General features: G+C 52.9%; 2 protein-coding genes across 2 annotated transcripts; one reads left to right on the top strand and one right to left on the bottom strand.

Annotated features, from left to right (window-relative positions):
• Positions 1–25,570: 25,570 nt before the first annotated feature.
• On the bottom strand, positions 25,571–32,059 carry LOC128809926 (uncharacterized; the record flags this gene model as incomplete). Its single annotated transcript, XM_053982355.1, is given in 13 exon segments — positions 25,571–25,669; positions 25,671–26,614; positions 26,617–27,286; positions 27,289–27,439; positions 27,817–27,856; positions 27,859–27,957; positions 28,242–28,351; positions 28,670–28,854; positions 28,856–28,870; positions 29,010–29,152; positions 29,255–29,354; positions 29,605–29,694; positions 31,937–32,059. Coding segments are annotated over 13 exon segments (2,703 nt in total), but the record flags the coding sequence as incomplete, so codon positions are not given.
• A 7,666-nt stretch (positions 32,060–39,725) lies between these two features.
• LOC128809925 (maestro heat-like repeat family member 5) lies at positions 39,726–50,251 on the top strand. Its single transcript, XM_053982354.1, has 12 exons — positions 39,726–40,256; positions 40,550–40,614; positions 40,729–41,149; positions 41,825–41,949; positions 42,153–42,337; positions 42,420–42,557; positions 42,827–42,941; positions 43,113–43,250; positions 43,483–43,659; positions 43,779–43,934; positions 44,083–44,184; positions 50,243–50,251. The coding sequence occupies exons 1-12, from the start codon at positions 40,139–40,141 to the stop codon at positions 50,249–50,251; spliced, it is 1,749 nt and encodes a 582-aa protein (XP_053838329.1). The 5' UTR covers positions 39,726–40,138.
• The last annotated feature ends 2,445 nt before the right edge of the window (positions 50,252–52,696 follow it).

Raw genomic sequence — 52,696 nt, 5'->3', positions numbered from 1 at the left:
GCCCTCTGGCATACCAGCCTGAGGGTTTGGGCTGGATCTGTGTGGCTCCGGGTGCAGGAGAAGGTGTCTCTTTGGAGCACAAAGGCTCTCGTTCCCTGGTTCTGCAAGGCCAGCCTTGGGAATGGGAAGAGATTGTTTTTCTCTGTGGTGGGTCAGATCTTGGAGCGGGATCCTGCTGGGAGCGGCCAGGCGGAGCAGGGCTAGTGGCAGTGGGATGTACAGCCAGCCAGAGGGGACAGCGAGGATGGGCTGAGTGGCTTCTCCAGCCCCTTTGCAGTCTGCTTGGGGCTTTTCACTTACTAAAAAAATCGAATCATAAGAATTAGGAGACAATAGATCAGCTCAGGCAAGTTCCACTGTCGGGAATAATCTCCCTTGGTACTTGCCAGCTTGCAGAAAGGACACGCTTCCTACTGGGTTCCCATTGAAAGAGCAGCTGAGGAAAAACAAACCCCAGCAGCAGCACAGCCTTTGGGGCTGGGAGCTGAGCTTTCCCTCGGCACAGGAGCCACTAGCTTCACCATGAACCCCCTGGCACAGTGTGCTTCATAACCACTGGGCCAAAGGGAAGGGAAATTAAGCAGGTTTGGAATGTCTAGAGCAAGCTTCACTGTTTCCATGAGGCATTTTCCTCACTGGCATTCCCCCTCTCAAGGCTGGCCGTGGAGCACCCTGCGTGCTGCAGCTGGGCTGTGCAGGACCAGAGGTGTTGCGGTGTCCTCCTTGGGCCTTGGGGTGACTTGCTGCTGGCTGTGTCACCCTGTGTGCCTCAGCCAGAGGATTTTCAGTGTTTGGCCAGGCTATCCCAGTGGTTCTGTTATATACCTCAGTGTTTTACCCACTGCCGTGCTCATCTCCAGTCTCATTTTCTCTTCTTTCTGTCTGTTTGGAGCTGGATTTGGTTGGTGAGTGGCCAGAAGACTTTAAAGGATATTTGAGGAATCTCAAAAAAATTTTCTTCACCCCTTTTTTTTTTTAATCAAAGGAAAACTATTTTAATTTTTCTCCTTCCTGGTGCATGACTGTGATTTCAAAAGTGTTTAAGCTTTGTAAAAGCCCTGGTGCCAGTGTCTTTTAGCCAGCTTGTGTGGACTAGTTTGGAGCTGGGTTGTGCCAGCCTCCCTGCAAGAGGGGATATCCCTCCTAATGCTGCTCTTACAACCCAGCAGGTTTGAGCTTTCCTGGGGAAATGCTGTAATTTTCCATTCAGCCTTAAAAGACCCCTCAATCTCTCTCTGAGCTGCAAATTCAACAGGCACTTCAGTGCATTTCATTTAATGCTCACTTCCTCTCGTGTCACATATGTGAGCAGCCCTGCCAGATGAGTTTGGAGAGTGGTGGTAGAGGAGAGAACTTAAATTGCTGCCAAACACTGGCAGACCCCGTTATCCAAAGCTCCTTCCTGAAGCGAGGATGCTTGCAGAGAGGGAGTTTGTGGTTAGACAAATTACATCAAACCAAATGAGGTGCGTGTTAGGGGGATGCAGCTGAGTGAGACACAGATCTGGGGGGGACTGAAGGGTTTGTCTTTGAGCTATGAAATTCAGATTGGCATTAAAAAATGAAGGACACAGGGTGACGTCCAGGACTTGTTAAAGTTATTAACTGAGCTCTTACTGCTGTACTGGGGTTTTGGCTGGGGTGGGTGAAATAACTGGAGCTCACAGAGAAGGGACCTCGTGTAGGCTTCAAGCTGCTCTCCTGGACATTGTTCCTTTTGTAGGCTGAGGGTTGCCCCTGGTGCCTAAGTTTGGCATCAAATGCTGCTTTAATTTGTAAATGCCCATCTGAAAGGGACAGATGTGCTGGGAGCGGGGAAAAGCCCCTGGAATCGATCCCCAATGCACAGCTTGTGTTCTACCCCAAGCCTTGGGATGGGAGGTTGTGTTTCCTGCAGGAAGCATGATGGTGAGTTATGGGAGCAGGCCCTTGAATGTTGATACTGGCAGGAAAATGTCACCATGGATGGTGGGAGACACTTGGGAGCCTGCCCAGCAGCTGAGACCTCCTGCAAAGTTCCTCCATCTCATTAGCAGGCATCCTGTATGTCCAGAACTCCTCCTGTGTTGCACTCCCAGCACCCTGTGGGGAAGAGAGAGGTGGGTAAAACTGTGTCTTGTTGAACTGCAACAATGCCCTCATCTAACTGGAATGGCAATTTAAAATTAAATTCACTAAATAATTGAATGTTCATAATATAATACATATTACATGTTCCTTTTTATTATACTTCATATTCTGTATTTCCTTATTTATTCCATATTTGGTATTCTTATATTTCCATATTCCTTCTCCCTCCCTCCCTATTCTTCTTCAACCCTTTATTATTATTACAGTTACAGTATGTTTAATAAATGTTAACATTATATACAGCGCAGAGCCTGACTGGGGGCAGTCACCACATTCCCAGAAGTCACCAGAACGTGCAGATAGGGACGCGTTCCCCCTCCGGCAACTTGGGCCCGATCGAATGGGTGATGGACACTGAGGAAGGCAGAGCACGTGGGGCAGGAAGGCAGCAGCAGCTTCTATTTAGAGGCTCTTACTGCGTCTTCTCCCCGCCACAGATTGGATAAACTTGGCTCCCTTGGTTTTTCGCTCATGCCCACTCCTCTGGGCTCTCCCAGCGCCCTCTCCAGCTGGATGCTGGGCTCCAGGAGGAGACTCCTGTACCAGACTCTCCAGATGGGACCTGTGCCTCCAAGCAGGAGCTGGTTCCCAGTGGATGTGCTCAGCGTGTGCTTCCCAGTGAGAGAGCTGCTCTGGAAAAGCATTTGGCATTGCAGGGGTTCTGGCGTCCCGTTCTGCCAGGCCAGTTATTCCCATCTGGCCACTTGCCTGTGATTTCCAGCTCCTTCCCCTTGCTCTGCCCTGAAGTTCATCTTGTTTGACTTCAGATCATCCCAGATACATCAGGGCTGGCCTGGGTCTCAGGCATGCCTGATGAAGACCCGTGCCAACTGCAGGTCACAGCAGCCTGCTGCTGGCGTGTCCTGTTGGGCATTTTGGGGGGACATGCTGGCACCCCTTGTGCTCTGCTTTCTGCCTCGGGTTTGCTGTCCTGTGCTTTGTGCAGGCTCTTCTCCCGGAGCAGGAGAGCATGGCATCATCTGAAGAGCATCCCTATCCTCTCCCCATCCCCAGCCCAAGCCGGGCCTTATCTCCGGGCAGGAGAGAGATGGATGTTTTGATAGAGTGGTAATTGCCTTATCTCCAGGCAATTGAGAGACCAATTGCACAGTGGGCTCAGGGTGATGCCCTGAGGCTGCTTTTTCCCTTGTGCTGCATTTCTCCAGCCCTAGAGTGGAGCTTCCCGGTGTTGTCTGCATCTTGTCTGGCTGCTAACACCAGGATAAATCTGAGAAGGGGCTTCCTGCCTTCTCCACCTTCTCTGGTATTTCGGAGGTGTGGGTGTTGTGTGCCTCTGGCTTGGGAACAGACCTGTTTAATGGGGTGTAGGAAGCCAGGCATCAGAGCCTGGGGCAGGGTTTAGGGTGGGACAGAGCAGAGGACAACCACAGTGGGTTTGGGTGCTCGTATCAGTGCCTGCTTCCACAGCGGATACGAGGAAAGGGATTTGTCATCTGCGTGGGATCCTGGTTTCTATTGCAGGATAGTGCCTCACCGCATCATCCTTTGAATCTGCTTTGCTTTTAAATATTATTCTCTGTCTGTGCTTTAACAAGAAACCAGACTAATTAATAGTTTGCTGGAAATGTTAAGCTTCGAGCCTAGAGAGGGAAGCTCTGGGAGCTCCCTCCATGCCTCCATGGGCTGATTCAGGGTGTGCACATCTGTAACTCCTCTGTGCCCCGGGGCAAACGCTGCAGGGGTTGCACAGCTCTCTGCTGCCTGGGATCTCAGCCTTCCCTGCACAAAATCAGGGGGCTCAGGGCTTGGTCTCCTCAGGCTTTGCCCATCAGGCCCAGCCTGGGAGCAGTGCTGGGTAGCGGTGACAGCTCTGGTGCTATCACTGCCTGCCTCCAAGGCACTTTAAAGGTTTTGTCACTCGTGTAATCAATGACTGAACCTCACCGCCAGATTTGTGCTGAGCTCTGTCTGCAAACCAATTTGCAGTGGTTGCTACTTGGACCTGTATCTGACAGCCTCCCAGAGAAATCTGGAGTGACTTTGCTGATCCTGTCTCTTTGAGAGCAAGCGCCCAAGGAGGAAAGCTGGTGTCTATGTTGCCAACCGCCACGATGCTCTGGCCTCTCTGTGGTGTGACAGGAGCCCCACTTGCTGCAAAGAGCGAGATCTCATGAAAACTTGGATGGATTTTAGTGGCTTGGTAAAGCTCCAGCTAGCTGGAGAGCTCTGCTGGGATTCGTTTCCTATGGTTCTGTAACAACGGAGGCAGATGTTGGGATTGCAGATGTGGCTCTGCCAAGGGTGAGCAAGAAAATGGGGCTTAAAATGCTCTCTGAGGTGGAGAGGGTGTGATTAGGAAATGTGCTGACATGCCTTCTTCCTAGGACACCAGGCAGAGAGGTCTGCAGTGGCAATGCGTTACTTTTCTCGGCCCCGGTCAGCTCTCAAGCGCCCGGCTTGGGCATCTCGGCTTCTCGTCGGGGCCAGGGCTTGCCACGATTCCCGGGTGCTTCTGCTGCCGCACTCCGGGGTGGGCCACGCTTTGCCATTGGTGCGAGGGAGGAAACGAAGAGGCAGGGAAAACGCCAAATCCGTCCGCATGGCAGCTGGATGCTTTATTGGCCGCGAGAGCCGTGACAGAGAAGCTGCAGCCCGTTCCCAACCTCGCGTGGACAAATATGCCCCCGGGATCGGAGGCGAGCGGGATGATATAGGGGTGGGACAGGGAGGACGGGGAGTCCTCCCGCCCAATGAATACAGACGCCATGGCGGTGACGTGTACTACAGCGACCAATGGGAACACGGCAGGGGCGGACACGGGGCTTCGGGGCGACTGGGACTGCGGGAATGGGGTGACAGGCACGGAATCCTCAGGAGTTGGCAGGGAGTGGTTACAGGAGTGACAGGAGGAAACTCCAATGGCAGGCAGCCTGGAGCTAGGCACCGTGGTGGGGGGGAAACTGTGGGAGGATGCACGAGGGTACACAGAACTGGCAAACTAACAAAGATCAGAACCCCTAATCTGAACCTAAACCCAGGATGCAACAGTCTGCAAGAGAGAGGATCACAGAGTCCCAGACTGGTTTGAGTTGGAAGGAAGTTCATCCCATTCCACCCCCTGGCATGGGCAGGGACACCTTCCACTATCCCAGGGTGCTCCAAGCCCTGTCCAACCTGGCCTGAAACTCTTCCAGGGATGGAGTACCCACAGCTGCTCTGGTAATCTGTGCCAGGGCCTCACCACCCTCACAGGGAAGAATTATTTCCCAACATCCAACTTAAGCCAATCTCTTTCAGAACCCATGGAAAACCCTGTCGTGGTGTGAGACCACACTCTGGAGTCTGGCAAAGCTTGAGATATCTAACAGCTCCTAGCAAACAGTGAACAGTGGGCTACCTCGCCATACAGCTGACCTGGCTGGAGCAGGGGCTGGGCTTAGGAGGTCTCACCAGGTCCTTTCCCACCTCTGGTGCTGGTCTCGCCAGTTCCCTTCCCAGTGCTCCGCTGCAGGGCAGCTGACAGCAGGTCTCCCTGGGTAATCTCCCTGCAATCAGCACTAAATTAGCTTTGTTATTCATCTCTTTTGTTGCTACCAGAGCTGGCTGTTGGGCCAGAGCTGCAGGGGTCTGGGCCTGAAGTAACTGAGGCAGTGAAAGGAGTCAAGTTCAAGTCTGTCCCTGGGCAAGATCCTGCAGGACAGGGATGAAGGTTTGCAGCAGCAGGTTGGAGAGGCCAATCTGTCTGCTGGATCGGTCTGTGTCTCACAAATGGGATGGGACCCTGACTGGTTGCAGACTTAGGATTTATTATCTGTCTGTATCATACAGGCAAAAAGAAAGAGACACAGGAAAATAACAACCTCCATGCAAACACAGATCAGAGGCAAGATGGCAGCCCATGCAAAGCCTTTTTCTACATATTCTTTGAACCAATAGCATAAAAGAAAAGGTGTAAAGGCATTATACTCTAACCAATTAGAAAAGGACCCACGTGGGTTTAACATTAACAAAAGGACTTCTATCAACCTCAAACAATACACAATAATTCATTCTTTAAGATGGAAACTTTTTCTATCTTTGCAGGGCATATATCGAGGACTTTTCACATTTTGAGTTATCAGTAAGTTCTTGTCCTTTCTTGTTCCTTATGATAAATATCAATAAATTCATTTAGTTGTTAAATCCCTAGCTTTCTCTTGAGAAGGTTTAGAAACTTCCAAGCCTTTCTAAGCTTTACAAAGTGTCTTTTACCTTTTTATATTCCTACACCTCTTCACCTGCCTCAACACCTGCCTGCGTTCATGGCACCAAAACCAGGCTGTTCCCGGCCACAGACCAGAGCCCTGTTCCCGCAGGACGCTCTTGCCAGCACCTTCCAGGACTCTCCGCTCTGCACGCAGCGCTTTTCATGCCTGCTCCCAACAGGCTTTGGAAGGCAGAGCACAACCTGGCTGCCTCTGCCAGCAGCACACCCCAAACACAAGCAGAGGAAGAAGCAGCAGGGGCTGTTTTGCGGCCATGCCCAAGAGAAACGGGAAGGGTGCCCTCCCTGTGGGCTCACTTGGTTGGCTTTCTGACTGGCTCTGAGCCTGGGGCTGCCATTCCTCACCTGTGGGGACCAGAACCACACCCGGGATCCCGGCACTGCCTGACAGCGCTCCGGGCACTGGCACGGTCGCGCGTCCGAGTCCCGGGCGCCGCGCTGCTGCTGCATTTGCTCTTAGGCACACCCAAATCCCACTGTTAAGCCTGGATGGTTGCTGGTTCTGTCCTCTTCCTCATCCTGTGCAGGGATGGAGCACTGCTGAGCTTTAGGAATCTATTCTTGAAAACTTCCAGCATTCCATGCTCCTTTGACCTCCGTGGATGCTTACCATGGAATCCCTCACAGCTGGGTTCATCCTCAGGTTGGCTCTTCCAAATTCCAGGGGCTCCAGGGTGCTCAGCAAGATCTGCAACTCCAGTGTTGTGGAACTGCACCTTCAGCACAGGCACCTTTCCAGCCTGATCTGTCCCCGTTGCTCTGTGTGTGTGCACAAAACACCAAAACACGGTGTGGAAGAGAACGGCAGCAGGGGCCTGTGTGTCCCTGGGCTCAGGATTTGCGTCGCTTCATCTCCACAGAGATGCAGGCAAAGTGAAGAAGCCAAACCGTTTATTATATGGAAGATGAAACAAAGAGATGAGATGGGAGGGAAAAGGGGGATGGGCAGGGTCTGAGGGCTGGAGGTAGGGAGCTGTCAACAGGGAGGGAGAGTGGAGGGGAAGAAAAGGTGATGGATAGGCTGAGGGCTGGTGAGGCAGAGCTATCAAAAGGGAGGACATGTGGAGAGAAAAAAAGGTGATGGGCAGTGTCTGGGGGCTGGAGGAAGGGAGCTATCTAGAGGGAGGGAGCTATCTACAGGCAGGGAGAGTGCTGAAGCCACGAGAACTGTGCCCAGCATCAGCTATGCCAGGATTTCCAGCAGCACTGAGAGGTGATGTCCTCTTCAATGTCTCCGGGTGTGTTCTTGGGACACTGGTTCACTGGATCCAGAAGGTGTGCCTAATTCTTTAGCTCTTTGGGGAAACTGGGCTTGATTTTCCAGGTTAGAGCATGACGGGCTGGCATCCCGCCTCTGGGCTTGAAGGGCTGGAAGAGACAGCAACAGAGACATGGTGAGATCCCGGATCTGTGGGAATGCTAGGAGTCCTTCTGAACAGGGCCAATCCCACCCAGAAGGGAGTAGGAGACATTGGAATCAGCCGGGAGGTACTTGCCACGACTCCCCGACGTGTGCCTGAAATCTCTGTGTGCTCTGCCCACAGCAGCCCTGGTGCGCACCGGGAGCAGAGCCCACTGCAGCCGGGGCAGGGCTCGCAGCTGCCCCCGCCAGCCCCCGCTGTCAGCCCGCTGCCCTCACTCACCATTGCAGATCAGCTGGAGCTCTCCCTGCTGCCCCCTCGAGCTGCGCCCGGCCATCCCTGCGAACACAGAGCCTGTCACGGCCCAGCGGCACAGCTCCCTGCCAGCGGCGCTGCCAGCCCAGTGGCCACACGGCCTCGTGGCCCGGCAGGGCTCAGCCCGGGCCCTTGCCGCACGCTGCCGCCCAAGGGCACGGCTGCCGGAGGGCGGCAGCAGCGCCCAGGCCAGGCGGGGCTCCGTGGCGCCGGGCCCGGATGGCGCCGGCGGGGCAGCAGGCGGGGCTGGGGCCGAGCTGCGGCGGGGCGGGGAGGGAGCCCGGGCTCCTGGCTCACCCATGAACCGGACGGCCGCCTCTCGCAGGGGCCCCTGTGGGCTCTGCAGGTAGGGCCGGGCCCGGCGCAGGTGCTCGGCCGCTCGGCTCCTGTCCTCTGCCAGCTGGAGAGAGCGGCAGCAGGGAAGGGTTGGCGCGGGCTCAGCCCCTGGGCCGGGCGCTCCCTGCGCCCGGCCCCGGCCTCCCCTGCCCGCACAGCCCTGAGGCCCGGCCAGCAGCCGCTGGCGCCGGGCTCTGGAGGGGGCAGAGGGCCGGCTGCTGCCCGGGGAGCCGCGGTGCCACCCCGCAGCCCCGCCGGGCCGGGGCTCCATCGGCACCCGGCTGGGACCCACGGGAGCCTGGAGAAGAGCCCGCGCGGCCTCTGGCTGCAGCAGCGGGCAGGGGCACAGCTGCCAGCCCACACACTGAGCACTGTGCCCATGGGGCTTCTCCAGCCTGAGCCTGGGCCTTCCAGGCCGTCCTTACCAGGACCTCAGCAAACTTCCACAGATTCTCCTTCTCCAGCAGCTGTTCGAGATCCCTCCTGTTCAGGAACTTGGCCGCACAATGCAGCGTTTCCCGAGAGGCCTGGAGAGCAGCAGAGACCCCGAGATGGCCCCACAGCCCAGGGCACAAGACCTTTGTCCCTGTGCCAAGGCCTGGAGGAGGCTGCAGCCCGCCAGGCGCCAGGGCAGGAGGCAGCCGAGCCCCCTCCCAGCATCATAGAAATGCTCACCTTTGCCACGTGCCAGTTCTCATCATGACAGTAGATGAAAAGTGTGTCCAGGCTCTTGTTCACAATTGTCTCCAGGGGCTTTTTTCCCTCATCCACTACCAAGTCCATCACCTTACAGAAGAGTTGAATGGAGAGCAACTGCACATGGCTGTTGTCCTAGAGGAAAGGAAAAGACCTACACCAGCTACTCCAGGCCCACCTAGGCAAAGGCCTGAAAATCCAGAGAGCACAAAGTTTCTGGGAAGCACCCGATGCCTGTGGCTCAGGATGCAGAACCTTACGTGGTCAAAGAGCAGCAGGAGAGCCTCAGCCAGCTTTGGGGCGGTGGTGCTGGATACCAGGATGTCTTTGTGCTGGAGCACATTGGTGAACACGTGGAGGCTCATGCTGACCACCTCTCTATCTTCATCCCCCAGCAGCTGCAGAAGGCTTTGAGACACGCTACACATTCTTCTGGCCTGGGTGGAACACAAGGCTGTGCTGGGAAGCCATGGACGGCTGCACGGCCAGCAGCGCCCTGGCACTGCAACCCCACCCTGCTGCTGCAGGGCCCACAGGCCAAAGGCCTGTCCCAAAGCACTGGGGCAGGTGAGGCAGGAGAGCTGGGAGCAGTTGCCTCAGCTCCTGAAGCCCTGCCAGCCCAAGGGGCTGCTTTGCCCGGCGCAGCTTCAGCCGCTGCCCCCTTCTCACCATCGAGGGATCCTTGCTGGGCACCACGAGGCCTCTGAGCGCCAGGCGACGCCTCTGACTGCATTCACTCCGGAGGTACCTTGACATGATCTTCAGGACGCTGCCACCACATTTACTCAAGTTCAGGCGCTCGAGGACCTGAAAGGCACAGGGCAGTGACAGGGGACCCGGCCGGCAGGAGCCCAGAAGCGCACAGGGCTGGGCCCAGGCAGCAGCACAGGGCGTGGGCACTGTCCTGGCAGCTGTGGCTACGAGAGGGCAGAGAGCTGGGAGGCAGCTCAGCGAGGCAGCGCTGGCCAACAGGCTCACCTCCACAAGGAATGCCAGGGCAGGTAGATCCCAGCACGGCTCCTCCCTGCTGAGCTGCCGGAGCAAGTGGAGCGTGATGCAGGAACAGAAGGGGACCAAGACATTGCACATCTCCCTGGCAGGAGGAAAAAGGCATCAAGACCCTGAGGTGGGGAGACCAAAGCTCTCCCAGCACTGACTCACAGAGGTCTGATCTTTCCCCAGCATCCCTGGAGGGGATGTGAGTGCTTGGAGAGGCAGCCCCTTCTGGGCACCCTCCTCTCCCAGCCTTTTCCAGTCTCCTTGGCCGTCCCTCGCTGACGAGGCCCTCTGGCCCATGAGCACAGGGACTGTGTGGGGCACAGGGCACAAATGCTGGGGGCAGTGGGCAGAAGGGGGTCTCACCTGGCCAGCAGACCCACGGCATAGTGCTGGGTGTGAGCACACAGCATCATGTCCCAGCCACCCTTGCGCTCCATAGCCACCACCACATGGTCACACTGCAGTCGGCAGAGCAGATCCTTCATGGCCTGCACTGCAAACCTGTGTGCAGAGCAAAGCCCAGGTCACACTGGGAGCACTGGCGCTGGCCACAAGGGCACGGGAAGGACAGGAGGACTGGGACCTGTTGGGCTTGCTGGGAAGGCGGCGTTCCTCCCCGCATGCTCTCCAGAAGTTATCAACTTCCTCTGGTGGCATCTGCTGTGTGGTGATGACAACATGGGAGAGCAGAGCCACAAACAGGCGGGAGGAATAAAGGACGATGGTCTCGTGGCACTCAGGCACTTGGACAATCAGCCAGATCACCAGAGTTGCCTGCAAAAGAAGCAGCCCAAGGCAGCGCTCAGTGCCGAGGTGTCCATGGGGCAGGGCCCAAGGGCAGAGGCAGGGGGAGCAGCGGGCCTGGTGCCCCCTGAGCCTGCCCCTAGGCCAGGTTTCAGCCCAGCGCCTGAGGCGTGGAGAGGATGGTGAGCTGCTGGAGAGGTGACCTGGGGCTGAGCAAAGGCCCAGAAACTCACAGCCAGGGCAAAAAGGTCCTTGTTGTCCCCATCGGAGGTGCACATTCTGTGCAGAGGCCAGTCCTCCATCACACAGAGCAGTGTTGGCAGCGCTTTCTCCAGTGCTGGTCCCGATGAGCCTATGGCTCTCCACATCTTTGCAGCAGCTCTGTGGGATGGCAGCTCTGTGTCAGGGGCATCTCAGTCACAGCACCATGCCCTGTGCAGCTGTGGGGGCCCAGGTGACAGAGGCCTGGTGCCCTGAAGGGCAGGTGGGGAGCATTGGCAGCAGGCTCAGGAAACAGAGGGGCCCGAGGGTCCTGGGCCTCTCTGCCTGTCTGGCAGAGACCATTGGACAGGCTGTGCAGGGCCACGGGCCCTAAAGGCTGCTGAGCCCTGAGCTCTCAAGGCTCGTGGGCCCCGTACCTGTCACACGTTGGGGCACAGCGCAGGAGGGTCAGCACCACGTCAGCAGGGTGTTCTTCTGCCAGCCTCACAATGTCCGTTTGCAGCCTGGCATCCACAGAGACGTGGGACATGAGACTCTGGTGGATGTTCTTCACCTTGGCTGGCACCTGGAGGAGGCATGGGGGAGACTTGGAGCGCTGTCCAAAGGAACAACTTCCCCAGCTTCCCCCAAGAAGTGCTTCTGTTCCCACCACACTGTGCTGGCCTCAAAGGCTGAGGGGGCCCAGAGACCATGGCTTGAGGGGACACACCATCCTGGGAGGCCTCCAGGTGTGGACCCAGGCTGCTTACCTGCTGCTGCTGGTGAGAAGGAACAGCACTCTCCTCGAAAAAATCCATAGTGGGAGCATGAATCATAGTTGGAGCAGGCATGGTGTCAGTATTTGTAAGGCCCTGAGTCTCTCTGGTTTTGGTGTTTGTGATGGCCACGTCCTCAGTCATAGACATGAGATGAGCCTTTGCCCAGGTTTCAGTCTCTGAGGTCTCAGCGTCTTCTGAGCGCTCAGCCGAATCTGGGCTGCCATCGGGCTCTGCCTGGAGCCCGGTCAGCCCCGAGTCAGGCTCGGCTGCGCCCGCAGCTGCTGTGCTGCCGGTCTTTCCACGCTGAATGCGCAGGAACTGCCGGAACATCTGCAGGAGAAGAAAGGCCAGGGAAGCCCGGGATGTTCCATGGAGTGCTCCAAGCGTGGTGCTGGGCTGAGCAGTGACAGCAGGCCCAGCCCAGGTGGGGATGGCTGCTGGTACCTTCAGGCTTTTGCGGAAGCGGCCACGGGCGGGTTCCTGCTCTTGTGTCCGGTCCAGGGCTGCATCTGGCAAAGAGCAAGCGCAGCCAGAGCTGAGGGGCTGCAGGAGAGGCCGGAGAACACAGCCCAGCCCTGCACTCCCCAGGCAGGGAGAGCCCCGGGATGCCCCAGGGGATGGAGCACGGCCACGGCGGGGTGTCTGCCCGGCCCCTCCTCTGTCCTGTCCATGGGCCTGTCCCCAGTGGATGGGATGGGATGGGATGGGATGGGATGGGATGGGATGGGATGGGATGGGATGGATCCAAGCTGGCTGCAGCCATCAGCCCTGTGGCCCAGCTCTGCCACTCACCATCCTGCAGTGTCTGGAACTGCTCCGATTCGCACAATTGTCAACAGTAAAGTTGTGGGTAAGCAGCAGTGATTCCTTGAGCTGTGTCTGAACCTCATTGCTAAAGAAAATACTTCTTTTTATTTCTGAATCATAGAATATTTTGAGTGGGAAGGGACCCACAGAAGTCATTTTTCCTACTTCATATTTGACAGTCTGTTTAACTTTTACATTTATTATGCTGCTGCTACCAAAGGCAGTTCAAGATCTGTCACAATATTTGAATTATGTTGCATTTGTTCCTATTTTAGGCAACATAAAGAGGCATTTGCAGCAATCTCAGGTACTTTGAGTCCGTGGCTCAATAGTCATAGCAATATTATGAACTGCAACTTAGCTGTGTATCTCAGTTCATAGTTGCAAGAATTAGAGGTTCAAGGGTTTTATGCCTAAAGTTTATCTACTTATAATGAAAACTGCGCAAGGTCTAACACCACATCACAATAATTTTGTATCAGATCATGCAATCAAAACCAGTGTTGAATGGTTGCACCTCGTGCTAGATACAGTAAAAGTACTCCCACCCTCTCCAAAGCTTCCTTGTCTCTGATTATCTGATCTACTTCTCCTACTGGTCTCTCACACTTTGCACTTGAAACAGGAATTAGAAGTGGAAACCACGGCAATGGGAAGGGTTCTTTCTCTATTTTCTACCAAGCATACCTTGGATAACTGATCAGCAACCATCTGACAGCACAACCCAAGGGAGAAATGGCCAAACTCTTCTCAGCTGAATTAAAATAACAGCAAATGAATAATTTGGATTGTATTTAGAAAGTCACAAGAGCAGTGTCACTTTCTCTCTCCGACTTCCTTGTTTCCGCCTGGCTCTCTTTTCCCAGGACGCTGGCCAGGCGCTTCCGGGAGCGGTCAGAGAGAAGCAACAACCAACTTTGGGGTTCGTTTGATACAGGCAGAGCTATTTCAAGAGCGCGTCCATGACCGGGATAAAGAGACTCAAGAGATTGGACACTTGTTGTGCAGTCCGAAGTAGGTTGTATTTGCTCGAACGCCGCACATACAAGTGACCCCGGTCTGGGGTTGGTTTACTGTTTTTATAGGGGAAAGTGAGAGATAAGGTGAAACCAATAGAGCAATGCCCATTATGAATACATTACAGGTAAAATCCAATGGGAATAGCTTCAGGGGGAATGGTAAATACACGTAAAAATACAGAATAGAAACTCCAACTTTAGGTTTAGGAAACAGAAAGTCCAATCTCCAAATTCACAAAGCTTTCTGCTCCATTTGTGTAGCCATGCACCACCACATCTCCCTCTTTTTTGTTTAATAAAATGAACAGAGCTTTGGGGGAAGGAGAAACTGCAGCTATTAAACTGCAGTGCCTACCTGTTTGCCATTCTCCCACCATTCTCTTCCCATGGTGGCAGCAGCAACGACAGGTGCGGAGGCTGCAAACTTGGAGGAAGCAATGCTAGAAATGATTCGCTTAAGAATCCCAAATGATAGCAGAACTAAAAAAATTGCAACTACAAAATAACAAATGTCCTTAAGAAGGGACAACACCCACCCAGAGAGATCCCAGCCTTTAAACATGCCCTTGACCCAGTCCTCATTCTCCTGCTTCACGTTCCCAATGAGGTTTCTCATTTCCCGGATGGATGATTGAACACTTTGGCCTTTTGATGACAAATCAAAGCAACACAATCCCTCAAATTCTTTGCATCCATGCCCATGTGCCAACAGCAGGAAATCCATAGCTGCCCTGTTTTGCAGGGTAGTCTTCCTGGTAATTTCCTCGCCTGCCAGGAGATCACTCAAAGCTGCCGATGTCAAACTTGCCTGCTTTGTCACCCAGCATTCTAAATTGCCTAATTCACTCAATGCTTTGGCTGCCGCTACCCATGGTAAAAACACAGAGACGGCAACCCTTTTTGATTCTGCTCAATGGTAAATTTCGGCGTCACAGTGTTCATCAAATTGACTTGCACTCCGTTTAGTAATTTTTGTTTCACTTTTTGCTTGCCCAATTGGAATTTGAGTCATGTTGGGGGAAGCAAGGGAAAGATGCCCCAGAGTGCATGGACCTCCAATAAGATGAGAAGGGATTCCTGGATATGCTCTATCCCCACAGATGAAAAACATTCCTTTTTCCAGCTTGTGGGGATAGAAATCTGCGGTGCTAGGGATCTCCAAAACAGCAACAGCTGTGCACCATTGGCCTGCTCTGAATTCTATCTTGTATTGTCTGACCTCTGCATATAGGTTTATTTCTTTATCTGGTGAAAAATTAAATTGAACGCAAAATTCAGCTTTTGTGGAGCCCAGTAGTTCTAATTCCTGGGGCTCCCCATCAGCAGCGGGCAGGTCTAGAGCAAACTTTTGCCACAGGAGCAGGGGATTCTGAACAGGTATTTTAACATGTTCTACGACTCCCTGGTGCCTGTAGAACTCTGCCCAGATATTAGGTGGATTGTTTTCATTTAACTCTGTTTGCAAATGGATCAAGGACTTTGGAAATTCTTGCCCCTTACTCGGAATCCCTACCAGGCATATGGACATTGGATTTTCTGCTGAGGCAGAAGCTAAACACAGGTGTTCTTGTTTCAAGGCTTGGGCAAGGGTGACCCACACATTTTTCCGTGTCTGAGGGACGATCCACGCGTCCCCTGTGGACAGGTAGAAGGTCATTTTCTGGAGCCAAACGGGGAGCAGGAACGTAGAAACTGACATCCTGCTAGTCTGAAAGAAAAATGAAATCATACAACAGGGTAAACTAACTATAAAAGGTTCTGCCAGTATAAAGGAAAAACAGGAATTATGGTTCTCTTCCTCCCATGCGGCGTTTCCTGTTTGACGCAACTGCGTCATCTGTGGGGTCTCCAACAACCCCCTGACCCACCCCATTTGTATCATCATGCGGGGTGGATCCGCGCTCCCCAATTAGTTTTTTTTCTGGTTGGAGAATTCTCCCTCCACCTCCCTCCCCCCGTGAGGAAGTGCTGTCCCCCGAAAGGGGCACTGGCTGATGAGATGGCCTTCCTCATTGCAGTAAAAACACCTGCGTTTGGGAGGAGGAGAACTCGATGTTGGAGTTTTTGGGGTTGCTGATGTCAGAGCAACCACTTTTTCCTGAGGATTTTTCACCAAGTCCTCTGCCATCAGGGTGGCTTTTCTTGTGCACTCCTTGATGAGCCGATCCAGCGTTGGAGGAGGAGACGCTGGAAGAGCCATGATGACTCGCCGACAGGCCTCATTTGTATTTGTGGTAATAATTTCTAACATGATTTCGTCTTGTGCTTCTTGCCCTTCCACCTTTTTCTCGACCGTGTCTCTCACTCAATCAACAAAATCCATGAATGGCTCTGAAACAGATTGCTTGAGTGCGATATAAGGTATTATAGGTTCCTTTGAGGGCATACTAAGAAATGCTTGTTCTGCTGCGTCTTTTGTGAGATCTAACACTGGCTTTGGAATCTCGGCTGCTTGCTTTTGGGATTGGTTCCAATCCCCCTCACCCACAAGGTGTTTTGGAAGCCAACCCGCTTCCAAAAACCCTTTTCCCTCACATCCTGAGCTGAGACGTTTGGAAATCTTAAAACCAACCACTTAATAAACTTTTTCACAAAACTCTTAGAAAAACTTTCTCCTGACTCTGTCAGGGTTCCTTTTACTTGGTTATAAATCTCTTTCTGCTGTGTGGACAATTTCCCACCCATTCTGCCCACCAGCAAGCCTCACCCACCTGCTGCCAGAAAAAAACAAAGAAAAAAACCTGAAAAGGTCTAAAAACCGATGGCGGCACCCCGCACGCTGCGCACCCACATGCCCTTTCCCTCCACAGGGACAGGGGTGCCTCTACCAAGTAAGATTTCCCTAGCCGGGTCCTTCCCATGCTAGAACTGAAACTTACCACACCGCCGATTCTTAGAAAACAAAAAACAGCAGCGGTTCCTGGTCTGAAGCCGTCTTTCAGGGTGTGCGGAAGTTGCGTCTACTCCCTGCTGAAAACGGAAGCGGACAGAAACCGGAACAGTTTCTCAGCAGCGATAGAGCTGCGGAGCTGCATGAAAGGGGGCGAGAACCCCTTCACAGATGCCGTGGTCCAAGGGCTTTTTCCCACCGGGCAGACTCTGGCGCTGACGGCTCAGCAGTGGCGGCGTCAGCGGCTGTGTCTCCCGCGGTGACGGCTGTGGAAAACAGCATCTGGAAAAGCCCCAAACCGGAGCGCTATCTGCCATGCCCTAAAAACAGCTGCTGTATCAGAGCCACACATTGTGGCGACACTTGTCGCTTTCTCTATCCGACTTCCTTGTTTCCGCCCGGCTCCTTTTTCCAGGGGCATTGGCCAGGCGCTGCCGGGAGCAGTCAGAGAGAAGCAACAACCAACTTTGGGGTTCATTTGATACAGACAGAGCTGTTTCAAGAGCGCGTCCCTGACCGGGATAAAGAGACTCAAGAGATTGGACACTTGTTGCGCAGTCCGAAGTAGGTTGTATTTGCTCGAACGCCGCACATACAAGTGACCCCGGTCTGGGGTTGGTTTACTGTTTTTATAGGGGAAAGTGAGAGATAAGGTGAAACGAATAGAGCAATGTCCAGTATGAATACATTACAGGTAAAATCCATGGGAATAGCTTCAGGGGAAATGGTAAATACACGTAAAAGTACAGAATAGAAATTCCAACTTTAGGTTTAGGAAACAGAAAATCCAAACTCCAAATTCACAAAGCTTTCTGCTCCGTTTGCGTAGCCACGCACCACCACAGTGGAGTTGCAGATCTTGCTGAGCACCCTGGAGCCCCTGGAATTTGGAAGAGCCAACCTGAGGATGAACCCAGCTGTGAGGGATTCCATGGCAAGCATCCACGGAGGTCAAAGGAGCTTGGAATGCTGGAAGTTTTCAAGAGCAGCTTCTTGAAAGCTCAGCAGTGCTCCATCCCTGCACAGGATGAGGAAGAGGACAGAACCAGCAACCATCCAGGCTTAACAGTGGGATTTGGGTGTGCCTAAGAGCAAAAGAAGCAGCAGCGCGGGGCCCGAGACTCGGACGCGCGACCGTGCCAGTGCCCGGAGCGCTGTCAGGCAGTGCCGGGATCCCGGGTGTGGTTCTGGTCCCCACAGGTGAGGAATGGCAACCCCAGGCTCAGAGCCAGTCAGAAAGCCAACCAAGTGAGCCCACAGGGAGGGCACCCTTCCCGTTTCTCTTGGGCATGGCCGCAAAACAGCCCCTGCTGCTTCTTCCTCCGCCTGTGTTTGGGGTGTGCTGCTGGCAGAGGCAGCCAGGTTGTGCTCTGCCTTCCAAAGCCTGTTGGGAGCAGGCATGAAAAGCGCTGCGTGCAGAGCGGAGAGTCCTGGAAGGTGCTGGCAAGAGCGTCCTGCGGGAACAGGGCTCTGGTCTGTGGCCGGGAACAGCCTGGCTTTGGTGCCATGAACGCAGGCAGGTGTTGAGGCAGGTGAAGAGGCAGCGGGCAGCTTGTGTTGGTAGAGGGCCGGGGGCTGCACCTCTGAACCTCCACCTGGAAACGCACTTGGGGGAATACGAGCTAGAGCTGGAGTGCCTGTCCTGAAAGGACCTGAACTCCTTCAGCCTTGCCAGCGTTTCTTAAAGGGTGTGTTGGTGTTCCCCAGAAAAGCTGCACATTTAAGGAAACACCTTTGGAAGAAAGGGGCTTGCTTCTCAAGGAAAGTGCTTCCCCAGGGAGCTCCCAGTGAGGCAGCTGCAAGCGTCCCCCTTTGGCTCTCTGTGCCCCTTTCAGTCCTTGAAGGCCCATTGCACTTGGCAGAGGGGCAGGAAGAAGGCTGTGAAGAGCAGCATTGGCATCCACCTGGAGCTGCAGAGAACAACCCAAGCACCTGCTGTAATGAACAGTTTCCACATGTTCCCGAGAGACACGGGCAGGGCCTTCCTAGTTCCCATGGCAACACTAAAAAAACTACTAACTCTAGCTAAGTACCGATATTGAAATGCTAATTAGCTAATTGCTCTGTTTGTTTTCTCTAAACTACCTGGAGATAACTGGCCTCCCACCCCTCCACGCTGCCATTCTGGGACTAACATGCAAATAAAAACCCCTTAGAATCATGGGAGTATTTTTAGGAGATAAAAAGGACTATAAATCAAAAACTGAACACAGTAGAGGAGTCTAGACGAATGCCCTAGCTGAGGAAGAGGGAAACACATCCCCTGATTGACTTTTACCCGTCGCCATCACCTAAGAAAGAATAGACTAGGTTAGGCTGTGAGAAGCAGGGAGAGAGAAAGGCAGAGAGAGAGCCCTGGTGCTGCCACCACGGAAGAAGCGGGGACAACTGTTATTCTGGACTTCAGCAACAGACTCTGCATGCCACGCCTCCTCACCCTCTGGCCACCGGTGTGCTACAAGGAAAGAAGAAGGGACAGCTGCTGCTCTGGACTTCAGTGACAGACTCTGCATGCCTCCTTCCTTTCGGCCACCTGGGAAAAGCTACGACTGCGGGGGCGAGCTCTGCGTCGAGCCCCCTGCCCAGCTGATCTTTTTAATAAAGAGCTGAACATTTAATAAAGGCATTAGCCCTGTTCATTTCAATTGCCGGCTCGTCCGGGATAGCCACGCCCAAAGAGGACCCCCGGACAGCTGGACAGCTCGACCACCTGCTTCGAGGGACCCTTGGGAGTCACTGGCTACCTTCGGACCCTAGGATCAGTGTGAGACGAGCAACACAGAGGAGCGTCGGATTGGTAAGAAAAACCGGGAGACGAGCGAATGAGTAAGTGAGTGAGACGGGGGCCGTCAGCTCGGACCCCCGAAGTGAGAGGGACCCGCTAGTACCGTGTTTCCAGACTCCTGCGAAGGGGCTGGCCGGGAACGGGGGGAAGCGAGTGGAATGCAGGAGCGACTAAGGCATCTCCTTAGAAGTAAAGCAGGCCCTCCTCCGAGCGTGTGGAGGTCCCCTAGGGGCAAAGTAAGTCCCTGGCAATCAGGGCAAGGGGAATGCCCCCAGCAGGGCAGGTGGGATGTGGAGGTCCTAGAGGGCATGTCCCTGGCAGGCAGGATGGGATAGGATGGCAGGTGGGATGTCCCTGGCAGGTAGGGCAGGATGTCCTAGCAGGCAGGAGTGGCATGTCCCCGGCAGGCAGAGGGCACGTCCCCACCGGGCAGGGGGCGTGTCCCCGCCAGGCAGAAGGTATGTCCCCACCAGGCAGAAGGTATGTCCCCACCAGGCAGGACAGGATAACAGGGCAGGTAGGATGTCCATGGCAGGCATGGACGGAGGTCCCCGGCATAGCAGGTAGGGGAATGTCTCTGGAAGGCAGGGCAGGATGTCTCTGTCAGAGCAGGCATGAACCCAAGTAAGCAGAAAGGCAGGAAGGCAAGCAAGGTAAGCCTAGCAGGAGAGTCAGGCAAGGGGGCTTGGCCGGAGTTCGAGTGTAAGGCTCGGCAGGACGTTCGACCTTACCTCGGCAGGGAGACCAAGCTTCCCAAACCTAGTAGGAGTGTCAGGCAAGGGGGCTTGGCCGGAGTTCGAGTGTAAGGCTCGGCAGGACGTTCGACCTTACCTCGGCAGGGAGACCAAGCTTCCCAAGCCTAGTAAGAAGGTTAGGCAAAAGGCCAAGTAAGAGTTTGGGCGGGACTTAGCAGGGGTCCAAGCCTAGAAAGTCCATCAAGAAGTTCAAAACTTAGGCCAAGGAGAAAAAGAACAGAAGACAATAGATGGAAGTGTGACTAGTGATTGTCCTGGCCAAGAGACAATGTAAAGTGCCAAGAGGGTAGGACCAAGAGTGGGAATTTAGTTAAAAGAGATTAAGTTTAGTCAAGTGATTCAAAAGACTAAGTTGGGAGAGGCCTGATGAGCTTTAGCTGCCTGTCAGTATATTCCATTTTAGATAGAAGCACCATTTAAGGTATATATATTTTTTTTTTGGTTTTGAGGCCTGAAAATGGGAAGAGGTTATAGTAAAGGAGCAAATCCTTCCAAAGCAAAGAGAATTCCCCCTAACAGCCCCTTGGGGCAACTGTTAGACTAATGGGATTCTCGGGAGACCATGAAGGGTCTCGACAAGAGTAAGATGATACATTACAGTATAGAAGTATGGCCGAAGTTAGAATTACAGGGAGAGTGGCCGTGGTATGGAACCCAAGATCAGTGGATGTGTAATCAGTTAAACCAGCACCTAAAAAACCCGAGAGGACCTTGATATAGAACAACTATCTTATGCAGCTTGCTGGCTGGAGAATTCTATAAATAATGAGACTGAGAATATGCAAATTATAAAGAAATAGAGAGGAAGACAAAGAGAATAGAGAGGGGGAGACAAGAAAAATAAAGGAATGGGACGCCCTCGATTGCCTGCCCCCTTCTGCTCCAGTTTCCCCAGTTGGTCCTTCAGCCCCTCCTATTGAGTCCCTGATTCCTTTCCCCCGTTTTCCCACCTCTGTTTCATCGTCCCTTCCTTAGTTTCCTCAACCATCTCCCCAGCTCCCTCTTCCCCTTCTCCAGCTGGAGTTTCCTTGCCTCCTCCCACTTGGGAGCTGAGGCCACCCTTGCCCAGGGTTGGTTCGCCACCTGGCATGCCCCCTGGCCTCCAGTGTCTGTCTCCACTACTATTTCCCTGCCTGGTGTCTTAGAAAAAGGGCCGTATTGTAGCACCCAATCCAAAGCACCAAGGGTGGAGGGTCTCTTTCCCCTTAGAGGGGTTCCTATGGGTAGAGCAGCTGGGGGAGTTAGGTTTGTGGATGCACCTTTGGCAGCTTCCAAAGTCCAGGGATTTGGGAAAGAGCTAAGAAATTTAGTGGAAGACCCTGTTGGAATATCTAGCCAGTTGGACCAATTTCTAGGGCTGAGTATTTGTACCTGGGGAGACCTGAGCTATTCTAAGCATTGTTCTCTCCGAGAGAGGTCCAGATGATCCGAGTGGCAGGGGTGAAGATATGGGAAAGAGAGGGTGGACTGGGGCCCCCAGGGAACCAGGGGATGCCCTTAGTAGACCCCAACTGGAGTCCCAGCCAACAAGAAGGTAGGCAAAACATGAGAGACTATAGGGCCCTCATGATAAGAGGGATGAAAGAGTATCCCTAGGGGAAGCAACACGAAATTGGCCTTTGATGGTACTCAGGAGAAGGATGAGACCCCGGCAATTTGGCTTAACCGACTAAAACGAAATTTCCAGTTGTATTCAAATATAGACCCAGATAGCCCAGAGGGTCAAGTCCTCTTAAAGGTCTAGTTTGTCACCAAATCCTGGCCCGATATTAGACAAAAACTAGAAAAGATAGAGGACTGGCAAGAAAAGAACATGAATGAGTTGCTCAAAGAAGCCCATAGAATGTATTTAAGTGGGAAAGATAAAAAAAGCCAATAGCCTACCTCTCAAAACTACTAGACCCAGTAGCCAGAGGATGGCCAACTTGCCTGCAAGTAATCGCAGCAGCAGCAGCTATCCTGATAAAAGAAGCCCAAAAGTTGACCCTGCAAGGGAAAATTAAAGTACAAACATTTACTAGTGATCGTGGATCACCTCACTCACTGGGTGGAGGCTTTCCCAACCAAAAAGGAAACTGCGCAGGAAGTTGCAAGAATAATCTTAGAAAACATCATACCACGATATGGGCTAGTCAATGACATTGACTTGGACCAAGGTCCACATTTTGTCGCTCAAACTTTACATCAAGTAACAAAAGCCCTGGGGGTAAGGTGGAGATTGCACACCCCATGGCATCCTCAAAGCTCTAGAAGAGTGAAAAGGATGAATAGAACTCTTAAAAATGTGTTAACTAAATTAATTGAAGAAACAAAGATGAATTGGCTCAGGTGTTTACCTCTCGCTCTCTTGCGCATCAGAACCAGACCTCAGTCTGACATAGGGGTCTCTCCCTATGAAATAATGTTTAGACTCCCTTTTTTTTTAATCACCCCTTTCAGTACAGCAGCTTACCTGGAAGGGGAGGCAGCAACTCAGAAATATTTAGAGGTCATAGGAAAATCCCTAGAAGGCCTCCGAAAGAAGGGGTATCTCTCCCAAACTTCCCCTCTGGACGCCAATGCCCACAACATCAGTCCTGGGGATTGGGTGTTGATAAAGTCCTGGAACACTACCACTCCATTAACCCCCAAATTCGAAGGACCTTTCCAGGTACTACTCACTACACACACTGCGGTGCGGACCCAAGAAAAAGGCTGGACCCACGTCACCAGAGTTAAAGGACCAGTGCCACCCCCAGACGCCAGACCAGACCCAACAGTGTTACCCGCCTCCTCTTGTGCATGGACAGTAATGAAGAAACCAGAGGACTTAAAATTAACTTTAAAGAAGACTTGCTAGAGGCTGATATACAGTAAGGTGTTAATAACTGTTTCTGAGTTAAAGTACCATAGTAAAGGTTTAAGTACTTGGTAATTGTTTAATAAGACTAAGTGTCCTTTAGCCAAAGGAGTTAACTGAAAAAAAAATTTAATTAGAATATTATTAAGTCTTACTTGGTTTCTAAAGGCCACGAGAATTACCATCAGACATGAGTAAAAGCATACAAAAGCCAAAAGAAGTTAGCCCTCAAAAGCCAAAGACTGTAAGTTGATGCGGGCTTAAGCCCGATCAAAGAAATAGAGGAGGGATTTGTAATGAACAGTTTCCACGTGTTCCTGAGAGACGCGGGCAGGGCCTTCCTAGTTCCCATGGCAACACTAAAAAAAACTACTAACTCTAGCTAAGTACCGATATTGAAATGCTAATTAGCTAATTGCTCTGTTTGTTTTCTCTAAACTACCTGGAGATAACTGGCCTCCCACCCCTCCACGCTGCCATTCTGGGACTAACATGCAAATAAAAACCCCATAGGATCATGGGAGCATTTTTAGGAGATAAAAAGGACTATAAATCAAAAACTGAACACAGTAGAGGAGTCTAGACGAATGCCCTAGCTGAGGAAGAGGGAAACACATCCCCTGATTGACTTTTACCCGCCGCTGTCACCTAAGAAAGAAGACTGTATTAGGCTCTGAGAAGCAGGGCAACAGAGACAGAGAGCCCTGGTGCTGCCACCATGGAAGGAGCGAGGACAGCTGTTGCTCTGGACTTCAGCAACAGACTCTGCATGCCACGCCTCCTCACCCTCTGGCCACCGGTGTGCTACAAGGAAAGAAGAAGGGACAGCTGCTGCTCTGGACTTCAGTGACAGACTCTGCACGCCTCCTTCCTTTCGGCCGCCTGGGAAAGCTACGACTGCAGGGGCGAGCTCTGCGTCGAGCCCCCTGCCCAGCTGATCTTTTTAATAAAGAGCTGAACATTTAATAAAGGCATTAGCCCTGTTCATTTCACCGGACAGCTCTTTTCCCCTCAGCACCATCCAGCTGCCACCAGCAGCACAAAGAAATCATGGAGCAGAAATGAGATGCTGCCACCAGAACAGACTTTATCTGTACAGCCACGAGGTACAAGAGATCAGACACCAGTGACAGAGCACAGGGAGGTCTGTCACGGCCCCAAGCAACAGTGTCCCCAACCCAAGGCCCACCTCTTGCAACACTGGGAGCCCCTGGTACGCCCCCAGCAGCGTTTCACAGTCACCAGCATGAGAGGCTAGTGAGCAGAGTCCATCCTGCCGCTTTTTGGATCTGGATCATGGCCAGTCAACTCCCTGCCCGACCTAGGTGCTCCTCGAAGCCACCTTAGAGTGGTCCAGCATGTTTCAGCATTGCTCTGCTCCCAGCCTGCAGAGAGGAGCTTGACCTTTCCCAGGCCCCATGAGCGGAGGCAAGGCTGGGCATGAAGGAAGAGATCCAGGGAGATGAGGCCACTCTACACCGGGACATGTGGGCTTGCTGCTGGCCCTGTGCTGATTGCCTGATTTAATTTGATCTGCAAATGCTTAACACTGGTATGCGAGGCAGATGTGATGCTCAGGCTGATGGGTGCATGAGGGGAAGGTGTGAATGTCCCCAAGAACTCTGACCTCTCTAACCCAATGTTGCAAGTCAGTGTGGTCTCAAATCATCCCCACCCTCCCCCCCCAAAAAAAAAATCATTGCTTTTTTTTTGTGGATTTCCCTGATGGATCTGCAAGACTTTGTTCTCATGGTGGGGAAAAACCAATTCATTCAAATCTTAGGTTACGTATCTAGAAAAGGAAGAGAATTCAACAAAGTGGTTGTTCTGGGCTGCAGAACAATGGTTTGAAGGGCACCAAGTGGGTCTGAAGTGAAGAGGCAGCCAGTGGTCACTGCATCCCTCCCTGCCTTTCCTTCTCACTGTTTTGGCAAAACCACAGGGGGAAGCCCCACTCTTCTCTGTCCCATGGCACTGTGGAGCAGAGAAGAGGACAACAAGGACAAGCCAGTGACAAACCCAAGGGGAGCTTGGCTGGACCTTCCCCACCCTGCATCCCAGAAAAGTCACAGTGCCTGGTACCCACCTCTCCCAAACTCCCCTGGGAGGCTGCTGGAGAGCCCAAATCCCCAGGATGCCTCCACTCCCACCAACTCCACCTCTCACTGAGACCCTTCAATGCTGCTGAGCTTCTTGAAGTGCTTGGTAACATCTTTTCCAAAGGATTTGGATGATCTCTGGAGGAGATGGAGAGCACAGGAGGAAAAGAGGCTCAGGCTGGCAGAGATGATGCAGGGGACTAAACAGCAACATGACAAGGGTGGTCCAACACAGGAGACGAGAAGAGCACGCTGTTTTGTTGAGAAACAGCAGTTCAGTGCTACCTGCCTCTGAGGCAGCAGCTCCATCTGCAAGAGGCTGCCCCAAGCACACGGATGTGCCAGCAAGCAATGTTCTTCCTTGGAGCCCAGAAGCCCACAAGCCTCCCCAGAGGCACAGCTGCATCTCCCTGAAAGACTTCTTATGGAACAAAAAGTCCAAACCACTTCATCTTAGACTGCCTGAAAGCACTGGAAGACAAAATCCCGAGAGACCAGGGAGCATGGGACGCACCTGGCGGGTACCAGAAGAGCTCACAGCTGCTGGTGGCTTTTCAAGACAGGGCTCCTGGTTCACATGGAGCCCCAAACCAGGCTGCCCACAAAGGATGGTGTGGCTGCACCCCTGGCAGACCTCCACAGGAGCCGGACACCCCTCAGGTTCTGCAGCCCTCGCACCTCACCTTGAGCCTGGATCTCACAGGTACCGAGGGGCTGCCCAGCTGAGAAGGGAACTGATGGGCAGCCAGGACCCTGCCCGGAGCACAGGGGTGCTCCTGCACCCACCTTCACAGGGAGAGCTGCTGAGCACCTTGAAACCGAGCCCGGTGAGGAGGAAGGTGCTCCAGGGTGGTTCTCAGCAGGGCAAAGCAAAGTGCCTGGCTGCTGGGGAAGGGATACTTTAGCAGCATCCCTCAGGAAGTTGCTCTCATGCCTAAAAAGGCTGTTTCCATAGTGGCACTTGGACAGCACAACGCAGTCCATCTCGTGGGTGCTGGGATCCATGCTGGAGTTCAGCAGGAGTCCGCTGTGGTGCACTGGCCCTGCCCCATGGCTCCTCTGAGGAGCTGCCCCAGCCTGTGGGAGCCACAGCTGTGAGAACCCCTTGTCCTCTCGGAGCACTGCCTGCTCCCCCTCCCAGGAAAAGCTGGGGTCTATGTGGGCTACCAGGGGCTGTTTGGGGAAGCCGCCATGCCCTGGCAGCCTTCTGGCTTCTAAGGGTGCAGGGAGAGCAGCCTCCACATCATCGAGCTTCCCATCCCCAGAGAACAGGGACTGATGCAAGCCCTGGACAGGGCAAGGAAAAGACTGGGAGGGGGGTGGCCACCACAGCCCAGCCCCCGGGGAATTCTCAGGACTGCCACCTGGCAGAGTCTGGGACTCCACGTATGCTCCTGCAGCTTCCAGCTGTTTTGGAACTATGGCCAGCAAAGCCTCCGATGGGCAACTGACTGGGTTTGCCTGGAGGAGTTTATTGTGCCACAGAGTCACCAACGTGTTTGAGTGCAATGGGGGTGAGCAGCTTGAGCCCACCAGCTGGCACCCAGGCTGGCTCTGAGCAGTAGGAAGAGTGTTATCTACAGGACCAGAGGGGGTAGCTTCTGCCTGAAACGCTTGGTTTGCCAGCTGAAGTCTGCAGAGGATTTGCTGCTGGAGATGGGAACAGCCAGCACAGTCCCTGCCACCGGCCCGGCTGGGTTAAACGGGACCTGCTGCTCTGGCTGGGCAAAGCTGCCCTCAGAGGTAACGGAGGCTACGGAGCCCACGGAGCCCACAGCCCCCTGGCCTCCCCATGTGCCCGCTGCCTGGGGCTGTGCTGGGAATGCTGAACCAGCTGCCCAGCAGCGCTGGAAGTGAGCCATAGCACTGTTTTCCTCATGGCAGTGTGGGAAGTCCAGGCTCTTTCCAACACCCTCCCTGGGGAGCATCTGCTCTATATAGGATGTCACCTTGGTGCCCGGCCTCTGGCCAAGCCCCTGAGCTAGTGGCTCCTCCTCTACCCCCAGGCTGAGCAGATCCTCCTCCCACTGCTGCAGCTCTGTGCTGTCCACCTTTAGGGTCTGGCAGACGTTTCCATCCACCTCACTCTTCTCAAAGAGGGTTTCGATGACCACCAGGAGGGAGTTGCTGTCCTCCTTGGCCCTGCTGACATCCTCCTTCTGAGTCAGCCCATCAGGCTCAGGAATGAGAGCTAGCAGGGAGACCTGAGGCACGTTATCAGCGTGGGAATTGTATACGGATGCATCCTGCTTCATCATGGCCCCAAGGAGAGAGCTGGGGTCTACCAAGCGCTGCTCTGACTTGACTTGGAGTTTGCTTGCACCTGCAACTCCTCCTTGGCTTGGAACGAGTCAAAGAACCCAGGAAGGTCATTCCCACACAAGACTGCTTCCCCTGTGGCAAAGCTGAAAGGCAGCGGCAAGTTTCTCTTCTGGAGATGTTCCTCCCCTTCTTCATTCCTTCGGTGTGGAGGCAAAAAGGGATGGAAACAGCATGAGCAGCTCCTCCAGGCCAGGCAAAACCTCCCTTCTGACAGCAAGAGGGGAACTCACAGCCCTGCCCTGGCTTTTCTAGAGTAAAAGGGGGCTGGACTGGGCTGGCTAAAGAGAGCTCTGGGGAGCCCACAGGGAGGTCTGCATGGCTCAGGGAAGGGCTGCTGCTCTCAGGCAAGAGCATGTCCACAACCACCTCCTCAGAGCTGTTTCACTCACACTACAGGAGGACAAATGCTGCAAAGTGCCAACCTCACCTACCCTTTCCTCCACCTTCATGGCCTCTGTGTGCCTCGGGCAGCCCCCCAAGCCCAGAGCAGCTGAAGGGGGCCAGCAATACTCACGACAGGGCTCGCTGGCGGGCGATGATGCAGTTGGGCATCATCGTTTGTACACCAGCCGTGCGTTGGCCTGCACCCACACCCAGCTGCTCCTCTTGGTCAGCAGCCGGAATACCGTCAGCCCGCTCTCCCCTGTCTTCATCACTGGGGCAGGGACACAAAAGAACTGCCACTGACAGAGCTCCTCCACGGAGGCAGACCAATGACACACGCAAGTTGCCACGAAGTTGACTATCACCTCGTGGCCGTGCTACGGGGGCAGGAGATGCAGTGTGCTGTCTCTCTGCCAGCTGCCCAAGCTCATCCAGGAGGAAGAGCCTTTGTCACAGCTACTCCAGCCCCGGGACGGACAGCACCAAGGAGCAATAGTACAGCCAGAGCCTTGAGGGACCCCACAAACACCCCCACAACAGTCCCCCAGCACTCACTTCTCACATGGTGCTCTGCACAGTGCATCATGTCAGCCGCATGAACAAACTGGTATCCGGACCCTCTTCTGCACAGCTCCACTTCTGTGTATCCCAGGACAACCTTCCTCCTGGAAACAGCACAGGAGTGCAGTGACACCAGGGATGCATCCCCCACAGTTGCACCTCACTGGCCAGACCCCCACTCTGGATGGTGCAACCTCGCCCTGGGCTGAGCTGCATCCTCTGTTCCACAAACCACGCAAACCACAGCAGACAAGAAGTGCTGGTGCCCTGTTAACCTGCTCCCTGTGTTACTGGGGGCCTGCAGTAGAGGGACAAAAACATCAGGCCATGGGAGCTGGGTCAGGTGTTCCTTGTCCCCACCAGATCTAGTTTTCTGTCCAGCACCAGGGATTTTGCCACAGGGAAAGTGAGAGATGCCTTACCGGGAATCACAGGCCATGGGAGTGAAGTCCAGCTTGTGCTTTGTCTGGAAGATCAGTGTTTTGGTCTGGAGCTCCAGGATGGAGAGAGGCTGGAGGAGTGTGGCAATGGCAAAGAGAGCAACTGGGGACTTGTCTGCTGCTGACTTTTGCTGCCCAAGAAGGAACTTCAGGCACCCTGTAATGGTGGTGGAAATTCAAGGCCTTACAGGGATTAGAAAATGTGGGTGTGAAGCAAACAGGGTGGTGGGAACTGGCTGTGCTCTCATCCCTATGGGACACAAGTGACTCTGGGGGAACACTCTGCAGGCACAGGAGGAGCAGAAGGGTGTCCCAGCATTACCAAGAATCCCAAGGAGTTATCCAGCAGGCAGCGGAAGCGGCAGGTGAAGCTCCTCTCCACCAAGGATTGCTTCTCAGCATGGAGGTGCTGGGGGCTGGACGTGGCGCTGCGTCTGGCAAGCAGCGGCTGCTCAGGGGGAAAAGCTGGAAAATCAAAAGGAAGCTTTCCAAACTGTGCTGCACACCCTGAGCTCACGGATCAGAGCTGCTCAAGTGAACCCCTGCAGGGATCACCCTGGCACTCACTGTCAGCAGCATGCAGTGGGGTCCTGTGCAGCTGGCAGCGGAAGACGGCCCTGTCGCCCGCATGGATCATCTCGTACACACTCTGGTAGATGAGATCCGACTGGAATGACAAAACAGAATAGTGTCTGCTCCTGGACAGCCTGGCAGAGGTGTCGGGAGGAGGACATGGCAGAAGGTTTCCCTTCCTGGGCACTAAAGTGCAGGACTGAGTGTAAAGAACAGGCAAACTCCAGCTCCTTCCCCTGCCACAGGAGCTGCTGCCCTTTGGGAAGCTTTGCTCTCCATCTGCACCTCCTTCCCACACCAGGACTGCATCCATCTGTTTCCAGCCAGGAAAACATGGTGCTCACCTGGTGGAAGCCCAAGTAGTCCCGCACGGCAGGGGAGATGTAGAAGATGTAGCCATCTCCAGTCACGGCGATGGCAAATCCATTGAGTGCCTGAAAGCAAAAGTTCGGTCCAAACTTACTCTGCCCAGCTTCAATCCCGCTGCTGAACGATGAAATCCCCCAGCTGTTTCTTCAGCATCCAGGGACAGGAAGGGACCTTCTTCCTCAACAAGGAGCCCCACAAAGAAGGACAGCACTTGGTAACCATGCAAGATTCTCTTCTGCGGAGTTTCTTCTTCTCAGCACAAGCAATGATCCAAGCTGGACTGACCACTTTCTCCAAACCTCCCATGGAACCCCCTCTCACTGCAGGGCAGCTCCTGCGTCAGGAGGGACCAGATAGGGAGAGGTTTCATGGAGGATCTGGAGTCCTCCTTTCCAGCTGGGAATAGCTCCACTCTCCTAGGGCTGTGCTTTGGACACGACACTTCTTGTGGGTCCCTTCCAGCTCTGCATATTCTATGATTCTGGTGTCCATTTCAGGCTGATTTTCCTCAAAAGCAAAGCACTGCACTAGATAGTAACTCATGCCCCCTGTTCTTCACTGTGATGTGTTTAATTTATTAGTGAATGGAAGGAGAGAAATTAGGGAAAGAACACCCGAAATGGAATCTTAGCGTACAGATCCAGCTTGCTGAGGGACCAGTCCCTTCCCTTTGTGTGCTGTTTGGGAGCCCCCTGAGGGATCCCAAGTCAGAGATTGCTGCAAATCACAGTATATGCTTAAAATGATCTTTGTGGGGAGGAAAAAAAGCCACCAGGCAGCTCAGCGGGGGAGATTTCTGTCGCAGTAACACCTCATAAGCTTTCCAGATGCCTTCAGTCACCCCAGCCTGCCAATGCTCTGATGGTGATGGCTCAACAAATTGCCATCATATGGTCCAAGTCCACAGCCCTGGGGAGTGCTCAGGAGATGCTGGGGCTGGGGCAGTCACGGGCTCCCTCCTGGTATCCAGCTGCTCCTCTGTGACCATCACACTGGCACACAGCTGGGACCATGGGGGACCTCGTGTAGTCCAAGATTCACTGCCAACAGTCACACTGAGCTCCCAGAAGTCACTGCCTCACCCAAATCCCACATGGAGGCTCCTGCTGGGGGTCTGCTCACACTGCCTGCTGCCTGGAGGGCTCTGCAGGAGCAGGGCTGAAGCAACCAAAGCCAGGCTTAAAGAGAGCCAAGCATTCATCTGCTGGTGTTTGGAGAGGTGGGAGAAGAGGACTGAAGGCCCAGAAAGCCTATAGGAGAGCTGGAGAAGGTGGTGAGGCCCTGGCACAGGGTGCCCAGAGAAGCTGTGGTTCCCCTGGATCCCTGGAAGTGACTAAGGCCAGGCTGGATGGGGCTTGGAGCAACCTGGGATAGTGCAAGGTGTCTGTGCCCATGGCAGCTCATCACAAGATGACCTTTAAGGTCCCTTCACACCCAAACCATTCTGGGATTCTGTGAAAGGCCAGGCATGGGAGATGCCAAGAACACAGAATGATTGAAGGTCTTGCACAGACTCGTCCTGCAGCCCCAGTAAGCATGTTCCTCAGCTGATGTGCCCAGATGCTTGTTCAGCAGTCAGCCTTTCTATGTGACCTTCCATGCCAGGCCCTTCCAGCTGACATTTATAGATGGCAGCCCAAAGCAGCAGCACTGTGGGAGGCTGATTCACCAGGCCCTCGTGCTCCGAGCTTCACTGTCAGCTGTTTCATGAGACACACGTGGCCTTTCTACAAAGCATAGCTCTCATTTCCCACTGGTTTTGTCCACCACTGTTGCCCAACATCCAAGTGCTCTTCTTTTCTCCCCCAAAACCTACAAACTGAAGCTGGGCTTTTCCCATCCTAGGCAGGCTGTGAACTCATCCCTCCAGAGTTCACACAATGCCCCAGGTAAGGCAAGGAGTTCCTGGGGGATGTTTTGTCCCACAGCTCTCAACATTCTCCTCTTAGCCTTTGCTAAAGATAATGAACCAAGCCAGCACCTTGGGAACTACTCAGGGATCAATCCTTACACCACCATATGACATCCCTGAACCTCTTGGTTGGGATGGAGCTTACGTCCATGAGATGTAATATAATCAAAGGGGCAGCAAATTGCTGTGGGATGAGAGGGAATGGTGGGAATGGGGATCTGGACCCATCCCAGCCAGGCAGTGCCACTGGTCTCTGTCCCCAGGAACTCATTGCCTGCAGGAATCACAGTGAAGCAGCTCTGGGCAAGGCAGGGTCTCCTCCCGCTCCACAGATGCGACCACAAGCTCCAGAGCAGCTTGGGGAGACCCCAAATGACCAAGCCACAGCACCATACCTGCAGCAGTAGCTCCCCCTCAGGAAACAGCTCCCTGTCACCCTGCGGCTCTGTCCATCTGTCCCCTCCTGGGGGTCTGGGCTGATCCATGCAGCTGCCAACGTTTGGAGCTGTAGCTGCAAGTGAGAAGGCAAGAAATCAGTGTGGAAGAGGCAAGGCAGGAGCCTCCCACTTCTCCTTCCCACCCCAGGGCTGCTCATGCAGCTACTGGATGCCGTGGACCCAGCGCAGTGTGGAGGAAGGTGTGACCATCAGTGGGAACTGGCACAGAGCCCACTTACAGAGCCATGCCCAGCTTGCCTGAGGCTTCCTCCAAGAGATTCTTTCCCCTGCTTGATCTCATTTCTGGGAAACCTCACTCCTGCCAGGGTGTGAGGCAGAGATGCAACGGACAGAGGGGGGCTGAGTGCTTCTCTGCTGCCCAGGCTGGAGAACACCACCCAACACAGCCAGGAGGCTTCTGGTTAGAGCCTGGCAGAGCTGGAGTTGGCTCCAAGCCACCCCACTGGGGTGCTCTGTCTGCTCCGCTGCCCTTCAGGGTTAGAGAATGACAGAAACAAAGCTTCCCAAAGCACCTCAGATGCCATCAAAGCACCCATACTTGTTTTCTCCCTTCCACCTTTGGCTGCCTGGAAGCAGATCAAGAGCTGGCGGCCATGGTACTCCCAGTGACACCTGAGAGCTCTCAGCTCCCAGGACTTGCTGCCATGACCTCCCTAGGCTGATTCAGGAGCTGCCTCATGCTTCAGCACTGGATGCCTTCAAGGCAACACCCCTGGGTGCAGCCAGCATGAAACCTCCTGCTGCCCTGCTTGTGGGACCTCAAGCATCACAGGACTCCCACAGAACCAGTTGTTCAGGGAACAGGAATGAGGACAGGGGCTCCCAGGCAAATCTCCAGCATGATCCTTTATCTGCTGATTATCATTGAAAAAACTCAATCCAAGCTCACCTGCCAGCAAAAGGATGATTTTCAAGACATGTCTTTGTGCCAGCTCACACAAAAAAAAGGAAAATCACAGAAAAGCTCAAAGCAGCTCCTGTGTAGGAGCCACCCCACATCTGCCACCACCACCAGCAGCTCATGCAGCTCCCTGAGGACCGACTGAGCTCACACCCCCCGTGTAATTCACATCCCAGCAGAGAGCACTGCCTGCCCCATTTCAGCCCCGGCTGTCAGATGGTGCTGGATCCAAAGGGAAAAGATCCTCTGAAAGCTGGATATGAGGAAGAACCTCAAACCATCCCAAGTCTGACCATACATTTAATTTTCTCCCTGGCAGAAGCTCTCACTTCACCACTGAAATGTTTTGAAGGTTTGTTTGGTTTCTTCCCTGGTAACACTAAGTTCAAAACCAAATTTGGAATCTAAAGCAGTTTCATGTGCAACTGCTGATCTGGGACATTTTGCTTTGCAGCAAATGTGATGGATTGGCATGCTTGAATTCAAAACTAATTTGGAATCAAAGCATCCCTGGGATGTATTTACACCCGGAGCCCGAGTGTCAACAAGTACCCACCCGTGGAGGCTTTCATCAACCAAGGTATGGATACAGTAGGGTTAGGGTAACTAGCTGCAGGTCTTGCACAAGGTGACACAAATAGCAGTGGAGAGGGTGCTCTGGAGCAGAGTCAGCCTCCATCTCCATCGCTGGCAGAGCTGGGATACTTCTTGTTCCCTCAAACCTTCAGTACTCCTTGGAGATGCTCAGGCAGCATCTCCACCTTATCCATCAGCCGTGGCTTCTGCTCTTTTCCATCCTGTGCTGTCAGACCAGCCTGCTCAGGGGATGTGAGACCTCTGGGAAAGGTTGGGAAAGACGAGATTCAACAGAATCTTTGCTTGGAGACACCAAGCAAAAAGCCTCCTCACATGATAGCCGAGTGATGCTCAAGGAAAAAAAATCCCATCGAGACCACATGGCTTCAATTTGCACTTCATGGAGTGTAATAGTTTCAAAATGAAACACTGATTCTCATTTAAAATGTTATTTCTTTTGAAGGGTTGACTCCTCTCGAAAGCATTGAAATGAGGCAGGCTGGCAGGGGATTTCAAAAAGAAGCAAGTTCTTCCAAAATAAAGCTCTAAAAGGGCACAGAACTTTTTGAGAGCATGCACATCCTGAGAGCATCTGGTCTCCAGCTCTCTCCCACAGCATCCACCAGCAGTATCTGCAGGGAAAGCTGGGGAGAGCTGCTGTGGCTTTCAGAATCCAGCAGGAAATACCCATTTTGTGCTTTCCAGCAAAATTTCTTCACCTCTCCCACTGATCTTAGCAAGGGGCTTTTAATCTCCCACCAAAGGTGCTCACTTCCCCTTCTCTCAAACACAGAGCAGTCCATTTTTGCAGAGCTGAGCTCAAAAATCCTCCAGAAGCTGTCTCCCATGGGACACACCTGACCTGGGGAGAAGGTCTGGAGCATGGAGAGAGGGGAGGAAACTCAAAGAGATGTTGTCTGCCACCAAAGGACTGGTGGTGTGGAGCAGCTGGTGGTCATATCCAGCCCAGTCCTCACCATCCACAGCCAGGGGCCATGTTATTCCTGTGGCTCTCCTCCTTCAAACAGGTCTCTGAACTCATCCTCTCTCAAACTGCCAAGAGGCATCGGGACTGGGAGCAATCCCAAGAGAAACCCAAGCACTTCCAGGTAGAGGACTCCAGGCCTATGCAACCACCAAGGGTACAGAGACTATTCCCAGTCACTTTTTGACTTGGAAGGGAAAACCCAACATTTTAACCATATCCCAGCTCATTTACAACACAGGAAACCTCATGGGAAGGAGGGGTCACTCCTGAAACATCCCCTTGCTTGAAACAAGATGGGGAGATGCCACCCTCTGGAATCCCCCCCGGAGCTACGGATCCCTCAGCCTGCTGAAGCCAGGTCTCCAAGGGGCCAATGGCTACGATGGACTGGAAACAGTGGCTGGCAGGAGGAAGAGAGACCCGCTGGCTGCCAGGCAGGACAAAGCAGGTGACGAGCTGTATTAAAAGCTGGCTAATTCATCCCATTTAACACACTCCTTCTAATGGAGCAGTTCAGACTCCCACACAAAGCAGCTGAGACCACAAATTAATGGGATTAAAGGAAACAGGTCCAACATGTATCCAATCGATAATATACCCACAAAACAAAAGTAACTGGCTAATAAGACAATTCACATTTGCTGTTTGTGCCCAGTTTTTCCAATCTCCTGCAGTGCATCTTGCACAATTAATGGGAATTAACATGTGGATGTGGTGCTTAGGGACATGGGTTAGTGGTGGGCTTTACAGTGCTGGGTTAATGGTTGGACTTGGTGATTGCAGAGGTCTTTTCCAAGCTTAATGATTCTGTAATTCTATGAAAAAGACCGTGGCAAAAGCCATCTGCATTACCAGGTAAGTCCCAGGCATCTGCTGGAGCAGGTGTGGTTGTCACTTACATTTTCAAAGTGCTGGGACAGAGGCTGTGTGTAATTCTTAAGACAGTAAGGGAAAATCCAGCTCTGTCCTGAACCAGCCAGAGCACTGCAGGGTTCCTGCTGCTGGTGTGATCCCCAAAGACTGCAAGGCTTTCACTCAGCCAGGGAAGATGCCAGACAGGATCAGTAGAGCCTCCAGCATCAATGAATCAGGATGTGCCCCATACATCCCCAAGAGCACCCCCCTATGGATTGGCTTTCTTGCCTCTGCAAGGAGGTTCCTAAGCCCTGCAATGGAGGAAAAAATTCCAGCAGGAGAAAGAAGGGAGAAGGAGCAAAGTCATCTAATCTCTTCACTTTTTTGCCCATCACATTCCCAAAGAAAAGCAGGGCAAGGCAGCCATGGAGACAAAAACACATCCCTTGCCTCTGGCATAGATTTAGCACTGAAAATAAAAGGTTATTGGTAACAACCCCAGAGCCAGATCTGCTCTCTCAGACTGGGTTACGCTGGGGGGAGTTGACAAGCTTCACGCATGGCAAACACTTCTCTTTGAACAGGTTCTAGAGGTACCTGGCATCCAAAAACCAGGAGCTCCCAACTCTTCAAGTAACACCAAGCCACACACAACCATTTTTGTCTTGGACCCAATCCCAAACCCTGTCAAATTAGCACTAACCTTTGCCTCAGCTGTTTAACAAAGGCACGGTGCCAAGCAGAGCAGGCTCATGCCATCCAAGTGAAACAGACAAATGCCAAACCCACAGATTATAAACTGTTTGGAAAAGTCACTCAATGTTTTCCAAGGCGCACAGAAATGCCCTGGGGAGCACTGGCATCCCCAAGTCCACATCTGTAGTAATATAAAAAGGTAAAAGACACTTTCTAAAGCTGAGAAAGGCTGGGAAATTTATAAACCTTCTCATGAGAAAGCTAGGAAGTTAAGAACCAAGTGAATACATTGATATTTATCACGAGGAACAAGAAAGAACAAGAACTTATTGATAGCTCAAGATGTGAGAAGTCCTAGATATATGCCTTGCAAAGATAGAAAAAGTTTCCATCTTAAAGAGTGAATAATTGTGTATTGTTTGTGGTTCATAGAAGTCCTTTTGTTAACGTTAAACCCACATGGGTCCTTTTGTAACTGGTTAGAGTATAATGCATTTACACCTTTTCTTTTCTGCTATTGATTCAAAGAATATGTAGAAAAAGGCTTTGCATGGGCTGCCATCTTGCCTCTGATCTGTGTTTGCATGGATGTTGTTATTTTCCTGTGTCTCTTACTTTTTGCTTGTATGATACAGACAGATAATAAATCCTAAGTCTGCAACCAGTCAGGGTCCCATCCCGTTTGTGAGACACGGACTGATCCGGCACAAAGAGGCAGTGAGCAGCTTCTATTGGTAGAGGGCCTGGGGCTGTAGGTCTGAACCTTCATCTGGAAAAGCACTTGGGGGAATATGAGCTAGAGCTGGAGTGCCTGTCCTGAAAGGACCTGAACTCCTTCAGCCTTGCCAACATTTCTTAAGGCTGTGTTGGTGTTCCCCGGAAAAGCTGCACATTTAGGGAACCGCCTTTGGAGGAAGGGGGCTTGCTTCTCAAGGAAAGTGCTTCCCCAGGGAGCTCCCAGTGAGGCAGCTGCAAGTGTCCCCCTTTGGCTCTCTGTGCTCCTTTCAGTCCTTGAAGGCTCATTGCACTTGGCAGAGGGGCAGGAAGAAGGCTGTGAAGAGCAGCTTTGGCATCCACCTGGAGCTGCAGAGAACAACCCAAGCACCTGCAGCAGGATGTGTTACCCCCCTTTGGACAGAGGTGTGAGCAGAACCATCTCTGTCCTGCTGTGAGCAGCAAAGCTCTCTCTGGGAGCTGTGAATTCAAAGGCCTTTACACACTCACATTTCACATCTTCCCTGGCTGCTGTTGTCCCATACTGGAAAAAGCAAGATGTATTCTATTTGCCATCTGTAAGGCAAATTGTCTTGTGTTGTCTTGTGTTAAGTGGGCACTTGTTCCTTATCTCTTCCACAATCAATCCTTCCTTATGGGGAGACATCTGCTGATAAGGGGCCATTGAGTGTCACTGCATGACTGATAAGAACTCTAACTTCCCATTGGGAGAGGCTCTGGCCAGAGGGAGGAGCCAAGCATTCCTACCTGCAAATATAGGCTTGAAATTCTGGCCCAGGAGCACAGCTTTTTTGCGCTGGATTTTCCCAGAGGAACAGCTGCCTCTTCCACTGCCTCTTCAGAGGAAGACTGCACCCTTTTCTACAAGATCACTACTCCAACAGAACCACACCTGACACTCCAGGAGGACTGCAGCCACAATTCCAATTGCACTGCTACCAACAACCTGACCAACAGGGTGTCAGGTTGTATTCTGACTCTGTTCCTGTTGTTTTAGTTCACTGCATTGTTTATTTTATCTTTTAATTTCTTCCCTAGTAAAGAACTGTTATTCCTGCTCCCATATTTTTGCCCAAGAGCCCCCCTTAATTTCAAACTTCTAACAATTCAGAGGGAAGAGGTCTACATTTTTCCATTTCAGGGGAGGCTCCCGCCTTCCTTAGCAGACACCTGTCTTTCCAAACCAAGACAGCTGTGTTTCGACTCTCGGCAATACGCATTTGCCTCCTGCTTGGTGGGAGCTGCTGTGGCCCAGGACCAGCCCAGAGCTGGGCTGGGTGGGCCAGGCAGCGTGGAGAGTCTTGGCTGATCTTGGTGTGTCCCTGGCCTCAGAAAGGTTTGGAAGGTTTGCCTCCCCAAGTGTCCTGCTCATTGGCTCTCCCTGTGCATCTTGGAGAGCACAAGGTAGGCATTTCTGGCAGCTGGGCATCAGCAGGCCTTAAAATGGGGGCGGGTTGTGGAGCGAGCCCAGCTGAGATACCCTGAGAGGAGCCCAGTGCTCCTTGCTCCTCTCTGCTGACACGGGAGCGTCTGTCTGCTTTCGGGACGGCCCTGGCTGTGTCAGGGGTGCTACGTGGACACGAGACAGCCGGTCCTGTCCCGCTGGGTCCCAGCAGTGCCTGGCAGCAGTTCTGAATCCACGTCAGGATGCTGGCCAAGAGAGGCCCTGGAAGCTGAGGCAGCTGACTTTAAGCTTTTGCAGATACACGCAGGGGATGGCCAACAGTGTTCCCTCAGGATACTGCAGTCCTGAGGGGCCTCCCCAGAGCTGCCTGATGCCACCCACTCCTTGCGGCACCAGTTGCTTTCCTCTGGAATGTTCTACCTCCCCCGAGAGGGAAGAGGGAGCTGGAGAAAGAGCTTGCCAGGCTGCTCTCCATCCTTTCCCAGCAGCCCTGGCTGAGTGGAGAAGTCCGAGCTGAGCGCAGATGTGCCAATGGAGCAGCCGTGCACAGGAAGGCTCGGTGGGAAGGATGAGCCAGGATCCATAGGCCTGGCAGCCTGAGCTTGCTGCCAGGGAAGGCCTTGGAGCGGATGCTCCCGAGTGCCATCCCACAGCACGTGCAGGGAACCAGGGGGTCTGCTGGAGGGTGGGAAAGCTCTGCGGAGGGACGGGGACAGCTGGGGCTCCTGGTGGGCTGTTGAGGGCTTCTCTGCGGGTGTTTGCAGGGGGTTGGTGTTGGGGAGCGTGTTGGGGAAGGAGTTGTCTGCAAGGTGAGAGGTCTAGGCTGGAATTTGAGTCAGCTTGAAGGCAGCATCTGTGGTTTGGCACAGCTTTGCTTATGGAGGCCAGAAGGAATATCTGTGACTATTTCTCTTCATGGTCCTGATTCTCCTGCAAGGAACAAGATGGGAGAGATGTACTTTATTGGCCACTTAGATATCTGTACTGGGGGAGGACGAGCCCTTTGTCCATCTACTCATTTGTCTGGGCTACTTTTGTACCACTGAGTGGACTTTCATTCCTTGAGAGCTTTTATTCCTTAAGAGAATTACGATATTATCATCCCTTCATCGAAAACCATTTGCACACCAAAGAATGGCCTTCTTTTTGCCTCTGTATAGTGCTATGTTTCAAAAGGGACTTCCAATGGAATGTGTTAAGGCAAATGAGTTGCTGCTTTTAGGTGGGAACAAACTTCCAAATCATTCACATTCTCCGGCAATCGCTATTAATTTGAGAAGTTTGCAAATTTTGGAGCTACTTGATCCCACAGAACACGGCAGGGTTTGCTGATGGTTTGAGTTGTTCCTAAAGATCCTGTTGGGCATTCTTAGACACTTGGGGCCAGGGATTCCTTCCAGCCTGGGCCACTTTGGGTGGGGCTGGGGGTGGCCCCAGGGCAGGTGGCAGTGTGTGCAAGGGCCCTTTGTGACACGCTGCAGCACGGTCACCGTGTCATGGAACAGGCCAGGGTGTCCAAGAACCCACCCTTTGTGACACGTGGTGACATAGGAGCTGGCGGTGACAAGAGCACGCCACAGTGCTCGGAGCAGGCGACGGGACAGGACAGGACAGAGCGGTGCCGTGAGGAGCCCTCGCACAGCGCGCTCGTTCGTGTCTGACCCGGAGCTTTTCCGAGGCGTTATTCCTGCAGGTGACCTCGTGGCAGGACTGCGGGACTTGGCAGCCCGTGGCCTTCCCGAGGCTTTTCTTTTGCAGGTGCCTGCGAGGCCAGACTGAGGGAATTGGTGACCACAAGCCTTACGAGGAGTCTCCTGTCATTGTGGCAGGAGCCCTCAAGACCAGAGTGCAGGACTTGCTGTCCTGCAGCCGTCCTGAGGTTTCTCTGCCTCAGATGCCTTCAAGGCACAACTACACGACTTGTTGACTCAGAACTTCACCCTTCCATCTTCCTTCAAGGTGCCCTCAAGGCCAGACTCTGGCATGGCAGACAGATTTCTCAGTGTGTTCAAAGTTATTAGGGGGAAAAAAAAGAAACACCCTGGAGCTGACCCAGCACAACAGCATGAAGAAGCGAAGCAGTTCCAGACACTGCAGGATGGTGAGTGGCAGAGCTGAGCCACAGGGCTGATGGCTGCAGTCAGCTTGGCCCCATCCCATCCCATCCCATCCCATCCCATCCCATCCCATCCCATCCCATCCCATCCCATCCCATCCCCTGGGGACAGGCCCATGGACAGGATGGAGGAGGGGCCGGGCAGACACCCCACAGTGGCCGTGCTCCATCCCCTGGGGCATTCTGGGGCTCTCCCTGCCTGGGGAGTGCAGGGCTGGGCTGCGTTCTCCGGCCTCTCCCGCAGCCCCTCAGCTCTGGCTGCGCTTGCTCTTTGCCAGATGCAGCCCTGGACCGGACACAAGAGCAGGAACCCGCCCGTGGCCGCTTCCGCAAAAGCCTGAAGGTACCAGCAGCCATCCCCACCTGGGCTGGGCCTGCTGTCACTGCTCAGCCCAGCACCACGCTTGGAGCACTCCATGGAACATCCCGGGCTTCCCTGGCCTTTCTTCTCCTGCAGATGTTCCGGCAGTTCCTGCGCATTCAGCGTAGGAAGACCGGCAGCACAGCAGCTGCGGGCGCAGCCGAGCCTGACTCGGGGCTGACCGGGCTCCAGGCAGAGCCTGATGGCAGCCCAGACTTGGCTGAGCGCTCAGAAGACGCTGAGACCTCAGAGACTGAAACCTGGGCAAAGGCTCTTCTCACATCAATGACTGAGGACGTGGCCATCACAAACAACGACAATGAAGAGACTCAGGGCATCACAACTACTGACACCAGCCCAGATTCACTGGAGCACTCAGAAGACTCTGAGGCTGCAATGAACGATCACAGGGCAAAGGCTGACATGGCAGTGACAGAGGATGTGGCCATCACAAACGCCAACACCGCAGAGACTCAGGGCCTTGCAAATACTGACACCACGCCCACTCCCACTCTGAGTCAGGAACTCATATTTGACTATTTCAAGGAGCCTTGTGTTTCTTCTCACCAGCAGCAGCAGGTAAGCAGCCTGGGTCCACACCTGGAGGCCTCCCAGGATGGTGTGTCCCCTCAAGCCATGGTCTCTGGGCCCCCTCAGCCTTTGAGGCCAGCACAGTGTGGTGGGAACAGAAGCACTTCTTGGGGGAAGCTGGGGAAGTTGTTCCTTTGGACAGCGCTCCAAGTCTCCCCCATGCCTCCTCCAGGTGCCAGCCAAGGTGAAGAACATCCACCAGAGTCTCATGTCCCACGTCTATGTGGATGCCAGGCTGCAAACGGACATTGTGAGGCTGGCAGAAGAATACCCTGCTGACGTGGTGCTGACCCTCCTGCGCTGTGCCCCAACGTGTGACAGGTACGGGGCCCACGAGCCTTGAGAGCTCAGGGCTCAGCAGCCTTTAGGGCCCGTGGCCCTGCACAGCCTGTCCAACGGTCTCTGCCAGACAGGCAGAGAGGCCCAGGACCCTCGGGCCCCTCTGTTTCCTGAGCCTGCTGCCAATGCTCCCCCCCTGCCCTTCAGGGCACCAGGCCTCTGTCACCTGGGCCCCCACAGCTGCACAGGGCATGGTGCTGTGACTGAGATGCCCCTGACACAGAGCTGCCATCCCACAGAGCTGCTGCAAAGATGTGGAGAGCCATAGGCTCATCGGGACCAGCACTGGAGAAAGCGCTGCCAACACTGCTCTGTGTGATGGAGGACTGGCCTCTGCACAGAATGTGCACCTCCGATGGGGACAACAAGGACCTTTTTGCCCTGGCTGTGAGTTTCTGGGCCTTTGCTCAGCCCCAGGTCACCTCTCCAGCAGCTCACCATCCTCTCCACGCCTCAGGCGCTGGGCTGAAACCTGGCCTAGGGGCAGGCTCAGGGGGCACCAGGCCCGCTGCTCCCCCTGCCTCTGCCCTTGGGCCCTGCCCCATGGACACCTCGGCACTGAGCGCTGCCTTGGGCTGCTTCTTTTGCAGGCAACTCTGGTGATCTGGCTGATTGTGCCTGAGTGCAACAAGGCCATGATCCCTTATTCTGGGCAACTGTTTGTGGCTCTGCTCTCCCATGTTGTCATCACCACACAGCAGATGCCACCAGAGGAAGTTGATAACTTCTGGAGTGCATGCCAGGAGAAACACCGCCTTCCCTACGAGCCCAACAGGTCCCAGTCCTCCTGTCCTTCCCGTGCCCTTGTGGCCAGCGGCAGTGCTCCCAGTGTGACCTGGGCTTTGCTCTGCACACAGGTTTGCAGTGCAGGCCATGAAGGATCTGCTCTGCCGACTGCAGTGTGACCATGTGGTGGTGGCTATGGAGCGCAAGGGGTGCTGGGACATGATGCTGTGTGCTCACACCCAGCACTATGCCATGGGTCTGCTGGCCAGGTGAGACCCCCTTCTGCCCACTGCCCCCAGCATTTGTGCCCTGTGCCCCACACAGTCCCTGTGCTCATGGGCCAGAGGGCCTCGTCAGCGAGGGATGGCCAAGGAGACTGGAAAAGGCTGGGAGAGGAGGGTGCCCAGAAGGGGCTGCCTCTCAGACGGTCCACATCCCCTCCAGGGATGCTGGGGAAAGACCAGAGCTCTGTGAGTCAGTGCTGGGAGAGCTTTGGTCTCCCCACCTCAGGGTCTTGATGCCTTTTTCCTCCTGCCAGGGAGATGTGCAATGTCTTGGTCCCCTTCTGTTCCTGCATCACGCTCCACTTGCTCCGGCAGCTCAGCAGGGAGGAGCCGTGCTGGGATCTGCCCTTCCTGGCATTCCTTGTGGAGGTGAGCCTGTTGGCCAGCGCTGCCTCGCTGAGCTGCCTCCCAGCTCTCTGCCCTCTCGTAGCCACAGCTGCCAGGACAGTGCCCACGCCCTGTGCTGCTGCCTGGGCCCAGCCCTGTGCGCTTCTGGGCTCCTGCCGGCCGGGTCCCCTGTCACTGCCCTGTGCCTTTCAGGTCCTCGAGCGCCTGGACATGAGTAAATGTGGTGGCAGCGTCCTGAAGATCATGTCAAGGTACCTCCGGAGTGAATGCAGTCAGAGGCGTCGCCTGGCGCTCAGAGGCCTCGTGGTGCTCAGCAAGGATCCCTCGATGGTGAGAAGGGGGCAGCGGCTGAAGCTGCGCCGGGCAAAGCAGCCCCTTGGGCTGGCAGGGCTTCAGGAGCTGAGGCAGCTGCTCCCAGCTCTCCTGCCTCACCTGCCCCAGTGCTTTGGGACAGGCCTTTGGCCTGTGGGCCCTGCAGCAGCAGGGTGGGGTTGCAGTGCCAGGGCGCTGCTGGCCGTGCAGCCGTCCATGGCTTCCCAGCACAGCCTTGTGTTCCACCCAGGCCAGAAGAATGTGCAGCGTGTCTCAAAGCCTTCTGCAGCTGCTGGGGGATGAAGATAGAGAGGTGGTCAGCATGAGCCTCCGTGTGTTCACAAATGTGCTCCAGCACAAAGACATCCTGGTATCCAGCACCACTGCCCCGAAGCTGGCTGAGGCTCTCCTGCTGCTCTTTGACCACGTAAGGTTCTGCATCCACAGGCATTGGGTGCTTCCCAGAAAGTTTGTGCCCTGTGGATTTTCAGGCCTTTGCCCAGGTGGGCCTGGAGTAGCTGGTGTAGGTCTTTTCCTTTCCTCTAGGACAACAGCCATGTGCAGTTGCTCTCCATTCAACTCTTCTGTAAGGTGATGGACTTGGTAGTGGATGAGGGAAAAAAGTCCCTGAAGACAATTGTGAACAAGAGCCTGGACACACTTTTCATCTACTGTCATGATGAGAACTGGCACGTGGCAAAGGTGAGCATTTCTATGATGCTGGGAGGGGGCTCGGCTGCCTCCTGCCCTGGCGCCTGGCGGGCTGCAGCCTCCTCCAGGCCTTGGCACAGGGACAAAGGTCTTGTGCCCTGGGCTGTGGGGCCATCTCGGGGTCTCTGCTGCTCTCCAGGCCTCTCGGGAAACGCTGCATTGTGCAGCCAAGTTTCTGAAGAGGAGAAATCTCAAACAGCTCCTGGAGAAGGAGCATCTGTGGAAGTTTGCTGAGGTCCTGGTAAGGATGGCCTGGAAGGCCCAGGCTCAGGCTGGAGAAGCCCCATGGGCACAGTGCTCAGTGTGTGGGCTGGCAGCTGTGCCCCTGCCCGCTGCTGCAGCCAGAGGCCGCGCGGGCTCTTCTCCAGGCTCCCGTGGGTCCCAGCCGGGTGCCGATGGAGCCCCGGCCCAGCGGGGCTGCGGGGTGGCACCGCGGCTCCCCGGGCAGCAGCCGGCCCTCTGCCCCCTCCAGAGCCCGGCGCCAGCGGCTGCTGGCCGGGCCTCAGGGCTGTGCGGGCAGGGGAGGCCGGGGCTGGGCGCAGGGAGTGCCCGGCCCAGGGGCTGAGCCCACGCCAACCCTTCCCTCCTGCCGCTCTCTCCAGCTGGCAGAGGACAGGAGCCGAGCGGCCGAGCACCTGCGCCGGGCCCGGCCCTACCTGCAGAGCCCACAGGGGCCCCTGCGAGAGGCGGCCGTCAGGTTCATGGGTGAGCCAGGAGCCCGGGCTCCCTCCCCGCCCCGCCGGGCAGCTCGGCCCCAGCCCCGCCTTCTGCCCCGGCAGCGCCATCCGGGCCCGGCGCCACGGAGCCCCGCCTGGCCTGGGCGCTGCTGTCACCCTCCGGCAGCCGTGCCCTTGGGCGGCAGCGTGCGGCAAGGGCCCGGGCTGAGCCCTGCCGGGCCACGAGGCCGTGTGGCCACTGGGCTGGCAGCGCCGCTGGCAGGGAGCTGTGCCGCTGGGCCGTGACAGGCTCTGTGTTCGCAGGGATGGCCGAGCGCAGCTCGAGGGGGCAGCAGGGAAAGCTCCATGCCCTCAGTCAGGGTGAGTGAGGGCTGCGGACTGACAGCGGGGGCTGGCAGGGGAGGTGCGATGCTTGGGCAGGGAGCTGCAATCCCTGTTTTTGCTGTGGTGGGCTTTGCTCCTTGTGTGGATGAGAGTTGGCATGGGCAGAGCACAGAGAGATTTCAGGATCTCGGAGGGTCAGACTCATGGGAGGCTGATCCAGTTAACACCCCTTTTTCTTGTGGCCATGGCTAGAGCTGGGTGGGATGGACCTCGCAGGAAGGTCTGCTAGGATTCCCACAGATCCTGGCTCTAACCGGGGCTCTGTCCCTCTCTCTTCCAGCCCTTCAGGCCCTGTGGAGAGATTACAGTCCTTCCCAGACAAACATAGTAGTTCATGATACATTCAGTGAAAGAGCTGCAGAAGTGGCTCAGAGGAACCAGTGTCTGCATCAGGCCTCCAAATGCCATGGAAGATGAGACTACCTTGAGACCAGAAGAGACCAGCTGGAGCTCCAGGCACAGCTGATGATTGGCACAGCTGACCCTGTGGGAAACCTGCAGGGCTTCAGCCCTCTCCCTGCTTATAGATAGCTCCTTCCCTCCAGCCCTCAGACACTGCCCATCCCCTTTTTTCCCTTCCACTCTCCCTCCCTGTTGACAGCTCTTTCCCTCTAGCCCTCAGATCCTGCCCATCCCATTTTTCCCTCCCACCCCATCCCTTTGGTTTGTCTTCTATTAATAAACAGTTTGGCTTTTTCACTTTGCCTGCATCTCTGTGGAGATGAAGTGACACAAATCCCGAGCCCTTGGACACACAGGCCCCTGCTGCCGTTCTCTTCCACGCCGTGTTTTGTGCACACGCACAGAGCAACGAGGGCAGATCAGGCTGGAAAGGTGCCTGTGCTGAAGGTGCAGTTCCACAACACTGTGGAGTTGCAGATCTTGCCGAGCACACGGAAGGCCGGCAGTGGGACAAGGAGCCTGTGTGTCAGGGACTGAAATCGTGTCTAAGGCCCTGCCGTATTTGGTCTGCTGTTGTGCACATCAGGCAGGTAATGAAGAACAGACAATGAAGGAAACCTTATTGTGAAATTACTGTGAATTTGACCCTTAAAAGAAACAATGGGTTGGTCAATCGAAGGGAAGTTAACCTGTGAAAGAGGAACAATAGACAATGGAGCTGTGCTTGGCGTGGAAGTGGTATCACAAGCCATTGCAGCTCATCTCAGGCGCTGGCCAAGCGTGAGATGACATCAGAACTGGAAAAACTCCACTCCAGAGGAGGAGATGTCAGGCCTGCTTCTGGGGTGAAGGGACGAAAAGGCCAAAATGCACGTCCTTTTGATGCAGGGGATGCCCTGAAGGTGGGTGGCCTGTCTGCCCCTCCCACTGGAGCACAGTGGTGAGCCCAGCTGAGAGGAGCCCAGTGCTCCTTGCTCCTCTCTGCTGACATGGGAGCGTCTGTCTGCTTTCAGGACAGCCCTGGCTGTGTCAGGGGTGCTACGTGGACACGAGACAGCCGGTCCTGTCCCGCTGGGTCCCAGCAGTGCCTGGCAGCAGTCCTGCATCCACGTCAGGATGCTGGCCCAGAGAGGCTCTGAAAGCTGAGGCAGCTGACTTTTAGCTTTTGCAGGTGCCTACAGGTCAAGGCCAATGGTGTTCCCTCAGGATACTGCAGTCCTGAGGGGCCTCCCTAATTCAAAGTAATCAGCAGACAAATGCATTGTCCCCTAAAAGCCCTTTTATTGATCTGGCGGGAGGGCAGGGGGCTGCACCCCACTAACACGCTTCTCTGCCATGTATCAATTTCAGTGCGTTTATGTAGGAATTGTATCAAAAATACCATCCATCTTTACCCTGCTGCGGTGATTCGATAGGCAGGAGGTTAGAAATACATTCTGTCAGATTCCTGTCCTCGAAGCTAATGCCCAGGCGCTGTCCAGGAGCAGTGTTCATGCCCTAAAGCAGCACTTCCTCCTCATGGTTTCCCTGCACAGGGCTGATTCCGTACTTGCCCTTAGTTCTTCTGGTAGACTATGTCTAAAGCTTTTTGTCAAGTCACTCTCCTGTCAGGTTTGGCCCTCCAGCTTTTCCTTATGCTAACTGGTGCTAAGTAGTTATGTATATCTGTGCTAAGTACTCGTTTACTTCTGTGAATTGCTTGTGCTTATGTCAAGCAAAGACCTTGTTTCATTCTCCCCTTCTCTTTATCCTGATGCAAATTCTTTTGCAAGATCCTCTCCATAGTCCACAGTACATGTTGCAAACAGGCTTAGAAAGAAACTTTAAACTAACAAAAAGGAGGCATGTTGATTAAAAAAGTAAGCTTGTTTATTACAAAATGAACAACTGGAAGCAAAAACCTCGGGCTGGTCCAGATACTGTTTCAACAGCTTAGTAATTGTAACCTAGGGGTGTTTCCAGGGAAAGCGGCTCCCAGGAAAGACGCGGGAGTTAGACACCCCAGGCCTTTTCAAGTCTCTCTCTTGTCTCCTGATTGGGGCGTTCAGGATCCGTGCTGTGACAGGTCTATTTCTCCGTTGCTGATTGACTTATAAGTTGGTGCAGTCTTGGCCAATCATTTTGGAATTCTCACCTCCCATTGGTTGGTCTCTCTTCCAATCTTGATTTAAGTTGTGGTTGTGTTCTATGATGGAATACTCCTGGAAGTTTCTCTGCCCCTGCACAAAGATTGGCACCCCATCTCCTCCCTGGTTCCACTCCCCCTTTATACATGAACCACACTACTGGGTTTTCATAGAACTAATCACACTTTGTTACTGGTATTAACAACATTTAACTTTGTAACAACATTTAACCATTGTCAACTAAGTTCCCCAAAGGTTTAAATTTTATTTTTGTTCATAACAATCCTCCCTCTAATTCTTTGATCGGGCTTGGCCCGCATCAGCCTTAACTTATCAAACTGGACTTTCATACTTTCAGTAAAATTCTCTTAACTTCTGGTATTTCTCATACATCTCTTTTGCGCTCTCTGTTCCTTTTCTGTCTTGGTTTTCTTTCATCATCATAATTTTCTCATCTGTTGACCTTTCAAGAGAAGTCTGGACAATGTTATTAATCATTCTGATAAGACAAGGTATTAAACAAGGAAGGAAAATTAAATTTATGAGTGCCCCCCCCCCCCCCCCCTATAAGCAGTATCTTTTTCCACCATTCTCCATTGCAGATGTTATCCCACCAATTAGCTTTTATCAATGGGGTCCATCGTTGTACTGGTACATGTGCAAGTTTTCTAATCCTGGTGGCTATATTTTTAATTAGGTCCCCATGATCATCAATTTCTAGACAACATTCAGATGAATTAAACTTTCCACATACCCCTCCTTCTTCGGCCAGCAGGTAGTCCAAGGCTAGCCGGTTCTGATATATGGCAGTCCTCATCTGGCGGCTCTGTACTGATAACAAGGCTAAAACTAAAGCTGTCTCATTAGAAACTATTCCTAGAAGTGCTTGTAACCTTATAATTCTGTTCAACATATAAATGGGGGTTCTATACCCCCATGAACTGTCCTGGGCCCAGGTGGCAGGGCCATAGGTTTCAATAATTCTCTCTGGGGGCCACTCTTCGTCTCCCCAGCTCTGGGTTCCTCCAATTAGATATCTCTTTTGACATTTTAATTCATCATAGAGGGGTACCCCTAAATCTGGATGGTCATCTTTTGGAAGTAAAAAGAATGACACTCTTATTACACCTAATGTACAACTGCCCTTCCAGTCTTTTGGTAGCATCACATATGCCATCTTTCCACAAATCCAAAACAATCCTTTCGGGCCTTTCCAGAATTTTAGTGATCTGGTATTTCTAACTTCATTTTTGTTCCAAAATTTAGACAACCAGGGTTCGTCTTGAACTAGATTCGGTTCTTTAGCTAGACACTCCTACAACTATTCTCTTTGTATATATGAACAGTTTGAGCCTGGCTTTTGTTTTTGTGCCCAATACAGATGTTTACTCTGGGGAATCCACCACTCATGGGTATCATTAGTAGTTAGATACCTTTTACAAGACAGTTCACCTACATAGGAAAGAAATTTCAGTCCTTTTCTCCATATACATTCTTCCCTGATTACCTCGGACTTTAAGTTCCAAACTTCTTCTGCATTCCAGATGTCTGGTTTTCGATCTCTATCTAGGTTTTTCATCGCTTTTAGAGTTTCTTGAGGGCTGAGTGCGATTCCTTCCCAGGGCCATATTTCTGACCTCCCGGTATCCCCACATATCCAGCGTATATTCGATACGTTGAACTCATGGCTGATTCTTTCTACTAGATCTGAAAACAAATTCTTTCCATTCGGTAATTTTGTTTCTACCCCTGGTTTATTCACCCTTTTAATTTCTTTTTCTTTTATTAAGTCCAATCCTTTAATGACCTTATTCCCTGGTTTCTTGTCAGTGCATAACCATTTCTCCCTTGTAGGGCATTCCCCCACTAGTTTCTGTTTAGGGGTCCATTCATTTTCAAATAGCCAATAGGTTTTTCCATCTTCTACACAGGTTTGTAATTGTGACAAGTCAACACACTCAGGGTTAAGATTAGTGTGGAATCTGAGAACTGCGCTTCGCGCATTTCCGGTATAGACAGCATGATAGCACTTATCACAGGAGTTTGGTGAGCTCTCCTGGAGACTCACAGTCATTATTGCTATCAACCCCCATAGGGGTCCAGTACAGGTTACTCTCTTGATTCTCATGGTCCTTAGTCAGCTTCGGATGGTAAGAGTGCTGTCACCTGATCTGGGCTTGCCCCCTGTGCTTACGTTCTTACCGGTATCCACGTCTCACTCCACTCTTTCCCTGTGTCGACTTGTTATTTTTTCCGTTTTAGGGTCAGATCACTACTATGGTGGGCGAATGCTCTATCTTATGGGGACTTCTTGTCACTGATTCTGTAATGAGAAATACCAGAAATTGTAATTAGTTGCCATTAGTTGAATGTTTTACTTTTACTTCTTAAAATCAAAGAGATGCTTTTCTAACTTCAACAAATATTTTCAATAGTAACACTTGAATAAATATGACAATAAATATTCATATAACTCTTTATCTTAACTTTTACACTAATACTGGATTTAAATAGGATATTAAACAACAGGTTGATAAACAATATCTTTAAATAACAGTTCACAAATTACAACATTAGAACAACACTTATAAAAACAAGAGGTGCTGCTTGACGTTAGTCGAATTTCCCATAGTCTATTCTGTGGGAGCCGGAACTGGACTTTTGACCCTGGTAACATGGGTCCACCCTTTCTCTTGTGTTCTTTTTGCAGTTTTGGTAGTCAATGAAACTTGGTACGGGCCTTCCCATCTGGGGGTTAACGGCTGTTCTTTCCACGATCTATTTAATACCCAATCTCCTGCTTGATATTTATGGATTTTAAAATCAATAGGAGTACTTTGCGGGAGATAGCTGCGGCGTGGGTTTTTGCTCTCCCCGGCTGCACGCGGCTCTTGGGAGCCTGGCTGTGGCGTAGCTTCCACGTGCTACCGGGGTTTGCTGCCGCGGGTTCCCGGACACGGCTCCGTGTCTCGGGTGCGTGGGCTGGCCAACCGCTGTTACCGTGCGCTAGGGACCCGGCAAAGAGGAAGGAATTTGTCCATTTACTCCGTGCTTGGCAGGAACGGTTTATTGGTCACGTGGCGCGGTTCGATGGAAAGACGCGACCGCTCCCGGCACTCGCATGGGAGAAAATGGCGCCTGACTGCCGGCGGGATAGGGCTTTATAGAGGGGCGGGGCGAGAGGATCCACGGCCTGCTGCCCAATAGGGGCGGCTGCCGTGGCGGTGACGCCAGCAACCGCAACCAACCAGAGAACCCCGCAGGGGCGGGCACCGAGCCAGAGCGGGCTGAGCGGGATCGTGTGGCCAGCACGGGGTTTCCCAGGGCCGGACGGCAGGGTGGTTACAGGAGCGGCACAGGGGTAAGAGCCGGCAGCAGGCAACATGGGGCCAGAAACCGCGGGGGGGAACAACACAGGGGAAACGCGGGATTACAGAACTTGACTTATTTTAGCATAAATTAAAAACCCTAATCTAAACCCAAACTCCGGGATGCAACAATAGCCATTTCTTCTTAACTCTTCTAATGGTTTTGCAATTATTTTTAGGTGAATTTTCACACCTTTATCTCCTTCGGATGTCCCCATGCAATGTGAGGTGGTCAAAAATGGGAGTCCAAGCATCAGTTCATAAGGGGAAATACCCACATCAGATCTAGGCTTTGTTCTCACTCTCATCAGGGCTAATGGGAGGCATTTGATCCAATTAATTTTTGTTTCATCTACTAGCTTGGCAAGTGTAATTTTCAGGGTCTGGTTAGCTCGCTCTACTCTTCCTGAGCTTTGGGGCCTCCAAGGAGTATGCAACTTCCAAGTCATACCAAGGGTTTTGATTACATATTGTAAAATTCTAGCAGTAAAATGAGGCCCTCTGTCTGAATCTATTGTATTCACTATAACATAACATGGGATAATTTGTTCAAGTAGAATTTTACTAACAGTTTCTGCAGTTGCTTTTACTGTTGGAAAAGCCTCTATCCAATGGGTAAGGTGATCGATGATAACTAATAAATATTTAAACCTCTGTACTTGAGGAAATTCAGTGAAGTCAATTTGTATATTCTGAAAAGGCCTTTTAGCTAATTCTCTTCCCCCTCCATTATTTTATTGTTTCTTTTCTGACAAGTCATACAATCCTTTGTTACAGCTTTTCCTAGCCCAAATAACCCAATCCGCACATATGTTCTTAAGAAGTGATCACACAGTGCTTGAGTTCCCCAATGCGTAGAGGCATGCAGAATTTCTAGGATTTTCCGAGATAGATTTTTATTCAATACTTGCCTCCCATCAGGCATTGTCCATTTCCCAAATTCATCCTTAACGCCCCCTTGTTTTTGCAATTCTTCTTGCTCTTGTTCTGTGAATATTGGAATCTCTTCCCCATCTATTACTCTTAGGTTTTCTATTTTAAATAGCCGCTCTTCTTTTCCTAAAGCTGCCCCTTTAGCTGTCTGATCCGCTAAATTATTTCCGAGTATTTCTATTGATGTCCACCTTTGATGTCCTTTAACATGTACTACTGCGACTTCTAATGGATCTTTTAGTGCTTTTAATATGTCTTTTATCAATTCTTCATGAATTAACATTTTACCTTTAGAGTTTATGAACCCTCTTTCCCCTCAAATCTAACTGAATGTGTGAACAACTCCATAAGCATACTTAGAATCAGTATCGATAGTTGCTTTATTGTATTTCAACCAAATTAGACCTCTTACTAGGGCATACAATTCACAGCACTGAGCTGACCATTTCGTTGGCAATTTTCCTTTCTCTATTACTTTCATCGTTTCCCCATCTATGACTGCGTAACCTGACATCCTTTTCCCTTCGACAATTCGAGAAGAGCCATCTACAAATAACACTTCCCCTTCTAATAAAGGGAATTCTTGTAGATCTTGCTTTAGTGTGCAGATCAATTAATTCTTCACAACAATGTTCAAGGTGGCCTTCTGATTTCCCATATAAAAACTGTGCAGGGTTTTGCACTTTTGTAGTTGTAAGTTCTATGTTATCAATATTAGTGAGTACTTCATTTCATATTTCAGTAATCGACTGTCCGTAATCCATTGACTAGCTTTCTTGCTTAATATTAATTTTATATCATGGGGGATATGTACCTTAATTTTACCTCCACAAGTTAGTTGATAACTTTCCTCAATTCGAGTC

This window comes from Vidua macroura, chromosome 7 (genome assembly GCF_024509145.1).
Source record: "Vidua macroura isolate BioBank_ID:100142 chromosome 7, ASM2450914v1, whole genome shotgun sequence".
Lineage (NCBI taxonomy): Eukaryota > Metazoa > Chordata > Aves > Passeriformes > Viduidae > Vidua > Vidua macroura.
This window is presented reverse-complemented; position numbering and strand designations above follow the sequence as displayed.

Coding starts and splice junctions, on each gene's coding strand:
- LOC128809925 (XM_053982354.1), top strand. CDS start 40,139: ATGGCAGACAGATTTCTCAGTGTGTTCAAAGTTATTAGGGGGAAAAAA. Junction 41,150..41,824: donor CACGCCCACTCCCACTCTGA/GTCAGGAACTCA, acceptor AGATGTGGAGAG/CCATAGGCTCATCGGGACCA. Junction 42,338..42,419: donor CTTCCCTACGAGCCCAACAG/GTCCCAGTCCTC, acceptor CTCTGCACACAG/GTTTGCAGTGCAGGCCATGA.